Raw genomic sequence first — 69,584 nt, 5'->3', positions numbered from 1 at the left:
CTGAGCTGTCCAGAAGGCTGAAGTCCAGGTCACCCAGAAGATCCTGGAGCTCCTTCTCATTTGCCGAGCCCAGCAGTGACATCATGGCGGGGTCCGCGGTGAGCTCGGCCAACGAGACGTCATTGTTAGCCGCGTTAGCGTGCAGATGGGAGTTAGCCAGCAGGTGGTTGGCTCGCGGGGCGTTGGCCACGGAGCTACCCACGCCGGAGTGGGGCACGGTGGGGTTCATCTTCCTCATCTCCTGCTTCTCCCGGGTGAAGCGGCGCAACATGGCTGCCAAGCACAACGAGTCCTTCATCAGCTTCTTCCTCTTCTTCTTCTCTGGCCGGTGGATGTTCATCAGAGACGACACTCTGGGTCAGAAAGACAAGAGAGATGGGTGAAGAGGGGAAAGAGAGTGGGATAGAGGAGAGGGTGAGAGAAGGAAGAAAGAGGAAAGAGAGAGAAAATAGTGAGGTAAGTTATGATGTGTAATCTCGAAGACAAGAAACCTATAAGCAAGGCGATGTCTTGTCAATATGATACAAGGAAAACAACAGTCTCATAATAGCCGCCGGTCTATTTCTGGGAATAGGAGTATTTATGGCAGCGGAGTGATCAGCTTATCAGAGCGTAGCTAATGTAGCCTTTGTTAAGGACACTTGGCCTGTCACACAAGCCCACGGGCCATTCAGAGAGAGCATCACAGTGTGTCATGTCATAGTCAGACATATCTGTACATGGGTAGGAATGAAGAAAAATACATGTATATGATGAATTCGTCTATTGTATTGCTGAAGTGCATACATTTCAATTTCAGTGCACATTCGGTAGGGTTTGACACGGGGAGGTATGAAAACGGATTCAAAAACCATTACAAGACATTTTGAGGAATGGTTCTTGAAACATGCTCAGTTCTATCTGAGAAATATGCATAGAACCACAATGTCCCCTTCGATGATTTTACTCTTACAGCAAGAACAAAATAATTAGAATTATTCAGAAACCATTCTATCTCATATTGCAATCTGTGAAGATACAGACATGCCTGACAGGCACAAGAAGCAGCGATTTATCCATCCCATTATCCTATCATCTCACCCTGGTTTGGGCACTCTGTTCTTCCGGGGTTTCTTCTCCTCCAAATTGTTTCCTTCTTTCCTCCTTCGTCTCTTGATCACTTGCTCCTCGCCACCCTTCAGCTCCTGCTAACACCGGAAGGCACAGACACAATTCATGAAAAACCAAAACAACCATTTATAGTTAAACACAAATAAATTATTCACAATTATTCTAGTCAGTTCGGGAAGTAAACAAAAATTAACAGATTTGATCATTGATTTTGAAAATAATTATAATTTCTGTTTACTTCCTGAATTGACATCACTGAAATGGAATTGACAACTGACTAATACAGTGTAATTTCACTGTATACAATACTTCATGGCAGTATCCCACCCTTACTCTGGGTTTGACATCCTTGCCCCCTTCCTCTCCCTCGGACTCGGAAGCAGCTCTGAACTGCAGCGTGCCCGTGTTGATGTAGAACCCTCCCAGCTTGGTCGTCAGGGAGGCCGGGACCAGCTCGTCATACTGTCACACAAAACAAAATGGCAGCCGTTACATTCAGAGCATAGATGCAGAATACAGAATAACTTCAATGAGTGTCTGACAACAACAACAAAAACATGTCACTCTGGTGAATGTAGGTTAGTGTTTATGGGGCGAGGTTGATTGGTTGTGTGAATTGGTGCCGTGGTTGATTGACAGTCTTAAGCACGCTCCAAACAGGAAGCAAAACTCCAGAGCGGAGTTCGCCAGAATAGAGCAGATTCCCGTTTTCTCCACCTATAATACAGCCTAACATGCCTTCTCCACATGAAGGGATGTAAAAGGTCAAAAGTAAAAAAGGGATACTTACAGCCTCCGAGTTGTCAATGAAAGGGTCGGTCTCGTCGTAGCCGAAGCCGATGTCAATCAGATCCTGCATTCTATCCTTCCTCTTCTTCTTTCCTGGTGCATTCTCATTGCCCTGTGTCACAGAGGATACATACTTTCACATGTACATACTGTATAACCAGTAGTCATAAACGAGAACAAAATGGCTTATAACCAGATACAACATGTTTATAAACTAGTACAACTAGCTATTAACCGGATTTTAAAAAGTCAAACTAATCTTAAAACGAGTATCTTACAAGTGGCATTATTAGAGCACAAGGTTTTACCACAGCTCCAAAAAATGACGTACATATTTGTTCTCAAACTTCTTGGCCAGGGCCTCCACCTGCAGTCGTTCTCTCTCGTCATCGTTGAAAGGGTCGCTAGGGTCAAGGGCAGGAGGCAGGATAAAAAGAGTTGGAGTCTGAGTCGGGGCTGGGGCTGGAGGAGGAGTGTTCTTTTTTGCCTAGAAAGCGGGGGAATGGGTGAGGAAAAGTGTAACTACTGGAACAGAAATTGACTTACCCACAATAAACAAACAACGAACAAAGTAACAAATAATATTTGTTATATGTTGTTATTGTACCGGATGTAAATCACATTGTCATGCAATCATATTGCTCAAATAGCATTGGTGAATAAGCATTTGTATTTAGATTTACAACTGGTTTATAAAGTTGTAGTATCACTTGTAATTCTAATTTTGAGAACAATATGTTATACATTGGGGCAAAAAAGTATTTAGTTAGCCACCAATTGTGCAAGTTCTCCCACTTAAAAAGATGAGAGGCCTGTAATATTCATCATAGGTACACTTCATCTTTGACAGACAAATGAGAAAAAATTCCAGAAATCACATTGTAGGATTTTTAATGAATTTACTTACAAATTATGGTGGAAAATAAGTATTTGGTCAATAACAAAAGTTTATCTCAATACTTTGTTATATACCCTTTGTTGGCAATGACAGAGGTCAAATGTTTTCTGTAAGTCTTCACAAGGTTCTCACACACTGTTGCTGGTATTTTGGCCCATTCCTCCATGCAGATCTCCTCTAGAGCAGTGCTGTTTTGGGACTGTTGCTGGGCAACACAGACTTTCAACTCCCTCCAAAGATTTTCCATGGGATTGAGATCTGGAGACTGGCTAGGCCACTCCAGGACCTTGAAATACTTCTTACGAAGCCACTACTTCGTTGCCCGGGCGATGTGTTTGGGATCATTGTCATGCTGAAAGACCCAGCAACGTTTCATCTTCAATGCCCTTGCTGATGAAAGGACGTTTTCACTGAAAATCTCACGATACATGGCCCCATTCATTCTTTCCTTTACGCGGATCAGTCGTCCTCGTCCCTTTGCAGAAAAACAGCCACAAAGCATGATGTTTCCACCCCCATGCTTCACAGTAGGTATGGTGTTCTTTGGATGCAACTCAGCATTCTTTGTCCTCCAAACACAACGAGTTGAGTTTTCACCAAAGAGCTATATTTTGGTCTCATCTGACCATATGACATTCTCCCAATCTTCTTCTGGATCATCCAAATGCTCTCTAGCAAACTTCAGACGGGCCTGGACATGTACTGGCTTAAGCAGGGGGACACGCCTGGCACTGCGGGACTTGAGTCCCTGGCGGCGTAGTGTGTTACTGATGCTAGGCTTTGTTACTTTGGTCCCAGCTCTCTGCAGGTCATTCACTAGGTCCCCCCGTGTGGTTCTGGGATTTTTGCTCACCGTTCTTGTGATCATTTTGACTCCACAGGGTGAGATCTTGCATGCAGCCTCAGATCGAGGGAGATTATCAGTGGTCTTGTATGTCTTTCATTTCCTAATAATTGCCCCCACAGTTGATTTCTTCAAACCAAGCTGCTTACCTATTGCAGATTCAGTCTTCCTAGCATGATGCAGGTCTACAATTTTGTTTCTGGTGTCCTTTGACAGTTCTTTGGTCTTGGCCATAGTGGAGTTTGGAGTGTGACTGTTTGAGGTTGTGGACAGGTGTCTTTTATACTGATAACAAGTTCAAACAGGTGCCATTAATACAGGTAACGAGTGGAGGACAGAGGAGCCTCTTAAAGAATAAGTTACAGGTCTGTGAGAGCCAGAAATCTTGCTTGTTTGTAGGTGACCAAATACTTATTTTCCACCATAATTTGCAAATAAATTAATTAAAAATCATACAATGTGATTTTCTGGATTTTTCCCCCTCATTTTGTCTGTCATAGTTGAAGTGTACCTATGATGAAAATTACAGGGCTCTCATCTTTTTAAGTGGGAGAACTTGCACAATTGGTGGCTGACTAAATACTTTTTTGCCCCACTATATACTCAGCATAATTGCTATGCAGATATGTAACAAAAAAATAGTAAACTACTGTACCGTGCAATGATATCTGTACACAACACTGAGTGTCTTAATAACATAACACCGATATTTTACATAACTCCCTGTAGGCAACATCCTGGTACTTCCAAACCTACTCCATCTATTCAGCACTGACTGATCTTCTATATGTCACCCATAGGAGGCTAAACTCAACTGAACTGGGGCACTTCTACGTGCCATATTAATGGCTGTATGACTGGTGTAAACTAACAAGAGAGTTGGCAAGTTAACAAGAATTGTACACAGGTAACGCCAGACAACCTTTATCACGGCATGTGCATTAGGCGTGCCTACAACTGTAATCTTGACGTGCCGTTCCGAGTTGAGTACCAAGTGATTTGAGTGAATGGCTTAATGAATGGCTGAGTTAGGGTCTTTTGTGTGAAGTCCATGACTGGTAATTTTCTCCTCCCACCGACCACGCTAGTCCGTGGAAAGACAAGATACACGTTCATATCCTATCTTATAACAAGTCCCCAATAACCAAGTTAATAAAATCAACTGGTGTTGATCCATGTCTTTCTTGACCAAACAGAAGGAGTCATACCTGGATGTTTTGGATGAGTTCGCTGTAGTTAAACTCGGCCGACGATTGATCGCTGGGCTCAGACAGAGATAGGTTCAACCGCACGGTAATCCGTTTTCCTTCAGCGTTGTCCTTGTCACTACTAGTTTTGCCGAAAAGCCCACCGCCACCATCTGCCCCGGACGCTTTCGTGTCGCCCTCACATTCCGCATCCAAGTCGATGTCGGCCTCGTCATCCTCCAACCGGCGTTTCCTAGTCTCCGTGGCTGATCCCGCAGCGAAGGCCGAGAGGGTGACAAATTGTACTTTTCTCGGTTCGGCCATTTGGATGTGCTGCCTGTCTGAACCTCGCTTCGGACAGACAGCGACAGCTACTTCGCGAAACTACTTCAAATTTGCGAATTGAATGGGTTTGCGCGAAAATGCAATGTCTATTTAGTGGCTAATAAGATGTAAGGGGGTCGTCCGCACCATTCGAACTGAATTTCAGGGGATGAGATGGTCGGGGAAAAGTTGTTTTTTCGGTAGCTACTTGCATCCTCAATTGCTATGGGATCGAGACATTCAAGTTGGCCATCTTGGATTTGAGGAGTAAATAAAATATCAGAGAGAGGTCACTGGGCCTGCGCACACAGACAAAACGGAAGTCGCGTGAGCGAGGGGGGGTATCATAGCCAATCACTGCATTTGCCCCCATTTTAATCCCGCCCCTATCACAATAGGCGATAATAAGATCATCTGAAGAAGATGGCACTAGTATTATGACCTTAACGGATATGTCTTTTGTGAAAGGACATCTTATCAGATCATAGCCCATGTCACCAGAATCATTTTGCTCACTAATATAGAAAATGGATGGGAATCTGTTTTGATGGCATTCTTATGTCATCCATTCAGTCAGTGCTGAAATGCTGAATTGTGGGTTTTTCCACAATGACCTAGCTACACACACAGTACATCTCAAACTGAACCAAATAAGCCAGTTGGGTGACTCTGAGTTACCGTCATGGGCACTGACGACGCAACACAAGCAAACATTGGTGGACACCTGTTGAAATTGAGTTTTTTTGTTGCGTTCAATTATTTTGTAGAGACACTGCTTCCTATAATTTTGATGATTAAGAAGTTTATTAGCAATAGGGTATTTTGGACTTCAAAAGACAGTACATGTACCATTTAATTCAAATGTATGCCTATTTGTGTCAGTTTGCCCACAATAAAAAAACAACATCATGACAGAAATAGTGAATGCATATAGAACAAACCATAGAGAAAAAGGTCAACAACCCTTTATAAAGAGAACACTGTTTAATACTTGTATCAGCATCATTTGAGTAATACAAAATAAACATTTCAATACAATTGATTGGCGAGATTGTACAGAATTATATACATTGCAAATAAAACATGTCTTACATGATATAAATACTGTGACACATGTACAATAAAGCACATCAATACACATTGTGCATGACTCATGAGAACATGTTATTTTATAGATTTTCACTAGTAAAGTATCTGATAAAAAAAATGCACATGTAAACCACATATATAATGTAATAAGTGTATTATGTGAGTTAAGCACATTATAACATTGCTATGTCAGAGGAACCCTGTTGTCTTTGGCCCATTTCCTCAGAGCTCTGATAATGTACTCCACCTGGGGGTTCTGTGTGCTCCTCAACAGGGGCAGCACCTCCTTCAAGGTTTCCCTGTGGAACCACAGACAATGGTTCTTAGTGATGGGAAGTTATTATATTATTATTAGGAACAGGTCATGGTTGTTGATAAAGTAAAAAAATTAAAGTGCCTGAATCACAAAAGTCACACTTTACCGTGCAATGCAAATTACTCAAGGTACAAAAATGATGTGACAAAACATCTCTGTGGAGGACATGATTTTCATATTTGATGTGTTGGGGACTGTGTAGGGGACAAATCTTTAACACAGACAAGTGTTGGTATCAAAATTGGACTTAAGACTAAGAAACTTAGCCAATACTTACTTTGGCTCTCTGCCTGCCAGAATGAGCTGGAAGATTCCGACACAAGCCCCTCTCTTGCCCTCCCAGTAGTTGGAGTCGGGATCCAGTTTCTCCAGAGTATCGAATGCTTTGGCTGCCCAGTAGAACTGACCCATCTGAAAGCACAGACCGACAGAGCAACATTTAATTGCAATGAATATTGAGAAAGCTTGGCCTTTGCTAATCTCGTCTCCAGTCTATTGTGGAGGAAGTCTGGTGCGGGAGATTAAGCCATTGCTGACTTGTGGTTAGCCTGGAAACTAAGTTAGTAGAGAGAATAGTAGTGAGCCTCACCTTATAGCAGTCGTTGGCAATGAGTTGTAGGAGGCTGAAGGAGTCTGGCGAAGCCCCCATCTTCAGATACAGCTCCCAGGCTAGCCGGCCTTTCTGGTTCATGATGTCTGAGCAGGAGGAGAGACAACACTATTTAGAAAATATATTTATTCAAATTAATTCGTCATATTTTGTTTCTTAGATCATGCATGTAGATATCGTATTGATGTAAAAGGTATTGAAAATGTATTGACGACAAATGGATAATGTATTTCAGACTGGATACATACAGCAGCGAGTCAGCCAGCTCAGGTATACATAGTCAGTCTTCATCTTCTCACCCTGGATCAGCAGAAATATCTGAGTCCAATATAAAACAATGTTACAACATGAACATTGAACTGATTCAATACACTACTCATGCAAGCAGTAATGCATTTTTCTATGTTGACAGGATGTACCTCCTCTGCTTCTTTGTAGTTGCCCAAGGCAGCTTTGGCCTGGGCGTAGTTGAAATTGAACATATCCTCGGTATAGAAGTAACTCTGTTAATGACAAACCAAAAATAAACAAACAGAAATAATGCTCCCCTCCTTTCCCCAAGTATACATGTTATTTCCACACCAATCCATAAATATGTCAAGCACTCAAATGCAAAGGAAAATAAAAATGAGTGTGTGTGTGTGTGGAAACATGCCCACGTGGTGTACTGTCCTAGTGCTACATGCTTTGGGCCATGCAAACCTTGACTGAGTTGAGGTAGATGAGAACGTCTTCAAACTGCCTCAGAAGGAAGAAACAGGAAGCCATACACTGTCTTCCAGGTATCGTGTCTGAGGAGAGTGAGATACAGACAGTGAGACAAAGACGCACATGCTCACTCACACGCAGACATACACACACACGCTAACTCCTAGCTTCTTGGTTGAATCGCTTTAGATTCATTTATTCACATTACCGCATTCGCTGGCTGAGCCTCCGACCAGCTGGAAGAACTGTTGAGCGATCTTCAGGTGATCCCTCTGCAGCAGAGATACCGGCAGGGACGAGGAGGGAACAGAGACTGCTCGTCAGTCAGATTTCATATCAGTGATGATCTTACTAAACCAGGTTTATAAGACATTCCTAATCTACTCAGACATTTCTACTGTGTGGTCCTAGGGGGTTTTCGGGTAGTTTGTCAAACACTTACTCACCGATCCAATTTCTTGACCCAAAGCAGCATTCACCACTCCTTTCAAAATGTACTCCTTAAATAAATAGATTGTGTTAAGACACTGCATGTACGCTATTAAGGCTTTAGTCTTAAAACAGCGAGACTTCCTCTCATGACACCTGATAATGTGAAACTATTACTACCTGTGGTGTGGTTGGCTCCAAGTCTTTTATGAGGGTGTAAGCCTCTTGAACATCATCTGAAACATAAAGATGCACATTACTGATGACAAAATAGCCATTCAACTTTTCAATGTAAGGATTAGGATTCAAAGAGAACCACCTGTGGCTAAGACCCACCTTGTCTGAGGTAGTAGATGACCAGGTTCAATCGAGCCTCAGAGATGACATCAATCAACGGGGGCAGCACCTGCAACGCACCCTCCCCACCACGAAACACCACCTGGGGTTAGGAGGTCAAAGGTTATAGAGCATGGGGTCACTGTCATGCAAACACAGTCGCACAACAGAGGTGGTGGAACGGCTTACCAGGTTATGCCGGATAAGCTCCTTAGCAAACTCAAAGGAGCAGGAGGAGATGTCTATGAGGTTCTTTAACTCAGCCTGAGAGAGAAAATAACAAATTGAACCACATTATTTATTGCTGTACATGACAAGTGTAGGCATAAACATCGACTGTGGATGTCAGGCAAACACGTGTGTAGATGCACGGCAGTCTGTTTTGACCGTAGACGCATACGGAGTTGCTTTACCTCGGCTGCCTTGCCGTTGTACAGCCTGAAGTGGTTGCAGGCCTTGAGGTTGAGAGCGATGGTGGATTCAGGAATACTCTGCAGATACACAGCCAACACCTCTTGGGAAACATCATAGTAGTCCAACTTGTAGTAGCACAGCGCTACGTACACGTTAAGAGCCAGGAAATCTCTGGGGTTAAAAGAAAATATATGGTAAAACATGCAATAGCTGGTCCCACAGCTCACATTGCATTCTTGAATAGAAGTCCTTGTGCATCTTTCTCTCTTGCTTTTTGACTGCACCGTCCAATATAATACACCATCTTTCTCCACTGCAAAATAACTACAGCCGTCTCCCTCCATCTTCTTGTCTCGGTCTCAACACAATGAAATGTGTCCTTCCAATTTTCTAATACTTCATCCTAAATATATGGCATATAGTATGTTTACTGTATATAGTTATAAGAATTTACAGTATAATTGACACCGACTCATTCAGACAATCCACAATACCCATTGGTACTAGTGGGACCACTGTAATCTGGCATATGAGGGATTTGTGGGACTATGCTCTTGCCTATCAGTGATTTTGATGAAGGGACATGGGAGAAAGGTTCAGTATAAGTACCTATTCTGTAGCAGGATGCGTTTGTAGATGTCGATGGCCTCCTGGTAGTGTGACCTCATGTAGTGGATGGAGGCCAGGCTCAGCTGGTCCTCAGTCACATCCTCCAGGTTCTGGTGGAAACCCATCAGCTTCTTCTCATCGTTGAACTGGGAACAGAGAGGAAAGGCATGGCTGGTTTGGTTGGTTTGCCACCTACAGTGGCATGCAGTTGCATTACAAAAAGAGAAAAAATACACTGAACAAATATATAAACATGTAAAGTTTTGGTCGCATGTTTCATGAGCTGAAATACAAAATCCCAGAAATATTCCATATGCACAAATACCTTATTTTACTCAACTTTAGTGTATAAATGTGTTTACATCCCTGTAAGTGAGCATTTGTCCTTTGCCAACACAATCCATCCACCTGACAGATGTGGCATATCAAGAAGCTGATTAAACAGCATGATCATTAAACAGGTGCACCTTGTGCTGGGGACAATAAAAGAACACTCTGAAATGTGCAGTTGTGTCACACAACACAATGCCACAGATGTCTAAAGTGTTTGAGGGAGTGAGTAATTGGCAAACTATTGCCAGATAATTGAATGTTAATTTCTCTACCATAAGCCGCCTCCAAATATAATTTTAGAGAATTTGACCGCATGTCTAACCGGCCTCACAAACGTTGTGGGGGTGAGTGGTTTGCTGATGTCAACGTTGTGTACAGAGTGCTCCATGGTGGCGGTGGAGTTGGGCAGGCATAAGCTATGGACAATGAACACAATTGCATTTTATAAACGGCAATTTTAATATACAGAGATAATGCGACGAGATCCTGAGGCCCCTTGTTGTGCCATTCATCTGCCGCCATCACCTCATGTTTCATCATGATAATGCATTGACCTATGTCGCAAGGATCTGTACACAATTCCTGAAGCTGAAAATGTCCCAGTTATTCCATGACCTGCATACTCACCAGCCCTTGGTTCTCTCCAGACCTGACTGCCCTTGACCAGCACAAAAACATCCTGTGGCGTTCTGCATTAGCATCGAATAGCCCCTGTGATATGCAACTTTTCAGGGAAGTTAAGAACCAATATACACAGGAAGTTAGGAAAGCTAAGGCTAGCTTTTTCAAGCAGAAATTTGCATCCTGTAGCACAAACTCAAAAAAGTTCTGAGACACTGTAAAGTCCATGCAGAATAAGAGCACCTCCTCCCAGCTGCCCACTACACAGAGGCTTGGAAACACTGTCACCACCGATAAATCCACTATAATTGAAAATTTCAATAAGCATTTTTCGACGGCTGGCCATGCTTTCCACCTGGCTACCCCTACACTGGTCAACAGCCCTGCACTTCCCACAGCAACTCGCCCAAGCCTCCCCATTTATTTTTCACCCAAATCCAGATAGCGGATGTTCTGAAAGAGCTGCAAAATCTGGACCCCTACAAATCAGCCGGGCTAGACAATCTGGACCCCCTCTTCTTAAAATGATCTGCCAAAATTGTTGCAACCCCTATTACTAGTCTGTTCAACCTCTCTTTCGTATCGTCTGAGATTCCCAAAGATTGGAAAACTGCCGCGGTCATCCTCCTCTTCAAAAGGGGGAGACACTCTAGACCCAAACTGTTACAGACCTATATCTATCCTACTCTGCCTTTAAGGTCTTCGAAAGCCAAGTTAACAAACAGATTACCGACCATTTCGAATCCCACCGTACCTTCTTCGCTATGCAATCTGGTTTCAGAGCTGGTCATGGGTGCACCTCAGCCACGCTCAAGGTCCTAAACGATATCATAACCGCCATCGATAAGAGACATTACTGTGCAGCCGTATTCATCAACCTGGCCAAGGCTTTCGACTCTGTCAATCACCACATTCTTATCAGCAGACTCAACAGACTTGGTTTCTCAAATGATTGCCTCGCCTGGTTCACCAACTACTTCTCTGATAGAGTTCAGTGTGTCAAATCGGAGGGGCAGTTGTCCGGATCTCTGGCAGTCTATATGGGGGTGCCACAGGGTTAAATTCTGTATACATCAATGATGTCGCTCTTGCAGCTGGTGATTCTCTGATCCACCACTACGCAGACGACTCCATTCTGTATACTTCCAGCCCTTCTTTGGACACTGTTAACCTCCAGACGAGCTTCAATGCCGTACAACTCCCCTTCCGTGGCCTCCAACTGCTCTTTAATGCAAGTAAAACTAAATGCATGCTCTTCAACCGATCGCTGCCCACACCTGCCTGCCCGTCCAGCATTACGACTCTGGACAGTTCTGACTTAGGTATTTGTAGTTGTCCACATATTCTAGGTGTCTGGCTAGACTGTAAACTCTCCTTCCAGATTCACATTAAGCATCTCCAATCCAAAATTAAATCTAGAATTGGCTCCCTATTTCGCAACAAAGCATCCTTCGCTCATGCTGCCAAACATACCATCGTAAAACTGACTATCTGACCGATCCTCGACTTCAGCAATGTAATGTATAAAATAGCCTCCAACACTACTAAACAAATTGGATGCAGTCTATCACAGTGCCATCCGTTTAGTCACCAAAGCCCCATATACCACCCACCACTGTGACCTGCCAACCTCGTTGGCTGGCCCTCACTTCATACTCGTCACCAAACCCACCGGCTCCAGGCCATCTACAAGTCTCTGCTAGGTAAAGCCCCGCCTTATCTCAGCTCACTGGTCACCATAGCAGCACCCACCTGTAGCATGCGCTCTAGCAAGTATATCTCACTGGTCACTCCCAAATCCAATTCTCACTTTGGCTGCCTTTCCTTCCAGTTCTCTGCTGCCAATGACTGGAACGAACTGCAAAAATCAATGAAGCTGGAGACCCATATCTCCCTCACTAGCTTTAAGCACCAGCTGTCAGAGCAGCTCACAGATCACTGCACATAGCCCATCTGTAAACAGCCCATCCAACTACCTCATCCCCATACTGTATTTATTTATTCATTCATCTTGCTCCTTTGCACCCCAGTATCTCTACTTGCACATTCATCTTCTGCACATCTACCATGCCAGTGTTTAATTGGTATATTGTAATTACTTCGCCACCATGGCCTATTTATTGCCTTACCTCCCTGATCTTACCTCAGGAGTGGGACAACATTCCACAGGACACAATCAACAGCCTGATCAACTCTATGCGAAGGAGATGTGTCACGCTGCATGAGGCAAATGGTGGTCACGCCAGATACTGACTGGTTTTCTTATCCACACCCCTACCTTTTTTAATGTATCTGTAACCAACAGATGCATATCTGTATTCCCAGTCATGTTAGGGCCAAATGTATTTATTTCAAATGGCTGATTTCCTTATATGAACTGTAACTCAGTAAAATATTTGAAATTGTTTCATGGTGCATTTATATTTTTGTTCAGTAGAAGTATTGACACTTGGGAATTGTGTAAAACATGATTTTATGCAACCGTTTGTCACGAGTTCGACCGAGGGTGTTTCCCCTTCCAGGGCGGGTGGCGCTCGGCGGTCGTCATCACCGGCCTATTAGCTGCCACTGATTGTTTTTCCTCTCCCTCCTTGTATGTTTAGTGGTAGCACCTGTTCATGTGTAATTAGTTAATTAGTTTGTCTTTATTAGACAGCCGGCCCGCCTGGTTGTTGTGCGGGATTATTTCAGTGTAACCTTCGGCTCTGTTGTAGAGGTACGTGTTAGTGCCTGGTCGTTACTTTTCCGTTGTACATTCTCATTCCCTGTGTTTGGGGCCGTTACTATTGTGAGCACCCTGTGGTGCGTTGGTGCTATTAAAGACGCACAGCTTTGCACTCACTGTTTCCTGCGTTTGACTCCACACACCTACGACATCTGAAGCATTACAGAATCCCGCACCTAAATCAAATTGAATGGAGTCAGCAGGAGCAGCAGCCAACCCTCTCCCATCGATGGAGGAACGGGTTCTCCACCACACCACCGTTCTCCATCGGATCGGATCCGCGATGGATCAAGTGATGGAGAGAATGGACCGATGGGAGAGGAGTGGTCTCCTCTCTCCACCTTCGGCACCCCCGGCTCCGGACTCCCCATCACTCGACTCCAGCACCCTCCGTCTGACGCTACCGAGGGCTTATGATGGAGCGGCGGCGGGTTGCCAGGGGTTTCTGCTTCAGCTGGAGCTATACCTGGCCACCGTTAGACCCACTCCCTCAGGAGCGGAGAGGGTGAGTGTCCTCATCTCCTGCCTCACGGGTCGTGCTCTGGAGTGGGCGAACGCAGTCTGGAATGGCCCAGACTCAGCGCGGGAGCACTACCCAGAGTTTTCCTGCCGCTTCCGTGCCGTGTTTGATCACCCTCTAGACGGCCGAGCGGTGGGAGAACGACTTTTTCATCTCAGGCAGGAGAGGAGGAGCGCCCAGGATTACGCACTGGAGTTCCGGACCTTGGCAGCCGGATCTGGGTGGAACGACAGGGCCCTTATGGACCACTACAGGTGTAGTCTCCGAGAGGACGTCCGCCGGGAGTTAGCGTTTCGGGACACCACTCTGTCACTGGATCAGCTGATTGACATGTCCATTCGACTGGACAATCTGCTGGCTGCCCGCGGGCGTTCAGAGAGGGTCCTGTGCATTCCACCACCCAGCCCCTCCGCTCCCATTCCGATGGAGTTGGGAGGGGCTGCGCCGAGGGTACCGGAGGAGGAGGCCTTCCCTGCACCAACTGTGGTCGGAGAGGACACACGTCTGATCGGTGCTGGGGGTCCGTCTGGGAGTAGAGATGGCAGGCGGAACGCTTCTCGGTCACCCCAGGTGAGTCAGCATCAGACTCGCCCAGAATCCCTTGTTGGCCATATGTTTGTCTTAATCTCTTTCCTTCACTTTTTCCCTCTTCCCAGCATAGGGCGCTAGTCGATTCAGGCGCAGCTGGGAACTTTATGGATCGCGGACTCGCCCTTAAGTTAGGGGTTCTGCTGGTGCCGATAGATTCTCCTTTCCCCGTGCACTCCCTAGATAGCCGGCCATTAGGGTCAGGGATGGTCGGGAGACCACGGTCCCACTGGACATGGTGACGCAGGGGAATCATAGGGAGCGTATCAGTTTTTTTATTATTGATTCGCCTGCGTTTCCAGTGGTGCTGGGGACTCCTGGCTGGCCCGGCACAATCCTAAAATTTCGTGGAGACAGGGGTTCTCCAGGGGTGGTCAGAGGAGTGTTCTGGAAGGTGTTTGGGAGTTTCCATCGGTGCCACGTCGGTGGAGAGTCCAGACCAGGGTTCCACGGTGTGCATTCCCCCCGAGTATGCCGATTTGGCAATCGCTTTCAGTAAAGTGAAAGTGACTAAATTACCACCTTATCGACCGGGAAGGGATTGTACGATAGATCTCCAGGTAGACGCTGCGCTTCCCAAGAGTCACGTGTACCCGCTGTCCCAGGAGGAGACGTTGGCAATGGAGACATATGTCACGGAGTCGCTGGGACAGGGGTACATTCGGCCCTCCATTTCACCCGTCTCCTCGAGTTTCTTTTTTGTGAGGAAAAAGGAGGGAGGTTTGCGTCCGTGTATCGATTATAGAGGTCTAAACGCCATCACAGTGGGGTATAGTTACCCTCTACCTCTCATCGCTACGGCGGTGGAATCGTTCCACGGAGCGCAGTTCTTCACAAAACTGGATCTCAGGAGCGCGTATAGTCTGGTGCGTATTCGGAAGGGAGACGAGTGGAAAACCGCATTTAGTACTACATCCGGCCACTATGAGTACCTCGTCATGCCGTATGGGTTAAAGAATGCTCCAGCCGTTTTCCAATCCTTTGTAGACGAGATTCTCAGGGACCTGTGCGGGCAGGGAGTGGTTGTTTATATCGATGACATTCTGATCTACTCGGCCACTCACACCGCGCATGTGTCTCTGGTGCGCAAAGTGCTTGGTAGACTGCTGGAGCATGACCTATACGTCAAGGCTGAGAAATGCGTGTTCTCTAAACGAGCCGTCTCTTTTCTGGGATATCGCATTTCCACCTCGGGGTGGTGATGGAGGGTGACCGCATTAGGGCCGTGCGTAATTGGCCAACTCCAACCACGGTAAAGGAGGTGCAGCGGTTTTGGGTTTTGCCAACTACTACCGGAGGTTTATCCGGGGTTTTGGCCAGATAGCGTCTCCCATTACCTCACTGCTGAGGGGGCCCGGTGCGATTGCAGTGGTCAGCACAGGCGGACAGAGCATTCAACAAGTTGAAGGCGCTGTTCACTGATGCGCCCGTGTTGGCGCATCCGGATCCCTCTCTAGCATTCATAGTGGAGGTGGACGCGTCCGAGGCTGGGGTGGGTGCCGTGCTATCACAGCGCTCGGGTACGCCACCAAAACTCCGCCCCTGCGCTTTCTTCTCAAGGAAGCTCAGCCCAGCGGAGCGTAACTATGATGTGGGGGACCGGGAGTTGCTAGCGGTGGTTAGAGCTCTGAAGGTGTGGAGACACTGGCTTGAGGGGACTAAGCACCCTTTTCTCATCTGGACCGACCACCAGAATCTGGAGTATATTCGGGCTGCAAGGAGACTTAACCCACGTCAGGCAAGGTGGGCCATATTCTTCACCCGGTTCCGGTTTACTTTGTCTTATAGACCGGGCTCCCAGAACGTGAAGGCTGACGCACTGTCCCGCCTTTACGACACCGAGGATGGGTCCACCGAACCTACTCCCATCCTTCCCGCCTCTAAGCTGGTAGCCCCAGTGGTATGGGAGGTGGACTCGGACATCGAGCGGGCGTTACGGGCTGAAGGTACGTGCCGCTTGATGTTCGGGACAAGCTGATTCGGTGGGCTCACGTCCTACCCTCCTCGGGTCACCCTGGGGTGACGAGGACAGTGGGGAGCCTTCAGGGGAGGTATTGGTGGCCTACGTTGGTTAAGGACGTTAAGGGTTATGTCTCCTCTTGCTCAGTGTGCGCTCAGAGTAAGGCTCCTAGGCACCTTCCTAGAGGGAAGCTACAACCCCTCCCCGTTCCACAGCGGCCATGGTCACATCTGTCCATAGATTTCCTGACCCGTCTCAGGGAACACCGCGGTTCTAGTGATTTGTGGATCGGTTTTCTAAGTCCTGCCGTCTCCTCCCGTTGCCCGGTATCCCTACAGCCCTGCAGACTGCGGAGGCATTATTTACCCATGTCTTTCGGCACTACGGGGTGCCGGAGGACATCGTTTCTGATCGGGGCCCCCAATTCACGTCTCGGGTATGGAGAGCGTTCATGGAACGCTTGGGGGTCTCTGTCAGCCTGACCTCCGGTTATCACCCGAGAGTAATGGGCAGGTGGAGAGAATGAACCAGGAGGTGGGTAGGTTTCTGCGGTCGTATTGCCAGGATCGGCCAGGGGAGTGGGCACGATACATTCCCTGGGCTGAAATGGCTCAGAACTCACTACGCCACTCCTCTACTAACGTGTCCCCTTTTCAGTGTGTGTTGGGATACCAGCCGGTCCTGGCACCATGGCATCCGAGCCAGACCGAGGCTCCTGCGGTGGAGGAATGGGTACAGCGCTCCAAGGAGACCTGGAGGGCCGTCCAGGAATCTCTACGACAAGCGAGTGGACGGCAGAAGAGGAGTGCTGACCACCACCGCAGTGAGGCCCCCGTGTTTGTACCGGGGGACATGGTCTGGCTCTCGACCCGAAACCTACCTCTCCGCTTGCCCTGCCGGAAGCTGGGTCCGCAGTGTGTAGGGCCCTTTAAAGTCCTGAGGAGAATAAACGAGGTGTGTTATCGATTACAACTCCCTTCCTATTATCGTATTAACCCCTCGTTTCATGTGTCTCTCCTCAGGCCGGTGGTAGCTGGTCCCCTGCAGGACAGTGAGGTACCGGAGGTCCCTCCCCCCCTCTGGACATCGAGGGGACCCCGGCGTACACGATCCGGGCCATTCTGGACTCAAGACGCCGGGTGAGGGGCCTGCAGTACCTCGTGGACTGGGAGGGGTACGGTCCGGAGGAGAGGTGCTGGGTACCAGTGAGGGACATCTTGGATCCATCCATGTTGAGGGATTTCCATCGCCCTGCACCTCGTCCTCCGGGGCGACCTCGAGGCCGGTGTCGGCGCGCTGCGGGAGCCGCGCGTCAGGAGGGGGGTACTGTCACGAGTTCGACCGAGGGTGTTTCCCCTTCCCGGGCGGGTGGCGCTCGGCGGTCGTCATCACCGGCCTATTAGCTGCCACTGATTGTTTTTCCTCTCCCTCCTTGTATGTTTAGTGGTAGCACCTGTTCATGTGTAATTAGTTAATTAGTTTGTCTTTATTAGACAGCCGGCCCGCCTGGTTGTTGTGCGGGATTATTTCAGTGTAACCTTCGGCTCTGTTGTAGAGGTACGTGTTAGTGCCTGGTCGTTACTTTTCCGTTGTACATTCTCATTCCCTGTGTTTGGGGCCGTTACTATTGTGAACACCCTGTGGTGCGTTGGTGCTATTAAAGACGCACAGCTTTGCACTCACTGTCTCCTGCGTTTGACTCCACACACCTACGACACCTGAAGCATTACACCGTTAGAGCTGAGTGATTCATCAAAATGTCGGCTATTTTTCAGTCTTTAAACAACGAATTGACTGATGGCAGTTCAATTATTTGAATTCCATGATGTGCTCAATGCTCAGTTTCTCCAGAGAAATTAAATCAAGACCAAACTGTATGATGTAGTAAAGGATTGTAGTTTCCAAAAAGGCCAATATTCTACATAATTAACACATTTTCTGTGCTAAACTAACTACAATGACCATAATCCATTGCGTGCCTACTTGTCCGGTCTGAGACGGAGAGAAGAGACAGAAGAACATGCGATCGAGAGGGATAGAGAGCAGTTGCTCCGTGACGTATCTCTACCTGAAAATACATGATCTATGATTGATAATTGGTATTCAGCAGTCATAAAAGTATGCCTTATTTACTTTGAAGAAGTACTAAAATAGTTTTGTCAGACAGCATAGGTAGCAGCTCTATAGTGATGAGACGATGACTTGGAATGAAATAATAAAGTCATCAAATAGACCTAAAATAAATGTAATATACACAACAACTGAAATATTTTATTAAAGTAATGTGAATAAATTATGGTTAATAAGTGATAAACAGTAATGGGCAGTCACTATCATCATGGGACTTATACTAATTGTTTTATTCTGTGTTCTTACAGCACTAAAACCCACATAATGAATAGCGCATTTAATGTCTAGAAAACAAGTGTTGAAATCAAAAAACGTTATTATTTTGAAATAATCTAACCGAAACTGAACCGACCTAAAAAGCTCTAAAATCGCTCAGCACAAACAACTGTACAGAAGCAAACAAGAAAGAATGATGAGAAATACACATTAACATATCAAAGAATACAGAAAGGTAACAATTCTGACCTTATGAGCCAAGTGGAAGAGCAGGCGATTCTGAAGTGCACACTTTGGAGCTACAGGAAAAAAAGAGGGAATACCTTATCGACTAGGGCAAGAAACAGAAACCGTAGGATGAAAAACTACAAAACATGTTTGCTTAATACTCACCCTTGTTTGCAGCCTCCTCTGCCTCTCTGTAGAGCCCCAGGAAAAACTGAGTGCAGGCCAGATACACCCACACCTCCCCTGGTCCTTCTAACCTGAGTGTCAAGGCCCTGTACTCCTGTCATTGAAATAAATAGACATACACTACCATTCAAAAGTTTGGGGTCACTTAGAAATGTACATGTTTTTGAAAGAAAAGCACATTTCTTTGTCAATTAAAATAACATAAAATTGATCAGAAATAGGGTGTAGACATGGTTAATGTTGTAAATGACTATTGTAGCTGGAAACAGCTGATTTTGAATGGAATATCTACATATGCGTACAGAGACCCATTATCAGCAACCATCACTCATGTGTTCAAATGGCACATTGTGTTAGCTAATCAAAGTTATCATTTTAAAAAGGCTGTACGAGATCTCCAGTTTCTTGGCAATTTCTCGCATGGAATGGCCTTCATTTCTCAGAACAAGAATAGACTGACGAGTTTCAAAAGAAAGTACTTAGTTTCTGGCCATTTTGAGCCTGTAATCAAACCCACAAATGCTGACGCTCCAGACACTCAACTAGTCTAAAGAAGGCCAGTTTTATTGCTTCTTTAATCAGAACAACAGATTTCAGCTGTACTAACATAATTGCTAAAGGGTTTTCTAATTATCAATTATCCTTTTTAAAATGATAACTTTGAATAGCTAACACAATGTGCCATTGGAACACAGGAGTGATGGTTGCTGATAATGTGTCTCTGTACGCCTATGTAGATATTCCATTAAAAATCAGCTATTTCCAGCTACAATAGTCATTTACAACATTAACAATGTCTACACTGTATTTCTGATCAATTTGATGTTATTTCAATGGACAAATAAATGCTTTTCTTTCAGAAACAAGGACATTTCTAAGTGAACCCAAACTTTTGAACAATAGTGTATGTGTCATATAGAGCATTGTAAAAATGGCTTGTCTTCAGACAAGAATGAAATTGACTGAACACACACCTACCTCCATTGCTCTCTTGTAATCACCCAAGTGAAAGGCACAGTAGCCAATCCAAAGGTCTGCATGCTCCTCTTTTTCTCCAACATCTCGCTGAAACTGGAAGACAAACCAACACATCAACAGTAGGACTCTGTACAGTAGGACGCTGTCACACGCACACACCTATGCAACTGTAATAAGGAAACAGAAAGACCTTATAGACAGCGCCATATCAAGAATGAGGAAGGAGAATGTTGAGAGGACACAGGACTTTCACAGATCACATCTTCTGTCACATTTAGTACAGAGTTGCTCATCATTCATTTGCTGATTGCACATGACAGCTAGCTACATGAGTTCCTATCTGGCTACCTCTAACAGAGTTTGTGCCCCAAGGTAGTCTCTCTGGTTGAGGTATTCCTCCAGGCGAGGGCTCTTCTTGGCTTTGTTTTTCTTCTTCTTCTCACTGACGCTAGCTGCAGAATCTCCACCTACTGCTGGCTTCACCCGAGATAGAATCTGGATGGAGGTGACAAGGAAGAGAATCCTTATTGCGGACATGCCAGCAGACACTTTGTTTACTAAAGCGGGATTCAAACAATACATTTGTACATTTGGTAAGATAGACAGTCATGTTTTAATGGATGTCGTGTAACTATCGCAGTTATCCTCTGTTAAACTAGCTAACTGCAATTACTTTAAAATGAACCTCTTCACATATCACAGATCGGTGAAATAGACTTTGGTTTGGTAGCTCGCAAGCGACAATGATTCATCTAGAAAGCTAACTAGCTAACGTTAACAACATAGCAAGACTTTTAGCTAACCAACAAGTTACGCAACTAGTATGCTAACTTGTAAGACTTACCATGACGGCACAGCAGTTACTCTGGCATAATGTCACTGTTCAGTATGGAGAAATGGATTATAGCTAGATAACAACACTAACGTAAATTAGCTACACGTTAGCTAACGTTATTACTATTATAAATGTTCTAGCTAGAATTAGTTTAGCTGTCTGACTGGCTATCTAGCTAACAGTGAACCAACAGATACGAAAACAAAAGACACCTCTTCGCTGTCTACACTTTTAATCAAAGAATAGCATAGGGTGAACGAAGAGCATCAAACTAGCTAACGTTAGCCACCAGCTAATGAAACATCTGTGATTTCATTGCCGTGTGGGGATTACGCTTGTGTTGCCTAGCAACGTCGTTCATCCTCTTCTTCACTTCAGGATCACGTGTTGAAATGTAAATTGAACTCTGGATTTAGCCCCGTTGTTGTTGTCGCGCATGTGTGATAACACCCCCATAAAATATAAAGTGCCGCACACAGCATTGAAATACAGTGGTATCGTTATGTCTACAGGACAGCCCCAGTGGCCTAATGGATAAGGCACTGGCCTCCTAAGCCAGGGATTGTGGGTTCGAGTCCCATCTGGGGTGATAATATTTTCACCCAGAAACTGCTTTGACCATCACGTTCATTTGGTGGGCATAAAAACGTGGAGTCATTCTTGCCTGACAAGTGCACATAAATGCTGTTCATGTCATTTAAATGTAAATTTGGTGTCACACTTTCCCTAGCAAACACACCTGATTTAACTTAATTGTATTTTTTTTTTACCCAGATGGTCATTATTAGTTGGTGTCAGGTGTTTTCTGGGGCGAAAGTGTGACCCCAATCAGGCACAGACCTGCTATATATGATATATATGGAATGCCTGATCCATAATCTAGCCCAAAAAAATTTTTTATGGACACGATGGCAAATAAATTCAAATCTGCCAAGAACTTTCTACAATCAACCTGTTCTGCACAAATTCACAACACAGGAGTCAACTGTCTGTTATTCACCTTTATAGCTAGAATCCTAAATTGAAACTAAGAATTGTAATAGTTTAACTAAGCTCATTAGCCATTTATAAATTATATTCTTCAAATCAACTAAATGTGTATTTATCATTCAATGCAACAACTAGTGATGCCATCTTTAAATATAAATTTTAAACTGAACAGTCTATAACATTTGTATGGATTTCTGATTTGTGTGTACGTATACATTGTGACTCCATGTTTGAGTGTTGAAGGTCAAACTGAAGAAAACACAAGAGTAGATGACAGATGAAATTCTGTCAATGCAAAAAAAACAATATAATAAATGTATTTGTAAATAGACCTCATCCCAAGAAAAATAGACAAATTTAAAAACAATAAGCCAAGTTTATTGACGTCACTGTTTACAGCACAGCTTTTGACTCGAGTGATCGACACCACTTAGGACCAATCAGCGGAGGCACCACCCCACTCGGTAGCCTGGGCAGTGGGGGCAGCGGACCAATCCTCTGTGGCAGGCTGGGCACTCCAATCCTCTGTAGGAATACAATCATGCGTGTGTGAGAATACAATCAAACCATTTATCGTAGACATTTCCACAGTCAAGAGAAATTGTGTTTCTCCCGACAGGATCCGCAGTGAGGATTTGATGCTTCACTACAGGTTTATGAGAGAACTACTCTACCCCTCTGTGTTGGTCATATAGGACATTTTAGGTCCTAGATGGGCAAAAAAGGGGCAATACTAATTTACTTCCAGTAGAACTCACCAGCAAAGCCTTCAGCTGCAGCTGGGGCCTTGGAAGGAGCAGCGGCTGAAAATAAGAATTAAACAAAGTTTGAGTCAAATGTACTCCGGTAGCCATTTTGTTTTGTGATTGTCAAAATGTGCTACTCCATCCACCTTTACATTTGTGGCCTCCACTCCTGTGTATTCATCGCTTACCCTCGGTGAAGCTCTTACCCTCAATGCCAGCAGGGAACTGCTGGATGGGCACAGAGGGCACTGCCACTCCCTCGGACCAGTCGGCCACCTCGGGCTGGGCGAAGTCGGCCGTGGGGGCGGTCCACTCACCCTGGAACTCCTCCTTGCCAACAGCCTTCTCAGCCGCGGCCTGCTCCTCCTTCTCAATCTGGAACGGGACGAAGAGGTTACAAATTAGGGTTGTGACGTTACAATTTGAGTGAGAGCTCAGGTATGCAGGCACCACAGGTATATGGATTCTTAGCGCAAGCATACAACATCACATCAGAAGCACATTTTGCTTCAAGTTATCCCATCACTGATTGAGATGAGTCAGTTACTGTTTCAGACTGCCATCTCACCCACAGTGATGGTTTTACTATTCCCTTCCAACGACAACTCACCCAGTCACTGACCGGACTAAGCAAGTGCTTTTAGAAGGGGAATGTGCATTCGAGGTCTCCGAACTCAGTTCCTGAATAGCTACACGGTGAGCAGGTTCTTGTTCCAGTCCAGCACCAACACATCTGATTCAATTAATCGTGGTCAAGACAGAGGACCATGATTAGTTAAGTTGTATCAAACAATTAGTGCAGGACTAGATCAAAAACTTCAAACACTCAGCTCTCCACGACCAGTTGAAAACCCCTGGTATAAACAGTGTGTGAACCATAGTGTCCCAGTATGTCAGTTACCTCCTCTGGATCTCTGTAGAAGTAGAGATCAGGCATGACCTCCCAGGGGTGTTCCCTGGAGATGGTGCCCCTCATCCGCAGCACCTCCCTAGACAGCATCCACCACATCAGACCAACTGAGTGGTGGCCCTGGAACACAAGAGACAACAGTCAGTTATACCTAGATTTGTATACTAATGCACTGATGATTATATGCACCGGCAACAGTCAGTCATACAGAGACACGAAGGCCATCAACAGAATTAATCAGTCTAAACTAGTAGAATTGGTTAGTGGATGAACTGATACCCAGTAAAAACATGACTACATGGGAGGGCATCTTCGACTACTGACGAGGAAGTGCGAAGGAAACTCCCTAGGAAGGAAGAGTCCCAGTAGGGTTCATGGTTGTGGCTCAGGTCACTATCAAACTCCAGTCATGGGGCAGCAGCCCTACTGATGTTAGCGAAAACCCGGCCAGATCACTCTGGCACACTTCCGACACCTGAACACAGACATCAGACCGTGTAAGGCTTTAATTGTGTGCTGCATATTTACATCAGTTGACCAATATATCGGTAGAAGTTCCCATCTACCCTTTCACTTTGAGGAAACACTATTGGGGACAAAACTGATATGATATGCTGTTCAAGTCATTCTCTCTCTTATTCACACATACACACACATTATATATACATATATACATGCATTAATAAAAAAGTGAAACCACTGGAACATATATCTGTAGTCTATGGCCTGTCTGTACCTTGTTGTTGCAGGGGATGGCGATGTCCACGTATCTGAGGGGAGAGTCAGTGTTGCACATGGCGATAGTGGGGATGTTGACGTAGGAGGCCTCAGTCAGGGGCTGGTGGTCGGCACGGGGATCTGTCACGATCAGGAGGCGGGGCTCACGGAAAGCAGCCTGGATCTGATTGGTGAAGGTTCCGGGGGTAAAACGACCGTGGAAGGTGGTGGCGCCGGTGGCGGACGCAAACTTCAGCACAGCCCTCTGGTTGGAGGAGAACGGGGAGTGGAGTTAATGGATTGGCTAACAAGCAGGAGGTGACTCAATCAAGAATATAACTTAGCAGTAATATGGTATGTTTGGTTGTGGCTCAGGTCACTATCAAACTCCAGTCATTGGGCAGCAGCCCTACTGATGTTAGCGAAAACCCGGCCAGATCACTCTGGCACACTTCCGACACCTGAACACAGATGTCACAGTGCCAGGCTTTAATTGTGTGCCGTTTAGCTAGTCACTCACAATTACATCAGGCCAACTGACCTGACCACGGTAATGGTCATCAGGACACACCAGTAAATGAAAACAAGTTTCTTATTGGACAAGTATAGATCGTACCTCTCCTCTTTAGAGTGTTCACTTCCATTTTGCGCTTCCTGAACATAACCCAGGAGAAACTCTGGGCCCTCGACTATGTCAGGTGAGCTAGCAGTGGGGGTCTCACCTGTCCAGTGTTCCTGGAGGAGATGACGCAGACATCAGCTGGGTTCTCAATGGCCACGATGGCACGGGCAGCCAGCAGCAGCTTCTCCCATGTCTTCTTCAGGTTGATGATGTACACACCTGAGGGGACAACCAGTTACATGTTGATACTCGACATGCATACAGCCATAATGTCTATACACATGCTATCCTTTCTCAGGACAATCAATGAAGAAAAAGACTACCGATTAAAACTGATTGAGGACTGGTGTTTCACCAACATTGAGATCATTCGCTATTGGATAAATGTCTGAGCTAGAGAAAAACATTCAATATAAGAAAGATGTTCCATCACTGATTGAGATGAGTCAGTTACGGTTTCAGACTGCCATCTCACCCACAGTGATGGTTTTACTATTCCCTTCCAACGACAACTCACCCAGTCACTGACCGGACAACGCAAGTGCTTTTAGAAGGGGAATGTGTATTTCAGAGGTATCAACAACTCTTGATCATATAAACTTATGTGCAGACTATTGTTCCAGCCCAGCACCGACACATCTGATTCAGTGTATCATGTCAAGAATCAAGACCACGAATAGTTGAATTACGTATGATAATTTCAGGGCTGGAACAAAAACATTCACATCCTCCAGTCAAATTATGTGTGAGGTCAGGAAGTCTTCAGATCATAAAGTGACAAATAGCCAGGGATCTCGTATTCCTCCACTCACCATCACTCTTTCTCTTGTACGTGTAGTGCTCCATCTGGAAGTCCATGTTGGTACCTCCCAGGTGGGTCCCGGCTGCCAGGAACTTGAGCACATCCTCCTCCTTCATCTGCAGCACATCCAGACCTCCGGACATCGTGACCACTTTTCCTAAGTTACGAGTTATGTGGAAAAGCTGGCGGGGGAGAAAAAAAGAGAGGAGACCAGTGAGATGTTGTGTAAAAGGTAGGGAAGCAGAGAGTGGTTGCAGTTGGAACTGAGGGGTCATTGTGGCTCAGGTCACTATCAAACTCCAGTCATTGGGCAGCAGCCCTACTGATGTTAGCGAAAACCCGGCCGGATCACTCTGGCACACTTCCGACACCTGAACACAGACATCAGACCGTGTCAGGCTTTAATTGTGTGCTGAACAAACTATCAAAACTGCTATGCTTATAATGATTTAGTGTACTTATACAGGCACTTGTCATGGGGACTTGGAATCCGTTTCTAAAAACAGAATTTACAATTATTAAATCAAAATATTGTTGCCGTTCCTTATGAATGACATCTGATCTCAGAGTGATGATCGGTTTGAGCATGTGGGGAAGAGGGGCGGCGGGTAGCCTAGTGGTTGGGCCAGTAACTGACCGACAGGTCGCTGGACCGAATCCCTGAGCTGACAAGGTAAAAATCTGTTGTTCTGCCACAAGGCAGTTAAACCACTGTTCCCTGGTAGGCCGTCATTGTAAATAAGAATGTTCTTAACTGACTTGCCTAGTTAAATAAAAAAAAGTGATGCAATGTTGCTGACCAATTCATATCAATAAATACAATGTTGCAAAAGAGCATTACACTGATACATGTGTGAAACTAGTCTGATTGGCTCTATGGATGTTGGTTACTTTAGTTATTAGTATCCAGCTTCCTCAATGGATTTCACGAGCACGCATGGCTGAACTAGCTACTAGTGCTAAAGTTAGTAGTAGCCATGGCTTCTGGCCTAGCTGTCTAACATGTAATTCGCTATTTACAGCGGTTATATTTATACGGATATAGGAAACAATCAGTCACAACTTCATAGTTGAAGGTAACAAGGCTTTAGTATTTGTCTCCGCAACTTTTAACTCAAGAAAATCGTAAATTGTTATCTCACCACGAGACAACGCCGTATGGAGTTCTGTACCTCACGGTAAAAGAGAAAGAGAAACGGAAGTGACGTCCATATATACTGTAAATTCCACCAATCATCTTCCATTTCCTTCTCCAGGATGAAGAGTAGAAGAATTCATAAAAAGGTCGATAGATGGTAGTGAAATCATTTGAGTCTAAAGTGCTATGAGAAAGGGCATAAATTATGATGAGAAGCAGTTGTCACTTCAAATTCAGTTAAATCTATAATTAAATACTGTAAAGTTCATACCAAGAGATCATGCCATCACCCCATAGAGTAATGAATGATTGAACGCTTTATAGTCTAGTAAAATTATAGGTTGCCATTTTGAGGTACTTATAACTTTGAATATTTTGATGCCACTTCAATTAAGACGTTATCCAATTCGGTAATGTTCAAAGGGAATATAAAATCAACTGCTTTGAAATGAAATCGATTCAGGCCACATCATAAGAAAGTGATTCATTTCAGCCGGTTCCTGCCTGGGATGAAATACATAGTCAGTCAGGAGAGAGAAGAGGAACACTGCAGCCCGCCTGGTTTGCAACCTTCCCAAGTTCTCCCGCTCCTCCGCACAATCCACTGGCTTCCAGTCGAAGCTCGCATCCACTACAAGACCATGGTGCTTGCCTAAGGAGCAGCAAGAGGAACTGCCCCTCCCTACATTCAGGCTATGCTCAAACCCTACACCCCAATCCGAGTACTGCATTCTGCCACCTCTGGTCTCTTGGCCCTCCCACCCGTATGGGAGGGCAGCTCCCACTCAGCCCAGTCCAAGCTCTTCTCTGTCCTGGCACCCCAATGATAGAAACAGCTTCCCCCTGAAGCTAGGACAGCTGAGTCCCTGCCCATCTTCCAAAAGCACCTGAAACCCTACCTTTCAAAGAGTATCAAATAATTCCCTTCCTCACCTCAAGGAAAAGTGTACTTACTCTGCCTGTGATATGTGGTTGCCCCACCTAGCTAGTTTAAGATGAATGCACTAACTATAAGTCACTCTGGATAAGTGTAAATGTAGGAAGCAATGAGTCATACAAGACTGTATCTATCTATATCTGATGGCTGATAATCCACTGAAAGACCAGACTCTTCTGTGAACTCCCCTCACTCTTTTGATATATCATCACTGTCTTGGTTGAGAACCTTACTCTGCTTTTATCGGCCAAGTCTATTTGCATTATGGATTGGTACTGTACTCACGGGTGTATGTATTTCTCATGGTTACGAATGTTATTTTAACAGGGGCAACTAACAGTGTGAGAGCAAAGATAGTGGATTGGTGTTTCAAGAAGGATCTGTCCTACTTTGCAAGGAATCTGTGCTGTTAGAGAATACTTGCCAAAGAGGTCATTTAAGAATATGTTTACCTAACCTGTTTTAGTGACTGTGTCCTTGTGCATATTAGCACGTGTCGATCAACCTCTGATCATGATCCCCCTCTCCCCACATCAGAGAAAGTCAGCTGTGGGGCTGTATAGTGTAGTGCCTGTCTCTTCCCCGGTGTTCTGAGGACATGAGCTGTAGCCTGTCACTGTCTGTTATGTCAATGTGGTGTTGCTTTGAAGACATCAGCGGGCTATACAACAAATTAGGATCAATGAGTTAGCCAGCTAACTTTGATAAGCAACCAGAAATAACTATTGATCTTCTGGTTCATAATAAAAGCTGAACTTAGGTGTTCATTTGTTGAATCAATTCAATCATGCCCATCTCATGCTTGTTTTAATAAAAAATAAAAGCTTAGACTATTTAGGCAAGTCAGCTGGTTTTCTCCTTGATCAGCATTGTAGTAAACCTCCTGGTACTGAGATTTGAGCCTGATAATACAGCATCTCAAGGTAGACACCCACAAAGGATGATAACATGATGAACCAATGTTGAAGTTAATCTAGGCAAAGATTGAATCAAATAAACATCAGGAATTGTACAAAAATGGGGGGATTTTATTCACGTAAAAACAAAAACAGCCACAGCATCAGTCTGAGCAAACTCACACACAAAATATTGACAATAATAACAGACCATATACAATGTAAAGTCACAATATCAAGGACAATAGTGATAGTGATGATACTCGCCAAGGCAAAAATGTTACGGCACAGGACAATTTGGTGATAAGAGTAGTTACTGTGTTACAACAACAAAAGACACAGACAAGGGCTGAAGCACTACCAATTCGCAAGAAAAGTTAATCACCCCAGTCCTTTTACCAGCCGCTAAGGGGCTTGAATGAATGAATGAATGACTGTTGAATTCTAAAGTGCATTCACTTACTGGCATTGAGCTAGGGTTAACTCAGTGTTTCCCCTCTCAATGACTCAAACTACACTCAGTGGCCAGTTTTAGGTATACCCCCCTTTCACAAAAATGGTTCGCTCCTACACAGTGAGTCACGTGGCTTGCCATAAAAAGCAGGAAGACAGGCATCGAGGCATTCAGTTACCAGTCGATTGAACGTTAGAATGTGAAAAACGAGTGACCTATGCAACTTTGAGCGTAGTATGGTGGTTGGTGCCAGGCGAGCCGGTTCCAGTATCTCAGAAACGGTCGGCCTAATGGCCTTTTCACTCACGACAGTCTCGGGTTTACGGAGAATGGCGCGACAAACAAAAAACATCCAGTTAGCGGCCATCCTGTGGGTGAAAACAGCTGGTTAATGAGAGCGGTCGGAGGAGAATGGCAAGAATCGTGCAAGCGAACAGTAGGCCCACAAATGGGCAGATAACAGCGGGAAATGGCATTCAGAATGCACAACTCATCTATCCTTGCCAAGGAAGAGCTACTGCAGCAGACCACACCGGGGTCCACTTCTATCAGTTATAAACAAGCGCTTCCAGTGGGCACGTTATCTCCAACACTGGACAACTGAGGAGTGGAAAAACATTGCCTGGTATGACGAAACCCGGTTCCTGTTCATTCATGCTGATGGCAGTCAGGATTTGGCGAAAGCAGCATGAGTCCATTCCCCCATCCAGGCTGGTGGCGGTGGTGTCATGGTGTGGGTAAAGTTTTACTGGCGCACGTTAGGTCCCTTGACACCAATTGAGCAACGTTTCCACGCCCACAAAGAATTCAGTCTGTTCTGGAAGCAAAGGGAGTCCGACTCGGTACTAGATGGATGTACCTAATAAACTGGCCACTGAGTGTATATTGAAGCTATGTTATGTCCTTTTTCATGTGTGTGCATAAAAAGCAAAAGCAGTTGGCAAACAGTGATTGTAGTGATGGCATTGAGTGAGTAGCCCTGTGCTACTAGTGCACCAATATATATTTAAATCAGTTTCTCTCAGCCATCTCTGGTCCTAGAAGCTTCAATAGGGCTCAACAGGCTCTATACACTGAGTATTCCAAACATTAAGAACACCCTCCTAATAATTAGTTGCGCTCACTCAGTGTATATTTTCAATCTGCACAATGCTTTTCAATATAAACACATTTCTTTAAAAACAGACATGTCATGGGTTTTTATTTTTGAACATGGCACACTGGACACTGTGGGTTAAAAAATATACACGTGTATGGGCGTCCAAAAGAAAACTACTCAAAATACTGAATACATAGGCCTATTCATTTACAAAACTAACAAGAGACCATCCAGGACCATGGCTGTGCATCACTGATATGGATTCCTATATTTAGCTGGGTAGTGTACATTAGTGCACACCGTCGCAAAATGTTTTGCATCGGAAAACCAGATTTTATGTTTCGTATAGGACAAGATCAGCTAGTCCCTCCGGTTTGCTTTCTTTTTGTGCCTACTGAATCTGGCCCATGTAATACAGTGATGCTGAAGCTGCATGTTCACGATCGCGATGTTGACTATTGTCTCACAATGCTACAGCCCAAAGGGGGCCAGAGTTGCATCGTCTGGGTTCCAATGGGATTGACTAGAGCCAATTATCCATCAATGGCTCTGGGATTGACTATCATTACTGGTTAGATAAAGCACATCCGGTATACAACACTGCAACCAGAATGGAATGCACTAGAAATGTTATCCCAGTTTAATTGGGTATAGAGAACACCCACTGTACACTATTTTAATATGGCTAAGTATGCCAATGGCAAGTTTCTAGTAGCTAATTATGCAGTTGCAGTATAGAAAATATCAGCCTAGTCTTTTGCTACAATGCACAGCAATATTGTCTTGATTGTCCAAGCTAGTAATAAATGGTTTTAGTCAGTCAGTCAATAAATATTGTATTTCCTTCAGTCAGTCGATAGGTCGCAATAATCACTGTGCTGATAATGTAGTCTGCCGGTCATTTGTAAATATGTTGCATGGTCATGGCACAGGGTTACTTTGTCCAGTCCACTACACTTTTAGCCAGCAGATAACCTCTTGCTGAGGTAACTAAATCAAAGCTGCCGTTTCATCTTGGGAGTGGGAGTGTTAGAGACACCTAGATGTTAGTCACAGTCCTAGACAGTGAGTGACAGTCTCTTGTCACCGGAGTGGTATCCATAGTAGTCAGTCAGAGGGTCTTCCCCCATAGAAATATAATTAAAAATAGATCCCTATGGTCTCCCCCATAGAAATAGATAGTTCTCTATGGTCTCCACACTCAGAGGGGGATCAGTTCAGTTCTCAGCAGTGAGGGAATGTCATTTAAGGTCAGGGTTGACAATGTAAGGACATACAAACATTCACAATAACTCTCATAAACATCAACATGTAAAACACACACACCTTTCACTCTTCTGTGCCACCGACTCCCACCTCTTTGTCTTTCCCAAGCTAGTTGCAGTGATAAACAGTCCCTACACCTCCTCTCTCTCTCTCCCTCACTTTCTTCCCCCTCAAACTGCTGCTTTGTATAAAAACAAGTCCCCACGTCATTCTTCCTTTATCAGTTCCTCCCTGACGCCTCTCCTCAGGACTTGAGTCCCATGCGGGCCATCAGCTGTTCGTAGACGGTCCAGGCCATGGCTGCCATCAGAGTCCTCCTCAGAGAGCGTGGCACAGCCCCACGGAAGAAACCCCTCAGACCATGCTCCTGAAGGAGAGAGAAGAGGAGAGTTCAATCACTGTTCAGTTGGTAAATACAGTAGTGCGTGCAAGAAGAGATGTTCAGTCGCTTTTGGAGGAACATTTATGTTCAATAAGAAGTGCTCCATAGCTATATCTCAAGGATTAAAATACCCTCAGAATGGGAAGACTTGGACCAAGAATGGGACCTTACACACATGAAATGAATCATGTACTGTATATTTTCATTAAGATTCAGTCCTCACCATGTAGATGTAGCGAATGGCGTCCTTGGTTGTCCAGTGGGAGGGGCTGACCTGGATGTGAGTCTTGACCACGTCAGCTGGCTGGGTGACCACAGAGGCTAGGACTCCAGCCATCACCCCACAGCCAAAGTTCCCCAATGGGGCATAGGGCGACGAGCTCACCTCTGAGGGAAGAGACCGAGAGAATGTCAGACCTACCCGGGCACTAATAGAAAATACATGTCATTATTATGGATTACTCGGAATTCAGTGCAAGCAATACCCCATATGGCGTTTAAAAGCTTTTTACACTAACAGACACCAATGTAAAGAAATCTTGCTGAAGTAACACACTTGACTATTCAGTGTGTCGGTGTGACATTTTGTGGTCTCTCCCTCTTCCCCTCCTCTCACAACTGTATCCTCAGGGCAGACGAGTGTGTTTCTCTTACCCGGTGGCAGGGACCTCTTGGCCTGGCTGTAGAACATGACGTAGATGCCAGAGAAGGGGGCGTCTCGGAGCAGTGTGGCCGTCAGCCCGGAGAACAGAGCCCTGGGCCCCTCCGTCTCACACACGCTCTTCAGAGCTCCCAGGACGCTCACGTAGTTGTACCGTCCGCTCTGCGCAACACACATAGTAATACACCCTATTATACACTACAACCACAGTAGATCACGTAGTTGTACCGTCCACTCTGGAATACCTACAGGTTACCACGAGGGTTGGGGTCGGGTCCATTTCAATTCAGTCAATTGAAATGGACCCCAATGCTGAATACAGCGGAGGCTGCTGAGGGGAGGACGGCTCATAATAATGACCGGAAATGGAGTCAATGGAATGGTATCAAACACATGGTTTTCATCGGTTTCATACCTTCCCAGTCACTCCTTTCCGGCCATTATTATGAGCCGTCCTCCCCTCAGCAGCCTCGCTGACTGAATACTAACTCAACACACAACAACTAGCAACATTTAAACACTAAACCAAATAGATATCCACCACCTCTGGAAACCAACGGCGCCCCATTAATAAACAGATGACACATCGTAGTCATACAGATGAAGAAACTAGCAGGCGACATAGTTCCAGTAAACATTTGTAGTCGTGACACATCCTCTATGCACAGCTAGATGCTCAGTCCTTATAAAACCAACACGACAGCATTTATTCAAATGCAGATAGAAGCGTTTATTTCCCAAGGCAATCAGCTCTACCGTCAGATAACCTCTTTCGCTCCTGTCTTTTCCCTTTATCTCCCCCCTCTCTCTCCCTCTCTCTCTCTGCGGTAGCAGGCTGCTAATTCTACCATCATCCTCCCTCTAATTATACCTTCCATCTCTAGCCCACAGACACCAGAAATATCCCAGCCTATCTGCTAGAGCTTGTTCTATGCTATTATTGAACCAACAACTCCTCCCCTTCCTCCTTTGTTTACTTCCTGACTTCATTCTTCCTTTCCTCTTTCACACACATTCTGAACCATTCTTCATCTTAATTCATACATCCTTCCACCCCTTTTCCCCCCATCCATTCATGCCCTAATCCATCCTAAACATACATGGCTGTAGCAACCCTCACCTCATCCTTGCTTCTCTCCCTCCATCCCCTCCTCTCCATCCTACACCACTCCCTCAAAGTCTTTTTCCATCCTCATATAGCTGTAACAACCGCTCTCACACTCAACCATGCCTTAATCCCAGCTCCTTCCCCTCTCCATCTTTTATGGTAGTCCATCCCCATTCACAACACCGAGAAGAAGCTCTCACCTCGAAGCGTGTCTTGATGACGGTGACAGGCAGCATGCAGACACCAGCCACAGCCCTGGCCCCGGCCCCCAGCAGCACAGCCTCCCCAGCGTTAGGGGCCCGGCCATCCTGGAAGTAGTGCTGCTTCAGTGAGTAGAAGGTAGAGAAGTAGATCCCTACGCCTGGGATACAGCGCACAAACGACTGGGGAGAGAGAGAGAGAGAATGAGTGTGAGGAGAGTGTGTTAGGAGAGCGAGAGAGAGAGAGGTCAAGATTGAAATTGTTTCTACCTTCAATAAGAATTCAGCTACAGTGGCGAAGTGGATAAAAATGTCAGAATTCAGATATGACATCCACTGATTTTTTTTTAAACGACGGAGAACGACATGGTTCGACGGCAATAAATCAGCACAATCAACTTTTTGGAGTTTTCAAATTGCTGCTGTCTTGGAGCGAGAATTGGAATCATGTGCACTGTGCTAATGAGGACACAATAAAAGAGTCAATGAGAGCAATGTACAATTTGGTGAAATGCGCAAACGAGGCATTTGTGATAAGTACATGGGGCCGCCATCTTTAGGGCCGCCACCTCTGCTATTGTTCACACAAAAGAAAACAGTTGTAAAAAAAAGTCCTGTCGTTTTTGGAGAGCAACGTGATCTGCTAAGAATGCCTGGTTCACTAAACCAAAGTGATACACTAAGCCAGACTTCGTACACAGACTGTGTTAAAACAGGGAAAGTAAACCACAAGGCGAACAGGGAAGCCAGACTGCTTCGATTAGATTCTCACCGGTGACACTCCCTTCCACAGGCCCAGGAAGGTCTCTGTCCGAATGACCTGGACAAGCACTGTCATCATCCCCACCTTAGGAGCTCTGAGACAGGAGATAAATACATGGTTAAACACACAACATTCATTAAGTTAAGAGAGTGGATTGTTGAAAATAAGTGGAAGTCTACAAAGACAGAGTCACCTGTAGATTTGTTCCCAACACGTCTTCGGGGGTCAATTCTAGTGAGGAGTTGTTAGCATGGAAGTTTGTTCAATTAGCATATATGGGCCAAATGAGGGGATTCAAACTGTCTGAAAGCTACTGAAGAGGGATTCTACACTGCAGTGTGTGTGTCTGTATCAGTGTTTATGCAAGTATACATGCACGTGTGTGTGTGTGTGCGTCTCTGGCTCTTTCTGTGTACGTGTGTCCTACAGACTAGAGCTGGGATGATAAACCCAAAATTACAGACAAACACTTCGAACTCATACCGATTGCTAAAGTCGGTCATTTTCGGGGATTACACAATGTTCCTGTGTGCATTAAGCAATAGCCTACGGAGCGGCACAGCATATATGAAAGCAAAAAGGCATAGAGAAAAGCATCACGCTGCCGGAGCTCAACACTTTCATCTATGCCGTTTAATTCGAGCCAATCAGAGCCGTGTTCTATCCCAAGCTCCCAACACCTGTTATTGGCAGTTCTCCCAAGTGATGTTGCGAGTGGCCTCGTTCATTGGTGATGTTGCGGGTAGCCTTGTTCAAATGAACGGAGACAAACAAACTGCCGTCCCAGAAATCCAAAAACAATCGCGGCCAAAGATGGATGCTGTGTTGGTTGTTTGTGCCCATTTCGGTTTTCAACCTAGTGACATTGAGCAGAGTGAGGCGATGTGCTTGAACTGTCGCACAACTAGAGCAACCACTCGAGGTAACACCAACAACTGTTTCCACCATTTGAAACACAGGCAGGTAATAGAGCATGGCGAAGAAGAATTAGGCAGAGGCCAACAAGTGTCATGACTAGGGCTGTTATGAAATGTTGCCAGCAGGTGATTGTCATGCAAATAACTGCCTGACTAATGGTAATTGACTGTTAATTAACATAAACGTGTTTAGAATTTCTGGCTACCACGCATAGCCTACAAGCCACTGATGCAGACCTTAGCATCATCTACATTTTAAAAGTCCATTTAATATTGCTTTCAGCCTTACAATAAATCCATTATTTATTTTAGGCAGGTCTAAAGAAACATTAAGATGTGAAGAAAATGTAGCCCGTTTAAGAAGAACAGAGTGACTTAAAAGGGACAATGGAGCGCAGAGTACCGGCCAGTAGCATAAGTTAGCAAGTTTGGTAAGCTATCAGCGGCATCAGAGTGCAGTTTTGGAGCCTAGTTACCGTGACTCAACGGTCACGTGGAATTTGACTGTGGTTATGACTGCCGGTGTGGCGGTAATATGGTCACTAACAGCCCTAGTCATGACATGAGCAGTGCCCAGGGACAACACAATAAGGAATCGTTTGCACACACAACTTACTATGCAACACACACTAACCGATGGAATGAAATGACAGATAAAGTACCACATCGCAAAAGAAGATGGTTCACAATCTGGACAAGAAATACAAAATGTACGAGAAATGTCATGCCAAAATACCATCGGAGCTGAAACCGGTCGGTGCAGAGCACTATTTGGCAACAACAACTGATATGTGATCCAGTAGGATGGTGAAGCCCTACATGTCATTGCCACTGCACTACATCGAAGCTGAAGCTGCGCAGCAGGTGCCTGTAGACTGCCTACTTTGCAGTCGAAAAGTCCATTGTGTTTGGAGCAAATAACATGCTGCAATTACCAAACACCAATAGACTAATGGAGTTCTAAATACATTTACATATAAAATCAGTTTCATGTCTTTATAAGAAATAAATGCATAACTAAATAAATGTTTAAAATATACAGGTCTCTTTCTGTAGCAGCGTTACGTCATCTTTTAAACGCTGGATCACCTGGTAACCAAATAACTTAATAATAATGTATTACGGCCATTTCTTTGACACAGTGCACATAGGGTGGAAATGGAGAGTAACTGCGCACCTCCCCAAATAGTAAATAAATAAAAAAATCAGCACCCCCCAAAAAAAGGGTCCATTTATTGGTGATATGGATTGTTGTCCGTATTGCCGAGCTCCACTACATACCCCGGCTTCATGATGTTCTGCAGGGTCTGCAGGCGCGTCTTGACCAGGTCCAGAGGCTGGAAGAGCAGCGTGGAGCAGGTGCCGCTCAGGGAGCCACACATGAAGGCCTTGAGAGCTGGATGCGCCTGAGGGGGGGTGGGGGGCATGGAGAGAGAGCGAGATGGGAGAGAGAAGAGGGTGAGAGAAAAAAAATGGGACGAGGGATAAGCACACTTCATTGTATGTGACTGATAATACATGCACGGGCATGCAGGAAGGCAATACGGCTTACACCTCACATTCTGTTTGAAAACACAAACGATGCCCTAAAAGGCTTTGCACAGTACAGAAACATGTTCATGATGTATGCACAAGTACACACAGATACAACAAATTGCAACGACAGCCACAGAACACAGGCGAGCGCCCACACAACCAGTGGTGATGGAGATGCGTGCAGACAGTCGGCACACAAACAGAGGAGCTGTCATGGCGAATCACATGGAGACTCATCGTTATCATTATTCACACGTCTGACAGACAAATACAGAGGGGGGTGTATACAGACAAATGCTAAATATAGCTAGAGACGGTGGGGATAAATGGGACACACACTGATAAATGCCAACACACACAGGCGCACGTACGTACATACACCATTGCACTGCACACTCCCCTTACCCATCTGGATAAAAGGAATGCATATGTGAGGATGCTGTTCATGGACTACAACCCATCCTTCAATACTATAGTGTCCTATAAGCTCATTACAAAGCTCACATCCCTGGGTCTGAACTCCTCCCTATGCAACTGGGTCCTGGTAGGCAACATTACGTGCTCGACACGGATTCTCAACACGGGGGCCCCACAAGGGTGCGTCCTCAGTCCCCTCCTGTATTTCCTGTATACCCACAACTGCATGGCCTCACACAGTTCCAACTCCATCAAGTTCGCTGACGACGCGACAGTAGTAGGTCTGATTACCAACAACAACGACATGGACTACAGGGAGGAGGTAGGCACTAACGGCGTGGTGCCAGGTAAGCAACCTCTCCCTCAACGTCAGCAAAACAAAGGACCTGATTGTGGACTTCAGGAGGAGCCAGGCTGGACACATCCTCATCAACTGGGACACCGTGGAGACGGTCAATAACTTTAAATTCCTCGGTGTACAAATCACAAGGTCACCGTGGTGAAGGCGGCACAACAACTTCAGGATTATGAAGAAATTCAGCCTCTCCCACAGGGCCCTCAGTGTTCTACAGGAGCACCATGGTAAGGCAACTCCACCGCCTCTGATCGTAATGCACTTCAGAGGGTGATACGTGCAGCCAAACGCACCACTGGGTGCACACAGTCTGCCCTCCAGGACATCTACAACACCAGGTGTTGCAGGAAGGCCAAGAAGATCATCAGGGACCCGAGCCACAGCCTGTTCTCCCCGCTTCCATCACTCTGACGCGGGCAGTACTGGAGCATCATGGCAAAAACTGGAAGACTGGCCAATAGGTTCTACCCCCAGACCATCAGGCTGCTGAATAGCCACCACTAGTCAGCTACCTACTACCCCCCCCCCTGCTGCTCCCCCTATGGACAGCCCCCCCCAGCTGTCTTTTACTCTGCCCCCAACCCAATGACATTCATCACTGTTGCAGTTAATATGTATATTCTTATTATTATTTCTATTATTTAATTTAACTTGGTCCCCAACCCCCCTCAATGGTCATTTAGTCTGCCTGCTACTCTCCCTATGTTCACCCCCACAACAGTCTTTATTCTGCCTCAATTAACATGTATTCATTCATCGCTGCTACAGTTATGTATATAGTGCTATTTCTATTGTTGTTTTTTATGACCATTTTCATTGTTTTATTTCACTTAGTTCTGCAACGGATGTTCACTGTACCATCCAACTACACCTGCAACCCTGTACATGTGAATTTTAAACACTCAATCTGAAAAACACAGGGACACACAAACATATATACATACGCACACTCACAGATGGCACACACAAAGACAGATGCTGACAGGCATATGATGCCGAATCTCAAATACTGTAATCATGGTGATTAACAATTATTTTTTAAAGCATGTAGACACAAATGCACAGCAGCATAGCATAGCATGAAAACGCATCCACACTGACACTTGACAGTAACACACAAACACCACTGGCTATCCTCCCTACCTTTCCCAAGATGCTTGAGGGTTTGCCTGCTTGAGAATCCTGTTTCTGTTGCATGTCTCCCTCTTTCACCTCTCTCTCTCTGTGCTGCTGCTACGAACAGCATATTACAAAATAAGTCACCTCCATCTCTCGCTTCCCTCTCTCTCTAACACACAATGGTTTGCTGCTGCTGCTACCTCTTCTCACCCCCACCCCAGCTTTATCCACATGCTTCTATTGGTCTCTCTCTCGTCGATTCGCACATACACACACATATACACAACAGAATTGCGCCGCTCTCTCTCCTCCCCTCTAAATCGCTCTCTGACAAAATTTGTCTCTATGAAATGCGATGTATGAGTCATGCAGTGGCTGTGTCGCTGTGTGTATCTGTCTTTCTGTGTGTGACACTAAATATGGGTCACTGAGAATTGGATGGTGGTGGAAGTCTGTTTATGCAAATGAATGTGTGACTTTCAGCCCGTGTGTACTACACTGTCTTCCCCAGGCCTGGATGACATAACCAATGTAAAATTAGTGTAGTAGAATATTACAATGTTTGCACAGAAAATACAACTTTCTCAGTCTATGACAGCCTCCTTTACCCTGACGTCACAGGCTTAGTCTTACAACCCATTATTCTCAACATTACAAAAAAACATGTCCTATTTTTCTAAAGAATGCAATGACAACAATGACCAATGAGGGGCTGCCTGCCTGTAGAACATAAAAGGGTGTTGGGCCTCACCTCCATGCACTTTGGTAGATTTCAACTCCTTACTTCTGGAGAATATAGTCAAATCCTGCCCATGGCCCCAGGTATTCAGACCAAATCTTTGCAGAAAACGAATTTTCTTGAAAAACAGTGCAGATGCAAAGTTTGCTAACAGAATAACAGTTTGTGCCATCATTCTGTTACCACCAAACGCTGTATCTGCAATGGTCAAGTAAATGTGTTTGAGTAAAATGTTTGGTGGAAATTGTTAAAAGTAGTCCTTTTGTACTGAGATGTATGGTTTGTTTAACTTTGCAATCGTTAGTTTTTATTTGACATTCATTTTAAAGCTGCAATATGTAACTTTTTGGGTGAAAACCAAATTCACAGAAGTTGATTTATAGATCGGTCACTCATTGAAAGCAAGCCTAAGAAGTACATAGTCTAAGAAGTAGATATGCTCTATGTGCCTTATTTCTATGCTTCCTGTTCCTAAATTTCGTTCTTGCGTTTTGTGTCGTTTTTATACACAAACTACAAACATCAGATAAAATATATATTTTTGGTTATGGAAAAAACATTTCACTGCGGTATATATGGGTAAAAAAAACAACAAACGATTCCCTACACGTTTGTCATAAACTGAAATTAGGCGATCTATTACATTTTTAGCAACCAGGAAATGGCAGGACGTTTTTTGCATAGTGCGCCTTTAAAGTGAATATTCTGAGACTCGGTATCACTGTCAGTCAGGTTAGCTCGCTTGTATAGAACCAAAGACAATGCCTGTGGACTACACAGTCTTCATGTATACATGTGTCGCTAACGTTACTAACTTACCAGTGCCAACTCCATCCTTGATGCTGATGCAGTGGATGAATCCTGAAGGAGCGATTCGAGCGCCTCCTTCCCTTTTCTTGCCGTCTTGTCGCTGTTTGTTTACAGCCCCAACTACAGTGAGAGGGTGAATAGCTATACCAATTATATACGCATGTCAACATAATGATGTAAAGTTTTGCAAAGACTCGCTACAGCCATTCAACTATAAAAAGGGCTACACCAGGTCCAACTGAATACAGAACTTAGCTAACCCTACCGCTTTAGCTATTGAAAAGGGGGTCAAATGTCATGCACACGGCACATAACAGAACTTACCTGGCTTTTGACGTTCGCTAGGGACCGATGACTTGGTTCATTTCAAAGACAGTCATTTTGCCGGTGACAGGCTACAATAAACAAATCAGTCACCACACCAGATAGCGAACTTTTAGCTGAACAAAAAGCGAGTTAACGTGTAAGCGCGAACCTTTTGAGTAAAATACTACAATGGTGTTCAGGTTAAAGAAATAGTCCCGTTCACTCGTTAGGTAGCTAGCAAACTGTCTCACCAAAATGAAGGACGCTAGCTGTGCTGACTTTGCTAATGTAATGCTAGCAAAAGTAGTTGGCTGGCTTTGTACTAAAACGTTTGACTACTCACAGATACCAAAGTGTAGCCATCTACTATATAGTCGGATGTAATTCACAATATTTAACACATAGACCACATTGCAGTTGTTGCCATGCACCTTTTTTCTTGTCGGCGTTGGGAAATGTCAAACCTGAACCGTCAGTGCGACATGCGCAACTTCCCCCACGTCGCGCCAAGCCCCTCCTCTCTACCCGGTACCAGTCGGGGCCAACTGGTTGTGAACCGGTTTCATCTCGCTTTCTCCACTGCAAAATGTGCAGTTGGAGGGAAGCATAGGCAATTTTTCTAGTTCTACTCCTTGAACCCTCTTGTGGTGTACTTGAGGACTGCATGTGTGTAAATACAGTAGCTAATTTGTAGTATCACTCCTTTGTATAAACCTCCATCTGTGTTCCGGTCGAATTGTACAGATTTACGTTCTCTCTGAAAAATGTAGTTTATTTAATCTGATTGTCATAAGGTTCCATGACTTTATCCCCACACACAAAATACATGATGATTTTCATTACATTTTGGGTGTTTTATTTAACTTTTGTACAGCCGTGGTGTTCCTGGTCATTAGAATTGAATGGGTGAGACTACAATTAGTGTATAAAATTGAGTTCAGGCACATGCCCATTCATCAGAGGGACACACTTCCTCTCCCAGACCCCCACATGCATGTGTTTGAGCACACATACACACACCTCAACTCCCCTTCCATGGCAACCCCCACAGGAACCTTTCCCCAATATAATTTTTCCACCATGGGAACCACACCTGTTGGCATTCTCACAATCACATTCTTTCAATAATATGTAGAACTTTTCTTGCAGCTCTGGTATATAAAGACTTTTTGATGCTTTGCTCACAATTAATTCTGTGGCAGCACAATGACCAAATGGTATACTGTATGTGAGGCTCTTGTCTTTGATCATGACACTGAAGAGAGTCCTTGTTAAACTTTGACACAAATTAATCTGATAAATAGCACAATAAGTTTGAGTATTTGTTAGTCAATAATCCATACATCATGCTTACACTCAAAATCCAGTTGTGTGAGGCATACAGGCCATAAAAAGCAAATAGAAGTTCAAAACATGTAATGTTCACAATAACTTCAGTGGTGGTCATTGGACCGGGAACACAGAACTAACATACAACAGGAGGGTTAAAGGATCATACCCCCCCCCATTTTCACCTAAAATGACATACCCTATTCTAACTGTCTGTAGCAAGGATATGCATACACTTGATACCATTTGAAAGGACACACTTTGAAGTTTGTGGAAATGTGAAATGTAGGAGAACACATTAGATCTGGTAAAAGATAAAGAAAAAAAAATGCACCCCCAATCTTTGAAATGCAAGAGAAAGGCCATAATGTACTATTCCAGGTTAAGCGCAATTTAGATGTGCCACTAGATGGCAGTGTGAGCAAATTTGACTGATTCAATGAACCAATGTTAAGACCTCCCAAATATGCTTAATTAATACATTTAAGTTCATAACTGGGCACTCAAACAATAGTATGTTACTATTTCACTAATAGCTACTGTAAATTGGACAGTGCAGTTAGATTAACAAGGTAAGCTTTCTGCCCATATCAGATGCATATCACATGCTAATCACAGAGCAACCGTTCCGCAGGGAGAACACCGATCGCTTAGAGGTTAAAACTGTTTATTCCGTTAGTGTGAATATTATTCACTGCATCACTATTAATTTCAGGGTTACAAATATTGCAGTCATTTCCATTTAAAATATAACTTTATTGAAACATAGCATCTGATAAAATACAAAATACTCTGAAATAAGTCAATATACCCCTCAGTTACAATTCATTAAACCGGAGTGAAAATTTAGCAAAAGCAGCCATCCCTACTATAGCTTGCAGAATATCTATAAGCACTCAATAATTAAAATATGTGAAAGTGCGATAAAAGCAAATTAAAGTGACAGAGCTAGATTAAAGAGTATCTAGTCTTAGATATTAAGTAGAATTCACACCATGTAGTATTCACTGCCACCCATGTGCAAAGAACAGTGTGCCATCTAACCCACCACCATTTTCCCTATTTAGCAGAGCACATGGATCAACGCAAAGCAGTCAATTTCAAGACACCAATTACCATCGGAAAAGACCCCTCCCCACACACACACTTCAGCATAATACGATTTGCAAGTGTTAAGGCTGTAGTTCTTCTCAGTGTATGCACAAACTTTACTCCAGTGTGACCGTTACATATAAAGTGCAGGCTCTATCAGCAGATGGAATAACTGTGTGCAAACCTCGTGTCCTAACGTGATGCAAGTACTACAATATGTGGATTAATAGAGAAGTATAGCTGTGCGTGCAGATAATAGCAGTAAAAAAAAAAACACTAAACCATATTAAATTACTGCATCCATAAAGAAAATAAATCTATGTGCACAGCAAAAGACAGCAGAAACAGTATCACACAAGTTCCAGTTTTTTTTTTGGTGTATTCTAGCCACACTAACAATTTAAGCTGCTAAACCATGTCTGAATAATATACTTTGTATAATGAAGATGGCAGAGCACAAAAATGGATCGAGAATGTCACATACATTTGTAAAAAAACGTTTTAAAAAGTCACGTTCATAACAAAATATATCAATTTGGCCACAGATTTGTTTTGCACAAACTGCGTTGTACAGATTTCAAATGTGCATTAGTAAATCCAGGAGAACGATCTCAGATCTACCTGAACAAAACAGATAGTCAAAAATGGACATTGAAGAGAATAAGTATAAATCTTGGTATAGAATTATTTGTATGATCGCAAGCCTGGCTGAATGAGCAGTCAGATTTAAATAGTTCATTCTATAGCTATGAGAGATGTTGCATTTCCAGTATGGTCCCTGTAAAAGTTGGCTGCTCTCCTGTCACGTTCATCTCACTCAGGTATAGGCTTGGATGCGTCGCTGGGCAGATCCATCTCCTCATCACTGTCCCCCATGCCCGTGCGATTCATGACCCGGCGCATGTTTAAAGGCAAGTCCCCGCGCCTGCAAAGAGTAAAATCAACCACAGAGATATTTGGTAACAGGTTTTATGACTGTGCAATTACTTAAAGTAATACATTGAGATCCTTTTATGCTTGTTCAAAGTCAGGCCCAGTAACACATTGTACTTCTGTAAGAAGGTGCCAAAAACAACATTCATGAGTTCAGAATGTTGCCAAAAGAAATGTTACAAATAGATTCAACACAATCCCCTATTCTACCTGACATGCATACTCTACACCTGGGGCAAAAACCAAACCGTGCACCCAGGGCGTGCCACAGGACCGAGTTTAGGAAACCCCACTCCACACAATCCATTTCTAACTAAACCTTGTGGAACACTCCACCAATGAATAGAGGTTGGAGGGACGACCATACCGGAGCTTGCTCTTCAGGGTGCTGACCTCTCGGGTCACGGCGTCTTGCGACTCAGTGGCATCCTCAAGCTCCCTCTGCAGCTTCCGGCGGTTGGCGTTGGCCCGTGTCACTTCCTCCTCTGCCTCCTCCAGCTGACGCTTTAGCTGACGTGTGCGGTTGTTCGCCTTGTCCGCCTGTGGAGTACAGGCAGAGGATGTTCGATCAGTGGCTGCAAATCTATGTATCCTTCATCTATGGAGGCTATACAGTAACTGTTCAAGGTGGTTCAGGGGCTGCATCTATACAGCATGTGGTTTCTGGTTGTTTTCCAGATATCAGCACAGATTCAGGACAGGTTCAAACAGATTATCTGGGGTATATTCATTCATCGGTTTCCATTGGAAAATGTTTAGTCTGTTGCAAAACGTTTGTTTTGTAACAGAAACCGTTCACTCCAAACAGAAAACAGAACGGTATCAAATACAAACATATGGCTTCCATGGGTTTGATGCCATTCACTCCATTCTAGCAATTCAGCAGCCTCCACTGATATACACCCATGGTGCTACTGATAAAGGGGTAACTGATCTACTTCTATGCAGAGAGGACCCACCTCTGCTTTGTACTGCTCCGTGTTGCGTCTCTCGTCCTCCACCTGCAGCAGCACCTCCTTCAGCTTCTTCTCAGCACGCCTGACCAGCCTGGACGATTGCTGACGCTCCCTTAGAACAGAAAAAAGAAAAGTCAAGACATGACTCATGTAACGGGGCATTTTCTCCTAACCTGCTTCTCAAAATTCATAGGAGGTCAAAGGGGAGGGACAATACATTGATAAGGAAGCAAGGAGAGAGGACGTGAGGAAGGACCAAGGGAGACCGAGCCAATGGTTTTTACTTACTTGGACTCCAAGTCCAGTTGCTCCTCCAGCTGCAGTATCTTGGCCTCCAGGGCAGTGATAGAGGCCTTGTACCTGGACTTTACAGTCTCCTCTAGCTCCTGCAGCTTGAGCTTCAGCTCCTTGTTCTGCCGGTCCAGCTGGGCCTGGGTCCCCTCCAGGCGCTGGGCGGTACTGCGCTCCGCTGTCAACTCCGTGACCAGCTGGTCGGTCTAGGGCAGAGTGTGTAGAGGTATGGAAAAGACTATGCATCGAGATGAACTGGACAATGTCGTGGCCAGCCCATAACTTTAAACATGGTGCATTTGTCTCAATTGAGTACTTCTACTATAAATAGAGCTCTAACGATTCAGGTTGAAACACTACATAAACAGAACAATTATTCTTCAACCAGACTCCCTCTTCCCCCTTTCCCTTGTGACTAACCCAGATAAAATTGAAATACTTTCTCGGTGCAGCTCCTCAGCTTTGCGATCAGTTCATTACCTGCAGCATATTTCTCCTCAAGCGGTCGTTGACCATCTCTGTGTTCAACTGCTCCTCCTCCAATTCCTCCTCTAGCTTAGCGATACGAGTATCCAGCCTCCTCTTCTCATCCACCGTCAGGGAACTGAGTGAGAGGGGGTGAGAGATACATTTTGGTTGGGAAGAAGGCCACCACCACAGAAATGGCAGATTCCATGCAAATTTAATGCAATTTCAGTGTTTCTAGGGTGGTGTGAGCTGTACTTCTTAGAGTTGTGGCCGGTGAGCTCGTCCTGCAGTTCATCCCTCTCTGTCTGGGCCTGTTTCTTGACTCGCTCAGCAGACGCCAACTCCTATGGAAGATTGAGAGGAGTCCGTCATGAGGAGCAGAAGAACATGGACAGTGGGGGTGGGGACAGCGAGCGAAGGAGACCTGCAGACAGACGGGGAATACCTCCTGGAGACGGATGGTGTCAGCCTCTATTGCCTTGAGCTTCTTTTCGTGCTCCTTGGCCATGTTGAGGGCCTCTTCCCTGGAGAGACGCAGATCCTCCAGCTCCCTCATCTGATCTTTCAACAGGGCCTGTACAGGAGGAGAGAACCACAAAGGACTGAGTCAAGTACCACAGACTGTAGGGCTTGGTGTCACTACCGAAAAAGACTGCACACGGCCTAATTTATAGTGAGTCGTGAACTGCGTTTGTGTCGGTGTAAACCTTCTAGCAGCTGTTAAACACGTTTTCAGCTCACTTGTGGTGCATAGAGAAGGTTACCGTGTGTGCGAGATCAAGCCACTAAAGAAGTTAAAACCAAAAGCAAAACACACTGCTCTGCACTCAGGTAATTACTTCCTGCCAGAAGTCTAACATGGTTTGTTCAAGGGACCAGCTGTGACCCCTCTGGTTCTAAACTGAGACCAACTCCATTAACTAGGCCTATGTCACAAGCGCCATCTGATATGCAAGCGCCGATGAGACTTGGAGCAACCACCAGGGACAAGTGAACATTAACCAACTTCAGAAAACTCACTAGGAACAACCGCGTTCCCCAACACCTCTTTGCTCAGTCCAGAGTGCTCACTGGAGGGAAACCGCTAGCCACATCTTCACTTTCCTCCACCTTAACAGGAGACGCACTCGGCCTCCATGCGACAGGAACGTTCAACCGCAAGTGACAAAACCAGTGGATCTGGCCCTTCCAAACTCTGTTTAAGCTCCCGATTCTCCTCAAAAAAAAACAGCAGCGTCACCCCGCAAGACCCAGATCAGGTCTTCCAGCGGATTCTCACAAGCATCACAACTGGGAACAGTCTCCTTCACAGTTTAGTGAGACAATTGTCAGCTACATCCGACACCTAACCAAGCTCACGGTCAGCCTGCTGAGGAACCACAACCTTAAATAGACACATGAATCTCTCAACCTGCAGAAGGCATATCTCTGCCCAGGTGGTCTCCGCTAGAGACAAGAACCATTTTCTGGGAACCACCATCTAGTTCAGGCAAAGAATGTTCCCTCTAGGGCCCACCCACAAATCCTCCTCCCTATCGTTTTTCTTTTCTCATCAGCACTTCTGAACATGTGTAACTTTACAAACTGGGCATCAACCGTCCTTGAGAAATGCCGCTCAGGCTGCATTCAGTACGAAACAAAGTGGAATGTCAATTAAACAAAGTGCTGTTCCGAATGACAAGTTGACAAAGGGGGTTGGGTTGTGGAATACTAAGCATGGCCGCTGCCCTTTAAGTAATTCATCACGCCATACCCCTGCCACACCCACCAAGTGGAGAAAGCACGGACTGTTGAACAAACGTGTTATCTGGGACCCTTGGGACGTCGACCAGTTGAAGTGGAAAAAGAATCAGGGGGGTAGCGCAGACCAAGACTCGGACCCAGGTCTAGCAATTGCCAAGCCAACACCTTTTAATTGATTGGAACGGTGTGTCAATTACAAAAAAAAATCCTACATGCAGCAACACTAGCGGACAATCCTGGAAATGCCAGTAAAAGCTGAGTAATTCAAAAATCACTGCCCTCCTGTGTGCGTGCCTCTGTATTACCTGCAGTTTCTTCAGCTGTTTGAGGGCCTCGTCACGGCCCTTGTTGGCCATGTCGATGCCCGCCTCCAGCTCTCCCAGGTCCGCCTCCAGCTTCTTCTTAGCAGCCGTGGCCAGGACTTTCTGCCGGCGCTCATCCTCCAGCTCAGTCTCCATCTCACGCACCTGGCGAACATCACACAGAGCCATGGTTGTATTTAGTAGGTTCAAGTTTTTTTTTCAATAAGCATTTTTTATTGGATAAGTAGTCTCTTCCGGTTTCAGACTGTTTTCTTCCAAGTGGTATGTAATGAACACAACCCCAGTACCTGTTTGACCAGCTGCTTCCTCCTCTCTTCACCCTGCTCATCTCTGGCCTGCAGGTCCCTGTCGGACTGGGCCTTCATGGCCTGCATGTTGACCTCCAGACGCAGCTTGGCATCCTCCGTGGTCTGCAGCTCATCCTCCAGCTCCTCCAGTTGCACACGCATCTCCTCCAGCTGTTGATCCATGGCCCGCTTCGCTTTCTCCAGCTCGTGGACCTGCACCAAGAGAAAAGGATGAATGAGGGAGTTTGGTGCATTCACATTTTGCAGCGTTTGGAAAAGTTCCTATCCTCAAATCCTCCCGATTTGCCACCTTAGCAAAACACATTGGAGAAGGTCGGACTGGGCTTGCATTTTTAGGAGTCTAGAAGACAGGACGCAATGAAGTGAGAACTTGAGTCACCCACTATCAATAGTTCCACTATCCTTCTAGAGAGTTCTACAACATCTGTGATCAGACTTACACTTTTACCGACGTCGTCCTTCGATGAGACCAGGTTCTCCATCTCTGCCTTGAGGACCTTGTTGGCCCGGTCCAGTTCACCCTTCAGGTCCTTAATAGTCTCCAGCTCGCGGGTCAGAGTCAGGGCCCGCGTTTCCTTCTCCCTGGCCTCTGCCTCAGCCCGGTCCCTCTCCTCAGCATTCCGGCTGGAAATGGTCTTCTCCTCAGTCAGCATCTGTTATCAGGACAGGCGAGAAGGTATTTCAGTAAGACAATTGAGCACTATATCAAAACAAAAATTAGATTTGACTCAAAGCAAATTTGAACCGGAAATGATTGATCAATACATCATATGATGCATAGATCAATCATTACAGGTTCATTTTATGAATCGCTTGTCATGGGCCAGTGAGTCAATCTAGCAAATAAGCCTCTAAAAACAGGGTTATCTAGTCCTTGAGGGCTGCAGAGGTTCCAGTCTTTGGCCATCCAGGACCAGAGGTGCTCACTGCCCACCTCTGCTATAGAACCTCTATGCCATTAATCACCCATCAACCCATTCACCTGGTCAAACTTCTTCTGCTTCTTCTCCAGGTTGGACACAGTCTGCCTGAGGTTGTCCTGGTCCACCATCATGTCATCCAGCTCCTGCTGCAGACGAGTCTTGGTCTTGTCCAGCTTGTCGTAGGCCGATGCCTTCTCCTCCAGCTGTTGGACCACGCCCTCCAGCTCCCGCTGCATCCGTTTCTTGTTCTCCTCCGCCCCCTCCAGGGACTGGGTCTCCAGCTCCATCTTCTTCTTCATCTCCGTCAGCTGAGGGTAAGAGACGTGTATGAGATGTTTGGTAGAGAGGTAAAAAGGGGAAAGGAAGAGATGCACATGACATGAAGAGCTGATTGGTCACGCTAAAGCATCAAGGTCGTGTCAATATGTAAAATACATGAAGTGCCTCAGACGTCATGGTCTGTATGTCCTGGCGTACGAGGTGGCAGAGTTCAAGCAGGGGATTTGATTGAGAGAATATAGAAAGACTTCTGTAAGCATTCAGTGAGGTGTGTAATACATGCACGATAGGGGCAACAAAACTGGATAGTATTATAGAGGTAGAGGGACAGGAAGGTGCTAGAAACCTGAGCTTGGAGGGTGTAGAGCTGCTACTAACCTGAGCTTGGAGGGTGTAGAGCTGGTACTAACCTGAGCTTGGAGGGTGTAGAGCTGGTACTAACCTGAGCTTGGAGGGTGTAGAGCTGGTACTAACCTGAGCTTGGAGGGTGTAGAGCTGCTTCTCCGTGTTCTTCTTGCCCTGCTCCTCTTCCTCCAGCGTCTCCCTCAGGTTGTTCTGGTCCTCCTCCATCTGACGCAGACGAGTGGAGAAGGAGAGCTTCTGACGCGTTTCCTCCTGGAGCAGCGCCTAGAAAAGAGGACAAAAGGAAGGGAAAGAAAGGTTACAGTGTGTGTGTGTGGCCATTTCTAAACAGCACAACATGGGCGTGTGTGACCGTACCTGTACATCCTGCAGTTGAGACTCCACAGTGGAACAGTCTTTAGTTGCCTTGATGGACTTGCCCTCCACCACACTCAACACGCTGTTGACGTTGTCCAGCTCAGACTAGAGACAAGACACAGGAGGAGGATTTAGCCACATCAATCCATTATCCCTAATATACAAACACTCACCATCATCCATTATCCCCCTTGCTTTTACACTGCTGCTACTTGCCGTTTATCTATGCAGTCCCCCCTACCAACACGTACAAATTACCTCTACTAACCTCAAGAAATGGAGTTAAGGGCTCGTAAGCAAGCATTTCACACACTACCTGTTGTAGTCGGTGCAAGTGACAAATAAAGTTGTATAACGTTCATCTAGCCATCCACCAACCCAACATAATAATACTTTCAAATTCCCATTCATCCACCCTCTTACCATTCCCTTTCCCCATCAGCTACAGCCAAGATCCAGTCCACACCTACCTGCATCTTGGCCACCTTGTCAGCCAGCTCCTTCCTTTGCCTCTCGCTCTCAGTGTGTTTGATCTGCAGTTCCTGGACCTGGGTCTCAGCCTTCTTCCTGCGCTGCTCCGACTCACTCTTCCCCTGGGTCAGGGTCTTCAGCTCGATGGCCAGCTCATTATGTTCGCTTTCCATAGCCTGCTTGGCTTTCTCCACTGACGCCTTGTTCTGAACGAGCAGACACATGGGCGGGAGGTTACACAGGCGGTTCTCTACCGAAATACTAGAATGTACAGCATGTTTAACTTCAGAGAAAGCTCATGTTGTACACACACACAGATGAAGACTTCAATATGAAATACAAACTATTACAGTAAAATGTTCAATGTTACGGGCTGACCGGTTAACCGTCAGGTAAATATAAAATGAAAATACAGATTCCACCATTCACACGGTCATGTAGGAGAACCATATGCCTCCCCCCCAAAAAAGATGACTTCCCATAATGCCTACACATGAACAGTATAATTCAGTTTAAGTGAGTTCTCACCCTCTTGGCCTGCTCCAGCTGTTCGTTGAGCTCGTCGAAGGCCTGGTTGTGTTTGTGCCTCATGTCGGCCACCTGCAGCTCGTGCACCTTGGCCTCGTCCTCCAAAACCTTCTTGAGCTGAGTCACCTCAGTCTCACGCTTGGTTCTGAACAGGATGGAGGAGAAAGAGGGGATTGCACCATAGGTCTTCAAATGGGTAATTGTCTATTACTAAAACATTTACGCATAGCAAACCACCATATTGCTGTCCTTCACCAACTGTGTGTGTGTGCTCCCAGTACCTGAGCTCCTGCTGTGTTGCAGTAGAGTCCAGTGTGTCCTCCAGCTCAGTCTTCAGAGCCTCCAGCTCCTCTCCCAGGTCCCTGCGGTGTTTCTCAGCCTTGGCCCTCGCAGCCCTTTCCAGCTCCAGGTCCTCCTGCAGCTCAGAAAGCTGGGCCTCCAGCTCCCGGATCTTCTTCTGGGCTGTGTTCTTGGCCGCGGCCTCCTCCTCAATCCTGGAGGGTGGTGGGGAGCGAAGGGGGATGGGGGTTAGAGTGTAAAGCATTGAAATTAAAGTCATACAAGACTATTTTGTAGACTTTGGTTTTACTGTATGGGCTCAATGAGATCCTAACAGCAGATCAAACTCTTTCAATGGAAAGTAAAATCTCGTTCAAGCCAACCAAATATGGGCCACAAGCCAATTGAAAGTGGCCTGCGTTTTTCATCATACACGCAGCCTATAATGAATCATTGCGAAAAACGTCAAATACTTTTGATACACAATCAGAAATAGAATTTAGGCCCTTTCTCTAATCATGCGTTTTCCCTTCCCTCACCTGGCAAGAGCAGCCATTAGCTCCTCCTCCTTCTTGGCCAGTTGGGCTCGGAGCTCAGCTATCTGGGCCTGCAGGTCAGCCATCTGGTCATTCAGCTCCGTGGAGTCTCCCTCCAGCTTCCTGCGGTTCTTTTCAAGCTCTTGACGACTCTTCTCCTCCTTCCTCAGCCGGTCTGGTGAGGGATGGGAAACCAGGGTTGTCTCAATAATTTAAAGTGGTCTGTCCGGGTCTCAGATTGCTCTCACCGGCACTTTTCAGATCAGTACAGACGAAGGATAAGAGACAAGGAAAAGTGGTTCACCTCAAACATAGAATTTATGTCATTGTCGGTCTATGGTCCACCTACCCTCCAGGTCAGTGATCATGGCCTCGTGCTTGTTCTTGAGTTTCTGCAGGCTCTTGGACTTCTCCTCCTCCTCAGTCAGGTTGGTGGTGAACTCAGAGATACGTTCCTCCAACAGCTTCTTCTCCTGCAAAACAAATAACCCCACACAGTCACAAACAATCCCAGAAGGTTACACAATGTCTGAACCATAAGAGCACTACCGGATATTACATTCAAAGATGAACACCTAGTCCCTGAATGCCAAACAGTAATTTACTCTTAAAAACGAGTCCATGATTACTTGCTTTATTGCTGGAAAGAATTATTGCCCAAGTGATTATTTTATTCTTCCAGCAATCTGAAAAAAAAAAAAAGTTAACACATCAACAAACCTTATTGAGTTTGTTGTTCTGGTCATCCAGCACCATGACATTCTCCTCGATCTTCTTCAGCTTGGCATCGGTGGTCATCTTCTCCAGCTGCAGCTTCTGCCTGGCTGCCTCCTCCTCATCCAGCTGCTGCTCCAGGTCCTACAGAGAGTGCGAGAGATGGAATGTTTCATTTCAGACATTTTCACCTCAATTCCTGCCATCACTCCCTTCCTCTCAAAGTTCATTAAGTACCACACCCTTTGAGGGTGAAATGGAAGGGAAAATGAAAAGTTAAAATTGACAATTTGCGAAGGCAATTTAATAGGAGAAATAAAGGTAATATCTTACTATTTACATGTGACTGACAGGTTTGGACCACAAGGCTTAATTAACAAGGGAAAGTCAGTCCACCATAAATATATATATTTTTAAATCTACCGTAATGTTGGTCTGCATCTTCTTCCGCTCGGTCTGTAGCTGGGTGACCCTCTCCTCTTCCTCCTCTACTCTGGACTCCAGGTCGTGGAGGATCTCCTCCAGCTCCTGCTTCCTGGTGGCCAGCTTGGAGCGCATGTCCTCCGCCTCGGCACACAGCTCCGTCTCCGCCTGCAGCTGCTCCTGCAGGGCTAGCTTCTCTGCATTCAGCTGGTCGTGGTGGTGGGGGCACATGCGTTATAAACAGGGCAATGATTCAAGGCTGGAATGCTGGTTGGTTTATGATACTATGGTGTTAAACAGTATGAAAGTTACTCACTCCATCCACCGACAATGTATAAGACACTAGGGGTGAGTTCCTGGACTTATTAAGCCTTGGACTAAGTAGCAAACTCAATGGAGCATCTCAGTTAAACCCTTTAGTCCAGGACTAGTCTGGGAAACCACCCCAACAAGTCATTGAAACACACCAATTCATAATCATTGAGTGGACCAGTCAAATCTAAATCAAATGTATTTGTCACATACACATGGTTAGCAGAAGTTAATGTGAGTGTAGCAAAATGCTTGTGCTTCTAGTTCCAACAATTCAGTAATAACCAAAGAGTAATCTAACAATTCCAAAACTACTACCTTATACACAAAGTGTAAAGGGATAAAGAATATGTACATAAAGATATGAATGAGTGATGGTACAGAACGGCATAGACCAGATACAGTAGATGATATCGAGTACAGTATATACATATGAGATGAGTAATGTAGGGTATGTAAACATTATATTAAGTAGTATCGTTTAAAGTGGCTAGTGATATATTTTACATCAATTCCCATTATTAAAGTGGCTCGAGTAGAGTCAGTGTGTTGGCAGCCACTCAATGTTAGTGGTCATGACCTTGCATTGGGGCTCAGTCCAATCCATAGAAATAGAATTGCTACCTGTTGCTGCTTGGCCTCGAACTCCTGCAGCTGCTCCTCGGTCTGTTGCTGCCTCGCCTTGGTCTTCTCCAGCTCATCCTCCCGAGCCTGCATCTCCTCCTCCTGCCTGGTCACCTGCAGCAGAGGCTTCACCTGGGGGAGTAGGGGAAGAGGACGGGGACTCAGGACAATGCAAGTAGCTGAGGAGTAGGGGATGAGGTCTGCAACACTGATATTAGGATGGTCCCATATGGATTTGAAACAGTGCGTGTACCTTGGTGAAGAGCCTCCACCACTGCCAGTTCCTGAGTTTGAGGTAAGCAGCACAGTTCCTCTGGATCACCTTCATAGCAGTCAGCTGCTGCTGTCTCTTCGTGAAGGCTCTGGAGACAGAAAAAGAGAACCTCAATCAACCTACATGATGTTATTGGAGTATGTGTATGTAGCGCGCTCACACACACCAACTAATACACAGTATAAAACCATAAGCCAAACCTCATAAGTAACCTGCTAGTTACTGCTCTAAATGAAGAGTTCCTTACTTGCGGGCCACGTATCCACGACACCAGGACTGGAAGCTGATGATGATGTCAGTGATCTTAATGTCCCTCTCCTCCTCCAGGTGGGCCAAGACGCCAGCCCGGAAAAACACCTTACTCTGGCCAATCCGGAACAGGTTGGAATCCAGCTCTAGGGCCTTGATCTGGGAAGAGGAAGGAGAGAGGATGACATTTGGGATTCACATTGGAAGACTGGTGAACAATGGTTTGGTCTGACGCCTCTTACCATGAGCACACAGGCTTGTTTGCCGTCCATGAATCCCTTGGGAATGGCGCTGGGAGTGAGGATCTCATATCTGGGAAAACAAGAGAAGTTTAAGAAGATTAGACACTGATAAGCAGTAACAGGCTAGTCTGCTCAGTGAAGCTGATAAACAGGAAGGAGATGACCACAAAGACATGTTTCCGTGGTTACCTCTGTCTGAACTCCTGGAAGACGATGCGGTTGGGGAAGCCCTGTCTGCAGATACGGATTCCCTCCAGAACTCCATTACACCTCAGCTGGTCCAGAACCAGATGGGGCTCCAGCTTACCAGCCTGACAGTGATAAAGTTTAGAGTCAGGATTTTAAATATTATTTTTATAGTACATGTGCTGAAGCCTGTGCCTCATATATTTATTATTTAAGTTTAGTCAAATCACTCATTGAGCAATGGAAGATTTAATGACTAGACGCCATACCTTCTTCTCGTGGTTGGGGATGATGCAGCGGACAAAGTTGGGGTTGGTGTTCCTGAGAGTGGTCATGAGGTTGGACAGCTGCTCCTTGTAGAGCTGGCCCACGGTGCGGAACATGCCCTTACGGATCTTCGTGGCCCCGTGTATCCCCCCGTCAGACATCCCAGCAACTTTGTCCAGGCCCACAATACGGTCCACTGAGAGAGAGAGAGAGAGAAAGGGAGAATGACAAGGAGGAACAGGATCATAGAGAACACTCAACTCATCTTTCCTGCAGTTATTTTCTTGCACCGTGTACTTCCACAGTTCAAACACACAGAAAGGTTGCTGCAGTTCTATTGGCCAATACCAATCATGCAGTTCTATGTACCAACAGTAAGTGACACACTATTAGAGTCTACAGCCCAACCCAGTTACTTTCTAACCCTGTGGAGGCTGCTGAGGGGACGGCTCACAATAAATGGTTATCATGCATTTGATAACCATCATTATGAGCCGTCCTCCCCTCGGACTCTCGTCAGCTCTCGGTATCTCGAGACTTGCCGTCTCTCCAGAGCTCCGACACAAACTTGTCAGTGGACTGGTTAAGCAGCGAGGCCACGTTGTCATTCAGGGGGTCCATGTTCTTCATCAGCCACGCATCTGCCTTGTAGTCCACCTGGGGAGGAACCATTGTGATCACATGGCTGACCTGTCAAGTTGTGGTTTAACCAATTTGCTCAGGTTAAAGATCAATTCTGGCAAAATTCCCTGGTTTTTCAGAAATCCCAGTTGTAGGATCTCTGAAAAACTTTCATAAAGTACCAAATTCTGCCACCCAATTAGTGATTGATAGATAAAGATACACCACGAGTGGTAAACTGACTTTTCCAGCGTAGTGGATGATGCAGAAGTCGGCAGAGTCCTTGAGTTTCTTGGGCTTCTGAAATTTGGGGTTGTTGCCCTGCTCCTGAACCACCTTCTCCACAAAGCTCTTGTCCGTGGCCTTGGGGAACCAGCACTCCTCATCCAGCAGAGCCAGCACACCAGGAGGACTGGCCTAGGAACAGAGGGAAAGGTTTGGGGGGGGAAAGAAAAAAAAAAAAAATCAGCTACTTGTGGAGACACTAATTCAGTGCATGTTGGGTTGTGCAGGACATTTAAAATAAATAAATAAATAAAAACAGGCCAACTTTAGGGATATTGACTTGCATAGATGTTGGGGAAAAATGCTCAAGTTTGCATTTGGTGACAGGAGCCAGGTAAACAAAACCAAAGGATGGATTGCTGTTTATGTGGTCCAAAGACAACGTGTGTAATTTGGAACAGAACAAATCACATAAGCCTCAGGTCCCTTTGGGAAGAGGTCGTGGCAATATACTAACATGCTTCTCGATGAGGTCGATACAGGGCTGCAGGTCCAGGCCGAAGTCGATGAAACTCCACTCGATGCCCTCCCTCTGGTACTCTTCCTGCTCCAGGACGAACATGGTGTGGTTGAACAGCTGCTGAAGCTTCTCGTTGGTGTAGTTGATGCACAGCTGCTCAAACGAGTTCAGCTACAGGAGAAAGCGGGGGAAAGACAGAAGGTACACATTCATTAGACAGACCTTTTTGGTGGAAACTCAGAAATGAAAAGTTTAACGAGAGAAAGCAGCAGAGATGTCCACGCACCATCTAAATAGAGATGAAGATACATTTTGAAAACCAATTGACCACTCACACCAAGCCATTGTTTTGTATTCAATGACCAACAAACCCCTTTCCCACGACCTTCGGCTCACCTCAAAGATCTCAAAGCCAGCGATGTCCAGGATGCCGATGAAGGAGGCTCCCTGTCTCTTGGTCTTGTCCAGGGCCTTGTTGATCCTCATCACCAGCCAGCGGAACATCCTCTCGTAGGAGGCTTTGGCCAGGGCCTCCACTGCAAACTCAGCCTGCTCCTGGGTCTGGGCCTTCTGAACATAGTCCCTGCCCACCTTGATCCTGGGGGACAGGATGGCCCGGGTGAAGTCGGTCACGTTCATGCCCAGCAGGTGGCACACTTTCTGGGCCGCTGAGGGAGAGAGAAAGGGGTGGGTGAGTGGGTGGTGCTGGATGAATGGATTAGGTAAGGGATTGTAGAAGCCATGAAGGAGGGTTGCAGGAGACAAAGTCTAATTAAGGACCCAAGTTGTGGAGTAAAGGGTACACACTTGTTCCAACCCAGCACTAACACCTGATTCAATTTTACCAGGGAGCTCTTGATTAGTAGAAACAGGCGAGCTAGTGCTGGACTCATTTTTAATGAACCTAGTACCAGTCCTGGGGGAACACCAGAAATTATTAGTGAAACAGATGTAAAGTACCTGTGTCGTCAGGCATGGAGGCCTGGTCAGAGTTGCGCTCCTTCTTGAAGCTCATGTTCCCCAGCTGGAGAACGGCGGACACAGTCTTCAGAAGACCTGATGGAGAACAAGACCAATTAAAATCACAATTTACCAGTTATTTACGTAAATTGCATTGATCTGTAAACAGCTACTTGAACACTTTAGTATTACAGGCCAAGAATCAGGCGTGACAGGGGTGAGTTAGCGTACCTATCCGCTCCTCCTCTGGGATGCTCATGATGTTGAAGGCGTCCATGGTCTCTACAAACAGGTCACGGTCCTGCTGACCAGGGATGGTCACGTTCCCGTGGGTCAGGAAGCGGTAGTTGTTGTAGTCCTCCAGACACAGCTCAGCTGGTTAGAGAGACAGAACACATTTATGTCTTATAGTAAGGCTTATAAATGCTTTAGTTATTACAAGTTAAAGCATTATACCTGCAGGCTTTAAGTAAAGTGTTACTGGATATAATTTTATTTAAAATAAAGACTTTACAGTCTAACCACCATTATAATAATGGCTGGCATGTAGCCTAGCGTTTAAGAGCATTGGCCCAGTAACCGAAAGGTCGTTGGTTCAATGTGTCCTTGAGCAAGGAACTTAACCCTAAATTGTTCCTCTAAGTCACTTTGGATATGAGTTTCTGCTAAAAAAAATTTTTAACACCACAAATGTAATAATTGCCCTGCACCCCCCCCAAAAATGACATGGGTTAAAGATGAGTTTGTTGCTCACTCACAGCGCATTTTGTCCCCAGCTCCCGTGAGCATGTAATAGAAGACATGGAAGGCCCTTTCATCCTTAGCCTGCCGGATGGCTCTGGACTTCTCCAGCAGATCTGGCAACATGGTTCGTCAAGACAAATAAACCACCATAAGACAAAGATATTATTTCATAACTTATTGGTTATGTTAAAGTGACAATCCTTAATTGCTACATCAACTTTTGGACGTATAAAACAAATCATATGTACCCATTGATACTTGAATAACTTAAAATGCCTCATGAGCTTAGCCAGACAGTGTTTAACATTTACATTGGTTTACAAACATTGGAGTCAAACTAGCTTATATTTTGGGTTCGGAGACATGGCTAAAACCAAAAACGTTGCCATCCTGGATGGGCAGTCCTTGCATCCATAGCTCTGGCCATGAATTGGAGTGTGTTTATTTATCCAGGCCCATCCCTCAGCTTTTCCCAACTAATTAATTATAGCTTGAAGGCATATATACACACACACACACTTCTAGTACTATGAAGACTCATTGATTGAAAGGATACAAGTTTCAATGTTGGCTCCCACAATGTATCCATTGACGTCAAAGTTGATCCGGATGAACTTCCCCTAGAAAGAGCGAGAGAAAACAGGTGGTGGTGTCACTGGATCTAGTTACAGTCAATACTGGTCCCTTGTCATTAACACAATTGCGAAGACATAAAAACGTTTTTAAAAGTGCTTACGAATCTGGAGGAGTTGTCATTCTTGACCGTCTTGCCGTTTCCAAAGGCCTCTAGGATGGGGTTAGCCTGCAGAAGTTGTTTCTCTAGCTCCCCCTGGTGACAAATCATATACATGCAGTATATTCACTTACAAATATACTCACACACACAGCAAATGTTATCATTATGGCAGACGGAAGGCAGGACTCAACATGAGCATTCATGCAGTAAGATGCTGAAACTACTTAATTCATTGCTACAAGCGTTGCATTTAATCTTTGCGAGAAGCATTGGGAGCACCCGATTGACTCCACGTGTTAGTCGTGGAACTGCTGCCATGTTATGCACATGCTGCCATCAGCATGACGCAACAGGAACCGGGATTCATTGGACCAGGCAATGTTTTCCCATGTGATTGCGTGGCACTGATGGGAGTGGAACTGTGGTTGTCTGCTGTCTGTAGGAGCAAGCCATTTTCGTGAACAGGGTGGTGTACCAGAAACTGGCCACCGAGTGTATATTGCCTTCTATCAGTGTTCATCATAGACCTCTATAAATGAGCAGGTGTGCATGGCTGTAAGCAGTAAACAGCAGGATATGCCATTATGATACAAACCAAGAAAGTATGACCCCCCAGGGAAGCTATAATTTCCTAATAAACCCCCACATTCATGTTAAATGTTCCACATTGTGACACCAGACCGGTTGCCCAAGTACAAGCAGCATACACTCCTGTCCACAAGACAAAAACAAAAAGATAAGCCCTTAAAAATCATGCGAGAGAATTCAAGACCGTCGCTGAAATCCCAAGACAGCACACAGGCGTGTAAGATCCAAAACATAAAATCAACTTTTGTTGATGACCCCCTGTTCTAAGACCAACCAGATGAGGTGGATAAAGGCCAGACAAACATGATATTGGGTCACCCCTTTACTACTAGTGGCCTGACTCATAAGCACTTTACTGATGGCTAAACACCTGCTAGCTACCCACAGCTTAAATTTGATTCTAGGGCCGAGTTTACAAAGCGGACAATTCTGATCTGACCCAACATCTCAGATATTTTTCCGATCTGATTGGTCTTTTGAACAATTAGTGAGAAGAAAAAAAATGCAGATCAGAATTGGGCAACCTGTGTAAACAGTCCGAAGCATTGTTACTTGATCTGCTTTACTATGCAGTCATTTGAAATACCATGCAGTACTCCTTCAGGCCTAAATCTCTAAAGGTGTTAGTTAGGCTTACGATATAACACGAAGATCCTTCACCACGCCTCAAATACATAATTTCACCTGTACATTACACAGCTTGCAGACAGACTGCAGTTAGTAGAACATGCATGTACATGAAGGGGAAACCGCGCTGGCGAGCGGGAGAGATGGCCATTAACTCACATGTGCTAACGCTGCACCCTAGAGATGGGAACGATGGGTGGAGAGAGAAAGAGAGCGAGAGTTTAACACAAATACTTGCCATACAATTCAAAAACAAAACGTCGCCCAACTGGAAGGGACGAATGACTCCATGTTAATGGATTGTTGAATTACAATCCCCCAGTCAGCAAATGGGCCCCTACTCATAAAGACAGTGCTGATCAAGGATCAGGTCACCCCGTCCATGTAATTTCACTCATATAGAGAGCTAAAATGCAAAAAACTGGTCCTAGATCAGCACTCCCTCAGGCACTTTATGAATACGGGCCCTGGTGACTGCAGGGAGGCGAGGCAGGCAGGTCCGGGCCTGAAACAGCAATGTTAGGAATACGGAACTACCCCGACTCAGGGAATAAGTACAGGGGGGGGTGAGAACATGAGCAGCAGAAGAGGACAACTGCAGAGGACAGAGAATGGAGGTGTAGGGAGAAGGGGAGTGAGGAGGTGAAACGGAGGGCTGGTACTGACCTGGTCTTTCTTCGACTTAAAGGAAGAGGCAACGTGTGCCAGATACTGGATCACTTTCTTGGTGTTCTCAGTCTTCCCAGCTCCTGATTCTCCTCTGTAGTAAAGAGAGAAAAATGGAGAGAAATTAGATAGAAATGAGAGGGCGAGATTACAGGAGTTGCTGATTGAAGACGAGAACAGACGGCAAAAAAACATTGAATAGGAGCTAGACAACACGCACAAATAAAACACGGTGAAGATTTTGAGCAGAGACATAGCTTACGTGCAGAGGATGGACTGATCTTCACGATCTGAAATAGAAGACAGAAAATACATGTGAGTGTGTGTGTGTGTGTGTGTGTGTGGGGCACAGGTGTGTGTGTGTGTGTGTGTCATCACATTCTCTCACCCTGCATCATGCTCCTGTAAGCGGTGTCTGTGATGGCGTAGATGTGAGGGGGCATCTCGTGTCTCTTCTTGCCCTTGTACATCTCTATGATGTTCTCGGAGTAGATGGGAAGGTACTTGTAGGGGTTTATCACCACACAGAAGAGGCCAGAGTACGTCTGAAAGATACAAGAGACTCAGCACACAGGCAATAGTAACCATCTGTACCAAGATTGTGACCCGAATGTCTCACAATATGGCAAAAGACGAACGTGAATAATATGCCGTTACAAAATCACTCGTTGTCCAGAGGGCTGTGTATTTATCAGAAATGTACATTTCTCTGGTCAAGGGTTTTACTGTATACATGTGTTAAATATGTGCATATGAAGCATGCAAAACAACTCACGTAGATGAGGCCAGAGTAGTAGCGGTCCTTGAGGTTGTGCAGCACCGAGGCCTCGTTCAAACACGTGAGCTCGGCCATGTCCTCCACCTTACTGAACTTGGGAGGGTTCATCTTCTGGATATCGTCCTTGTTCACCGTCACCTTCTTGCCTGTGTCGGCTAGCTCCACCACACACTCTTCTCCCTTCTCTTCCTTGATGGAGCCGGCCACGAACCCCAGCGTCTCCGAAGGGATCCATACGAGCTTCTTGGTGGCCCAGTCGGCCTGGTCTAGGGGGTTGGCGACCTTCCCACTATCTCTGTAGAGGAACTTGTCCGCTTCCGACATGGCGGCTGGAGGACGAAGACAATAACGGTAAGACCACACCAGGAGGAAGGCTGGAGAAAAGGAACGTGAGCCAGAACAGTGGCTGTAGAGCAGAGAGGAAAAAGACGAGTCATGGAAACACGCGGTGAAAAAGAGACGATCATTGTTTGAGCCAGGAGTTTGTCCTGAACTCATGACCGGCCCTATAGAGTTCAGCTTCTCCCTGTACAACAATTTATTTGCTTCTGACATTTGCTTTTGATAATAATTGATTTGCTTCTGTAGGATGGACAGGGAGTCCAGAGAAAAATGCAGAGCTAACTAAGACGTTTACGGCCCAGCAAAACTATTTTGGTCGAAATGCCTTACTTTAAAGTGAGGGGCACTCAACAGTATGCAGGTGCAGTTCGGGCCGTTGCAAAATGACTAAAAGGTACAGTTCCTTGGATCTAATAACTTTGAGACAAAGTTTGAGTGAAATGTTTAAGCGTATAATTCACTCAACCCATTAAGGTTCAGGTCATATACACAACATGCGATTCCCGTTTGCTGAAAATGCATTGCTATGCGTGACGTAAACCAGCGTTACATGAAACGTGCTTGTCTGGAATATTTGCCTTATCTGCCATGTACGAGAGGAGGCGCACACACACACCCCCCGCCGGCACACGCTCACACACGGCTGCAAGCTAGAGGTTGTACTATGAGGATGTATTACGAGGATGATCCTCTGTAAGCTCGGTAGATTTTCTCATGAGACGTAAGAGGCGTTATGGACTGACTTTGCCAAGCATAAACTGGATCAGACTAAATAGGTTGTGACAATCAGGAATTGTGTAAGCACACGTCATTGGATTCCCACAAACACAGTGAGAGAGACACACACCTTTCTATTGTGACCTTTGGCCTTTACAAGCTGGTCTTTCGCACTCCTGCTGCCCTCTACAAGAGGAGACAACTTCTGGGCATTGACCTGGTGCTCCCTACATACACGGTAACTTGTCTCTCCTTCCACTGTGCCATACGTGCATTTTAACCTCCCCCTTTCGTTTACCTGACCATCCCATCTTCCAACCATGGTCACATTCTCATTCTGATATTTCTTCCTTAACCAAAACAGAACACTCCCACTATTGCTTGATGCCCGATGAAGCTGACAATGTCTTAAAATGGACACCGGACAGTTAAAGTGCTCAACACCATAGCTTTCCCAGTATCATGTTCATCACCAAAACAGAAGAAAATGGAATGAAACATGAAGGGACTACCTGAACTTTGTCTAATAAGAAACGCTTGTTTTTTTGTTTGTTTTGTTGCTAAAATGTTTTGCTACGGTGTGCCATAATGAATGCACCCCAGCTGTCACATTATTACATAACATTGTCTTAAGGACAAGTAAATAGCGGTGGACTAATCAGAGGAAGACAAATGAGGACTTCCTTTGAAGGGGAACAGAATACAGGACAGCCAGTGAGGAATGTCTGGAGCAAGTTTAGACAGACATTTCATTATACTCATCCACACCCTTAAGAACTGATACCATGTCTGAGAAAAGTCACTCTTCGGGTTAAATTGACAACGACACAGACAGATCCACAACCTAATACTTCCCCCTTTATCACAGGGCCTGAATTCATAGTGTCTCAGAGTAGCCCCATTGCTGATCTAGGATAAGGTCCCACCTGTCCTAAATCTTTTCATTATGATCCAAAAGGCTGATCCTAGATCAGAACTCCTAGTCTGAGGCGCTTTATGAAAACAGGCCCAGGTATTCTAGGTCAATTTCTATTTCCATCTGCTTGCGTCTCTAGTCCATGACCCTTTCAAGGGTGTGTGCGCATGCTCATGGGCCTCAGGCTACAAGTACGGACTACAACGCCCAGTCGTAACCAGTTTTTCCTCCATGGTAACATTCATTCCAGGTCAGATCAATATCGTCAGGATTACATCATCTGTACAGGGTTGCCTTGTCCACCATTATAATTCTAAACCTCTTAGGCTGCATTTACACAGGCAGCAAAATTCAGATCTCACCAATTTGTCTTTTGCCCAATTAGATCTGATGTGAAAAGATCTTAGGTGACAGTTCAAAAGAACAATAAGTGGGAAAAAAAATATCAGAATTGGGCTGCCTGTGTAAACGCTGCCTTATACTGTTTGATCGCTAATGAGGCTGTGTCCAGATCTATCAGCATATATTGCAAGGTTCTCTCCCACTTCCCTGCAAAACATCACCACGTGTTGATTATGTCAGCCAGTGCCCGAGGTGGTGACACTAAACAGCGAGTCTAACCCGTCCCCCCCTATCAGGGAGAAAGTGTGAAATAAGAGGGACAAAGAGAAAAGGGGGGATAGAGGGATGAGAGCGAGGGACAGAGCGATAACATCCAGGTGTCTAAGTTCATTATGGGCTCAGACTGATGCTCTGATTAAAGACAGAGGGGGAGGAGGAGGATCACCTCAAGGATCTGTGTCCATGCTGTTGGCTGTCCACTACATGTGCCAGCAGGAGTGGACTACTAAACCAGAGTAAACCAGTGTGAGTACACAACTTAAAATCAGGACTAACTGTTCCCACTCATAATGACCCACGCATGCTAGCCTGATCCCAGATCCGTTTGTGCCGTCTCGCTAACTCCTTGTCACTCAGACCAAACGTGACATTGAGTGACAAGAAGTTGGCACAAAGATCTGGGAACAGGCTAATCTCAAGCACGTAAGCCCCATCTGAAACACACAGGAGGAATGGGTTCTCTCATGGGAGACATGAAGAAATGCAGACAAGACCATGAGAATGTGACACTTTCACACGAATGTGGGTTTTCAAAAACAGAGTGCTAACTGTGGGCCAACTTCCACAGGAAGTTGCGTGATATGGTGTTGCAGTGTTGACACATGAATTTCCTGAGGGTCTTATCGCCTAACTTCAGTCTAAAAAGGACACTAATGACATCTACAATTGATGGTACCCATTGTCATACAGTGTTAGAGGATCAGAGTATAAGCCCGTACAGTGGGCTGTGACTGCCAAGGATTTCCTAGTCACCTTTCAACTCATGACTGGCCTGCCAACTCAAATGACGTGTCAATTAAAGGGCAATTACACCACTTTTCAACCTAATTTCCATCGTCTCCAGCACAATACCAGTGTAGGTCTACATATGTGAAAAAGGTACAAATATAAAGTTTAAAAGTTGCTGAAGCTAATGAATTAGGTTGAAAAGTGGCAGAATTACCCCTTACACACAACTCCTTATCCATTCACTCGAGGGACCCCAGCATGGTTCTTCTTGCAGTTGCCCCATTAGATTGCCGTGCATTGGGTCCAGATCTGGATTTAAGAAGTACTTGGGGGCAGCCAATACTTTGCGGCCTGACGGCTGCTATAAATCCTGTAAGGCAACTCATCCAACTCTGCTACCAACCAGTATCATTTACCTAGGTTATGCAGTCATTGTGTCAAAACTGTAACACAGCATAATAAAGTCCTACAGCTCAAGCTGCTGCAGATGGCGGTGGCTTGCGTTTGTCTGTTAAAAGGGCAAGCCAAGCTAAAGACTGGATTGAATGGATGCCAAGACGACAAGTGCGTAGAGGTGTTGAAACGTGATGCTGAGGACAGCAGGGCAGGTCTGTCCAGAGATGGACATTGGCTAGTGGTGACCTCAGACCTGGTTTTAAACAGTATTTGAACGATTTCAAAATGCTATCTGGGCCTAATTGAATGGCACACTGGAACGGTCCCAACAGTGCAATCACCACCCATCTGGCACTCCAGGTAGGCTTAATTCACCCCTACTTAAAATCTTGACTCTTGGGCAGATGTAACATAGTAAAATGTAATTTCGGGATACTCCAATTAGTATGAGATGTTACATCTCAAATGGTATGCATTAGAGGTCGACCGATTAATCGGAATGGCCGATTAATTAGGGCCGAATTCAAGCTTCCATAACAATCGAAAATCGGTATTTTTGGGCGCAGATTTATTTTTTATACCTTTATTTGACTAGGCAAGTCAGTTAAGAACACATTCTTATTTTCAATGACTGCCTAGGAAGTGGGTTAACTGCAGATTTTATAGTTAACTAGTCCAATGCTATAACCACCTGCCTCTCGTTGCACTCCACAAGGACTGCCTGTTACCTTGGCTTCTACTGCATTCACGTAAGTTGCTAGCTAAACTTCTAATAAATAACAAAAAACTATCATAATCACTAGTTTTAACTACGCATGGTTGATGATATTACTAGTTTATCTAATAAAGGTCAAATAAAATCTAGTGTCCTGCGTTGCATATAGTCGATGCAACACTGGGAGATGCTTTAACAAAAGCGCATTTGCAAAAAAAGCACAATCGTTGGACGACTGTACCTAACCATAAACACCAATGCCTTTAAATTAATACACAGAAGTACATATTTTAGCAGGCAATATTAATCAGGTGAAATTGTGTCACTTCCCTTACGTTCATTGCACGCAGAGTCAGGGTATATGCAACAGTTTGGGCAGCCTGGCTCATTTGAGAACTAATTTTCCAGAATTGTATGTAATTACGACATAACATTGAAGACTGTGCAATGTAACAAGAATATTTAGACTTAGGGATGCCACCTGTTAGATAAAATACCGAACTGTTAAGTATTTCAAACATCACTCGCTCTGAGACTTGGAGTAGTTTTTCCCCTTGCTCTGCAAGGGCCGTGGCTTTTGTGGAGCGATGGGTAACACTGCTTCGAGTGTGGCTGTTGTCGTTGTGTTCCTGGTTCGAACCCAGGTAGGGGCGAGGAGAGGGACAGAAGCTATACTGTTACACTGGCAATACTATAGTGCCTATAAGAACATCCAATAGTCAAAGGTATATTAAATACAAATGGTATAGAGAGAAATAGTCCTATAAATACTATATTAATAACTACATGAGCAAGGAACTCAAACATTAGCTTTTTTACATGGCACATATTGCACTTTTACTTCTAACACGGTTTTTGCATTATTTAAACCAAATTGAACATGTTTCATTATTTGAGGCTAAATTGATATTATCATTACAAATAAATAGTCAGATAAAAAAAGCCAATACCGATTTATGGGTCCTCCAATAATCGGTATCGAAAAATCATAATCGGTTGACCTCTAGTATGTATCCATTTCATATGTTATGTTACGAATTCCAATTTGTCGTCAGCAACATTAGCTAGGTGGCTAACGTCAGCTGGGGTTAGGGGTTAAGGTTAGCCAACATGCCAAGTAGTTGCAGAGTAGTTGGAAAGTTGCTCAAAAAACGCTGAAGCTGTCCGTGATGAGATTTGAACAGAACCATTGGGTTGCTAGACATTCGCACGTCCGCCCAACCACCCTACTTTATTTTTTTGCCTTAAGTAACCTTCCGTCATACACAACTATAACATATACTAACTTGAGTGCCACAGATGTACATGTACTATGTTATGTGTAGTCTGAGACCAGGCTGTCTCCTCATCTAGTTAATGCCAGACACTCCTAGTACCTGCATTAACAACTTTAGTATCTAGGGAAGAAGTGGGTTGGGAAGTAACCAAGCAAGATTGTTGATGTTATTGCATAACAGATATGCATGTACTAATCATATAAATCTATTTTAAGGTGTGTATGGTCTAGTCCTCAAGGAAGGACTAGATTCCTACCAGGAATATTGCATTCTGCAATATAGCTCAGACAGCCAAGTGGCCTGAACTGAATACAGGTTTGGCTCAATTTGAATGCCACACCTTACCATACGAAACAACTCAAAACACGAGACCCAGTATTTCAGCTGGCAAAACCATTTGAATGTGAGTGTGCAAATGTTGTATCCTTAGGGCAGATCCATAACAGGGCCTGCATGCATTTTGTGCTCCCACCAATCCATGGTCTCAAATTCCAACTTCAAACCAAGACAAGCAAACATAATTTAAATTGGCAGTGTTGGAGAGAATTGAACTCAATTTAGTCCAATAGTAATTTAAATATGCAAATGTATATTTTCCAACTTCAGACCTGCCCAATTCTCATTTAGGCAAAAATATATCACCCCCCCCCCCCCCCAAAAAAAAATCTGAAATGTCAAGACTACGAATTGTAGTTAAGAGTGAATTTCGGGTAGCTCGCCGTCTTCCAGTGTGAAACGATTGGTAGCTTAACTGTTTTCAGAGTAGCTTCCGCAAAACAGTAAATGTGTCAACGTAAAAAGTGCACTTACTACAGGGTTGATGGCTGTGGTTTGGAATAGCCAACAAGTTTGGGCAGCAGAGCATAAGATGGAACACTGGCTGGGTGTTGTCCTTGTTAATTACTTGTCATGACATGGGGAAGTAATCATAGTTTGTACAGGTAGCCTTGCAGATTCTACCACCCAGGTTAGCTTTACTCAAACTGTGTCCCCGTGAAAGCTTGACAGGACTAATGTGAAATGACTAGAGAGAATACCAATATCAAGGCCCATCAACTAGCAATGTAGTTTTCAATCTGTCCTAGTGTCCCCTCCTTACTACCAGCGACCACGTTCACACCGGAAGCAGTGACGACGGATATTTAAAAGGATACCTTGACGTCGAGTATTATGGTTGCTGCTTGACGCCTCACCTTTCGATCTACATTCGCAATAAAAACGACGAGGCGCACATGAACGCAGAACTAATAAAAATAATCTACTTGTCTGTCGTCGCTAGTAAAGCTTCCCTCAACAGACTTCGAAGTAAGCACTAACATATTCCAAGTAGATCTCATTCCACGAGGATTACAGAGGGATCGACAGATAGGTAACCTTGATACAAAATAAAAACGTACCTTCTGCTCGGTTGTCGGCACTACGGAGTGAATTCGGTTGCTCTATCGGTTTCCGTGTATGCAAAGGCAACTCATTCCACGCGACTCCAAAAACCGTACTGCAGGTGCTTCCCTTCTCAATTATGTCCCTTTCTGTTGTCTCTGCGCCGGGCGTGGCTGAAATAGGGTGGACATATCGAAACTATGATCCGCCCACTTTATCATTCACAGGTGAGAAGGGTCTGACTGCGACCCGCGTCCACGACAAGACTCCGTAAGAAACGCCCAGGGAACCCCCGCCGCCTCTTGTATTGGCTCTTGGCTACTTACATTTGAGTCATTTAGCAGACGCACTTATCTAGAGTGATTTACATGAGTAATTAGGGTTAAGTGCCTTGCTCAAGTGCACATCGATATATTTTTCACCTAGTCAGGGCAGGGATTCGAACCATCGACCTTTTGGTTACTAGCCCAACACTCTTAACTGCTAGGTTACCTGCTGCCCTTGTTGCACCTGTTACTTCCTTGTAGCATTTTAGCAAAGCCTAACCCTTTTTCCTAACCATAACCTCATTCTCCTATCCCGCTTAGTTCTCCAACCTGACACATGAATTATCTTAACCTGCTATTTTAATTATCCTAACCTGCTACATTAGTTCTCCTAACCTGTTACTTTAGTTGTCCTAA

General features: G+C 45.2%; 5 protein-coding genes and 3 non-coding genes across 18 annotated transcripts in view; 1 reads left to right on the top strand and 7 right to left on the bottom strand.

Annotated features, from left to right (window-relative positions):
- Window positions 1-5,408, bottom strand: part of LOC118365700 (ubinuclein-2) — a 19,836-nt gene extending 14,428 nt beyond the window's left edge. Inside the window, 6 exon segments of the mRNA XM_052490342.1 lie at window positions 1-353; window positions 1,081-1,187; window positions 1,444-1,572; window positions 1,901-2,011; window positions 2,231-2,386; window positions 4,850-5,408. The exon segment at window positions 1-353 is cut by the window's left edge and continues 185 nt beyond it. Of these exon segments, the coding sequence (XP_052346302.1) occupies window positions 1-353; window positions 1,081-1,187; window positions 1,444-1,572; window positions 1,901-2,011; window positions 2,231-2,386; window positions 4,850-5,152 (1,159 nt within the window). The 5' untranslated portion in view covers window positions 5,153-5,408.
- A 533-nt stretch (window positions 5,409-5,941) lies between these two features.
- Window positions 5,942-21,392, bottom strand: LOC118364823 (intraflagellar transport protein 56). Its single transcript, XM_035746564.2, has 18 exons — window positions 20,993-21,392; window positions 20,497-20,643; window positions 20,149-20,241; window positions 19,150-19,264; window positions 19,006-19,055; window positions 9,664-9,809; window positions 9,054-9,225; window positions 8,830-8,904; window positions 8,641-8,743; window positions 8,485-8,540; window positions 8,322-8,375; window positions 8,084-8,147; window positions 7,870-7,958; window positions 7,587-7,670; window positions 7,416-7,485; window positions 7,147-7,253; window positions 6,835-6,968; window positions 5,942-6,540 (listed from the first exon to the last, which is right to left on the bottom strand). Exons 1-18 carry the CDS (start codon window positions 20,993-20,995, stop codon window positions 6,426-6,428), a joined length of 1,677 nt encoding a protein of 558 aa, XP_035602457.2. The 5' UTR covers window positions 20,996-21,392; the 3' UTR covers window positions 5,942-6,425.
- A 107-nt stretch (window positions 21,393-21,499) lies between these two features.
- Window positions 21,500-21,572, top strand: trnar-ccu (transfer RNA arginine (anticodon CCU)). The gene has a single exon. It is a non-coding gene; the product is annotated as a tRNA-Arg (tRNA).
- A 757-nt stretch (window positions 21,573-22,329) lies between these two features.
- On the bottom strand, window positions 22,330-27,034 carry LOC118364824 (40S ribosomal protein SA). 2 transcript variants are annotated; one of them, XM_035746565.2, is made up of 8 exons: window positions 26,913-27,034; window positions 25,781-25,952; window positions 25,069-25,187; window positions 24,366-24,611; window positions 23,621-23,749; window positions 22,908-23,094; window positions 22,732-22,776; window positions 22,330-22,498 (listed from the first exon to the last, which is right to left on the bottom strand). In XM_035746565.2, exons 1-8 carry the CDS (start codon window positions 27,012-27,014, stop codon window positions 22,404-22,406), a joined length of 1,095 nt encoding a protein of 364 aa, XP_035602458.2. In that variant the 5' UTR covers window positions 27,015-27,034; the 3' UTR covers window positions 22,330-22,403. The 2 variants fall into 2 exon arrangements, with proteins under 2 accessions (XP_035602458.2, XP_035602459.2); XM_035746566.2 differs by having other exon boundaries at window positions 22,926-23,094.
- Window positions 22,575-22,693, bottom strand: LOC118365826 (small nucleolar RNA SNORA26). Its single transcript, XR_004821822.1, has one exon. It is a non-coding gene; the product is annotated as a small nucleolar RNA SNORA26 (small nucleolar RNA).
- On the bottom strand, window positions 24,709-24,850 carry LOC118365807 (small nucleolar RNA SNORA62/SNORA6 family). The gene has a single exon (XR_004821805.1). It is a non-coding gene; the product is annotated as a small nucleolar RNA SNORA62/SNORA6 family (small nucleolar RNA).
- Window positions 27,035-30,379: 3,345 nt separating the features above from the next.
- LOC118364820 (mitochondrial glycine transporter B-like) lies at window positions 30,380-41,460 on the bottom strand. Of its 7 annotated transcripts, none has more exons than XM_035746552.2 (10): window positions 41,305-41,460; window positions 40,892-40,962; window positions 40,577-40,708; window positions 39,043-39,132; window positions 36,873-36,997; window positions 34,684-34,768; window positions 33,912-34,094; window positions 32,597-32,765; window positions 32,166-32,329; window positions 30,380-31,927 (listed from the first exon to the last, which is right to left on the bottom strand). In XM_035746552.2, the coding sequence occupies exons 3-10, from the start codon at window positions 40,589-40,591 to the stop codon at window positions 31,805-31,807; spliced, it is 954 nt and encodes a 317-aa protein (XP_035602445.1). In that variant the 5' UTR covers window positions 40,592-40,708; window positions 40,892-40,962; window positions 41,305-41,460; the 3' UTR covers window positions 30,380-31,804. The 7 variants fall into 7 exon arrangements, with proteins under 7 accessions (XP_035602445.1, XP_035602442.1, XP_035602447.1 ...); XM_035746549.2 differs by having other exon boundaries at window positions 40,577-40,687; XM_035746554.2 differs by adding an exon at window positions 39,770-39,955 and having other exon boundaries at window positions 40,577-40,687; window positions 40,892-41,444.
- A 1,477-nt stretch (window positions 41,461-42,937) lies between these two features.
- Window positions 42,938-69,177, bottom strand: LOC118364819 (myosin-9-like). 4 transcript variants are annotated; one of them, XM_052490339.1, is made up of 41 exons: window positions 68,919-69,177; window positions 61,806-62,214; window positions 61,419-61,575; window positions 61,293-61,320; window positions 61,031-61,124; window positions 60,524-60,541; window positions 59,150-59,242; window positions 58,970-59,033; window positions 58,428-58,526; window positions 57,901-58,044; window positions 57,670-57,765; window positions 57,106-57,377; window positions 56,707-56,880; window positions 56,208-56,381; window positions 55,886-56,000; window positions 55,346-55,539; window positions 55,080-55,201; window positions 54,891-54,960; window positions 54,647-54,807; window positions 54,379-54,487; window positions 54,126-54,257; window positions 53,190-53,396; window positions 52,773-52,910; window positions 52,402-52,525; window positions 52,056-52,227; window positions 51,519-51,731; window positions 51,238-51,382; window positions 50,709-50,915; window positions 50,239-50,343; window positions 49,993-50,145; window positions 49,299-49,547; window positions 48,757-48,969; window positions 48,296-48,508; window positions 47,991-48,152; window positions 46,388-46,516; window positions 46,198-46,286; window positions 45,955-46,078; window positions 45,472-45,680; window positions 45,187-45,295; window positions 44,595-44,767; window positions 42,938-44,219 (listed from the first exon to the last, which is right to left on the bottom strand). In XM_052490339.1, the coding sequence occupies exons 2-41, from the start codon at window positions 62,130-62,132 to the stop codon at window positions 44,108-44,110; spliced, it is 5,889 nt and encodes a 1,962-aa protein (XP_052346299.1). In that variant the 5' UTR covers window positions 62,133-62,214; window positions 68,919-69,177; the 3' UTR covers window positions 42,938-44,107. The 4 variants fall into 4 exon arrangements, with proteins under 4 accessions (XP_052346299.1, XP_052346300.1, XP_052346297.1 ...); XM_052490340.1 differs by having other exon boundaries at window positions 61,806-62,137; window positions 68,919-69,176; XM_052490337.1 differs by lacking the exon at window positions 68,919-69,177 and adding an exon at window positions 68,332-68,496 and having other exon boundaries at window positions 61,806-62,137.
- Window positions 69,178-69,584: the final 407 nt, after the last annotated feature.

The sequence above is a fragment of the Oncorhynchus keta genome, chromosome 32, assembly GCF_023373465.1.
Source record: "Oncorhynchus keta strain PuntledgeMale-10-30-2019 chromosome 32, Oket_V2, whole genome shotgun sequence".
Lineage (NCBI taxonomy): Eukaryota > Metazoa > Chordata > Actinopteri > Salmoniformes > Salmonidae > Oncorhynchus > Oncorhynchus keta.
Note: the sequence above shows the minus strand (reverse complement) of the source record. Positions and strands in the feature narration are given on the sequence as shown.

Bases quoted from the DNA above. Each gene is read 5' to 3' on its own strand.
- LOC118364820 (XM_035746552.2), bottom strand. The intron at 32,766-33,911 runs GTGAGAGCTTCT...TGTGTTGCGCAG, and splicing joins TCATCAAGACACGCTTCGAG to AGCGGACGGTACAACTACGT. The intron at 32,330-32,596 runs GTAAGAGAAACA...CTCTTCCCTCAG, and splicing joins CAAGAGGTCCCTGCCACCGG to AGGTGAGCTCGTCGCCCTAT.
- LOC118364819 (XM_052490337.1), bottom strand. From the start codon at position 68,386: ATGCTCTGCTGCCCAAACTTGTTGGCTATTCCAAACCACAGCCATCAA. The intron at 54,808-54,890 runs GTAAGAGGCGTC...TCCTCTTCCCAG, and splicing joins AACAAGCCTGTGTGCTCATG to ATCAAGGCCCTAGAGCTGGA. The intron at 44,768-45,186 runs GTGGGTCCTCTC...TGTACTCCACAG, and splicing joins CGGAGCAGTACAAAGCAGAG to GCGGACAAGGCGAACAACCG.
- LOC118364824 (XM_035746565.2), bottom strand. From the start codon at position 27,014: ATGGAAGATGATTGGTGGAATTTACAGTATATATGGACGTCACTTCCG. The intron at 23,095-23,620 runs GTAACTGACATA...GTCCCGTTCCAG, and splicing joins TCTACAGAGATCCAGAGGAG to ATTGAGAAGGAGGAGCAGGC. The intron at 22,777-22,907 runs GTAAGCGATGAA...TCTTATTTTCAG, and splicing joins GGGTAAGAGCTTCACCGAGG to CCGCTGCTCCTTCCAAGGCC.
- LOC118364823 (XM_035746564.2), bottom strand. The intron at 8,905-9,053 runs GTAAAGCAACTC...TTTCTCTCTCAG, and splicing joins ACAACGGCAAGGCAGCCGAG to GCTGAGTTAAAGAACCTCAT. The intron at 7,959-8,083 runs GTAATGTGAATA...CACTCTCCTCAG, and splicing joins AGGCTCAGCCAGCGAATGCG to ACACGATACCTGGAAGACAG.